This window comes from Eumetopias jubatus, unplaced genomic scaffold (genome assembly GCF_037043125.1).
Source record: "Eumetopias jubatus isolate StellerSeaLion01/CBP00866 unplaced genomic scaffold, mEumJub1_p1.0 scaffold_4, whole genome shotgun sequence".
Lineage (NCBI taxonomy): Eukaryota > Metazoa > Chordata > Mammalia > Carnivora > Otariidae > Eumetopias > Eumetopias jubatus.
The window spans coordinates 181313779-181385867 of record NW_028274810.1 but is presented as its reverse complement, the minus strand read 5'-3'; the positions used below and the strand labels follow the sequence as shown (position 1 = coordinate 181385867).

Here is a 72089-nt window from a genome sequence, read left to right as displayed (position 1 = left end):
AAAAACTTAATCAGATTAAAACTCTCAACTCCAAAGAGTCGGATAAGAAAGAAAGACTTTCCGTCTTTATTCATCAATAGTGTAACAAAGAATCCCTTTAAGGAGCGATTTCCCCCATGCACAAGCTTCTGGGATGCTGCTGTGGGTTAGAAAAATGGGGTTCTCTGTCCAGAAGACTAAACTTGAGGCAGAGGAAGAAGTGAGAGCACCTCGGGCTCGTCACAGAGCAGAACTTGAAAATGGTGAATCCCCACCAGACACGTGTCCCCAAACCAACATTCAACAATAGGTGTGAGGTTTAAAATCTGAATGTGCAGGGGCGCCTGGGTGGCTCAATCAGTGAAGCATCTGACTCTTGTTTTTAGCTCAGGTCATGATCTCAGGCTCCTGGAACCAAGCCCCACATTGGGCTCTGTGCTCAGTGCAGAATCTGCTTGTCCCTCTCCCTCTGCTCCTCCCTAGTCTCTCTCTCTCTAAAATAAATAAATAAGATCTTGAAAAAAATAAATAAAATCTGGATGTGCAACCCCACAAAGAAACTCCCATGTTATTACACTAAGTAATGCAAAACAAGGACTGAACTCTTTCCTGTGAGAGAAAAGTAATTGTAAAACTTCTTTAAGAGGACAGAAGGAAATCTTTCATTCTTTTAATGGATCACCTCCCATCAAATGTAGGAGTCTAGCTTCTGGTATTTTCTGGGTTTTTCAGGCTACTGTGTTAACTTTTTAATGACCATCATGGCTAGCTCCATAGTGTCATTAAGCAGAGACCTTAGGGAGAAATTTGAATTCTCAGTGTTCTGCCCACTTACGAAAGTGCATGAGAGGGTGATGTGGCCCGTGCTGCCCACGATATGGATTCCTCTCCTCCTGCACTGTGTTGAACAAAGTGGAAATAAATTGGTTACCCAACTTCCCCGAGTTTTAGCACAGTAGTGAGAATGTGTGCAGAGAAGGGCAACTCCCGGACTCTGAATTAGATATCATGTCTATGATAAGTCTTCTGTCTCATTAATCAGCCCATTCTGTTGAGATTCTCAACCAGTGACCCCTTGCTTATTTGAATAGTCTGGATAATATTTTTCTCTTTCTTGCAATGATTGGCCTCATGCAATTTGCCCAATTTTGTGAAGTCTAATCATGAATTAAGAGCTTCAAAAATATTGACGCTATTATTGGACTCAGCTCAACTTCTAGAAATCTTAAATATGTAAAAGTACTTAAGTAACTCGTAGACTCAAACACACTCCTTTCAGCACTATTTATAATTCAAAAATATCCAAACTCTCTAAAGAACTAATTTATTCAGTCCCTATGTGTTAAAGACCTGCTAAGCATCCAGAATTATGCAATGCACCAAGAATATTTATGGGTCAATTTTAATCAATTAAAAGGAAAGGTTAATTTGTCGATGTAGAACACTTTAAATAATACATATTAATGAGGCAGGAAAATGTTCATAATGTATTGTTAAATAGAATTAACCCAAATATGAATTATTTACAAAGAACAATTAGACCTATTTTTTTAAAAAAAGAAATGGTGTAAAGTATGCAAAGTAAGAAAAAAGAAAAGAAAGCACTTCAAGAGAACACACTCAAGTAATAAAGATTGAATTGAGCTTTTTTCTTTTATCTTTCAATTTTCATTATCGTCTATTACTTTAACAATGGAAAAGAGAAATGCTCAAAGAATAATGTAGCTAAATACTATTAAAATCTATTAAAAAGCAAACAGATTGCTTAAAAAAAAAAACCCACAGTGATGGGGACTTGTCAAAGGGACACAGGAGCCAACTTGGAAGAGCTCCCAAGGAGCTGAAGCTGGAATAATTTGAATAACCAAATAATCAAGAAGTACTGGATTATAACCCAGAGTGTAAAATAAAAATTCATGAGTCTACACTGGTATAAATAAACAATTCAACATATAAATAAGTGGAGAAGAGAAAATTTTCCCATGCAGAAGAATTCCAAATAATTTATGTAAATATTTCACCTTCAAGGAGGCGAAGCATAGCACCCTACTCCTTAAGTGGTCACTGTGCATAATGACTTCCTTCCAAGGAGGACAGTATGGGAAGGGAGGGAAAAGGTAACTTCAAAGTGAAGGAACTTGACAAAGACTGCCTCAGCCAGGTGATAAAAGTCAACATTAGCAACAGCGATTAGTCTCGTTGATAGTATGTATCCTTGATAGGATAAAATGGCACTTAACCTTTGTGGTCTTCCTCCCCCAAATCTATCATTAGGAAACATCGGACACATTCCAGTGCAGGGGCATCTTATAAGATACCCAACCAGTAACACTCCAAAACTTCATGGTCATCAAAAATGAAGACAGTCTGAGAAACTGTCACAGCCAAGGAGCCTGAGGAGAAACAAGGACTAAATCTAACATGGTATCCTAGATGGGATCCTGCAACGGAAAAAGGACATTAGGTAAAAACTAAGCAAACCTGAAGAAAGTGTGGACTTTAGTTAATAATAATGTATCAGTATCAATTCATTAGTTGTGACAAATGGACCATAGTGGGGGAACTCACTCGCTGTACTAGCTATGAAATTTTTCTGTAAATCTAAAACTGTTCTAAAAATAAAGTTTGTGGGGCGCCTGGATGGCTCAGTCAGTTAGGCATCTGCCTTGGTCTCAAGTCATGATCCCAGAACCCTGGGATCAAGCCCCACGTCTGGCTCCCTGCTTAGTGGGGAGTCTGCTTTTCCCCCTGCCCCTCACCCCGCTCATGCTCTCTCTCTCTCTCTCAAATAAATAAAATCTTTTTTAAAATTAAAGAAATAAAGTTTGTTAACAACAACAGAAAGGTAAACAAGTTCCTTGAGTCTGTTCTTGGTACCATGAAGCTGTAACAGTTACCATCCTGTCATTTACCTTTACCTGTCATTTACCTTTACCTGACGTCTTACTTAGAGTTGTATTATTCAAGAAGTCCATGTTTATTTCAAGTGTAGATGCTTATTCATAAAGGTAAAGCCTCAGTAAGAACAAAAAGGAAAGGGAATATTTTTATCTGACTTCTGGAAAACACAAAATAACAAACCAACCCGACAGTAGGCTTTTAAAAAACTTAGTATTCCAGTTAATGCCTCTGGGGGACAGCGCCATCTAGTGTTTAGTTTTATAAATGAACCAGTGGTGGTTCTGGTTCCTTCTCTATGGGCTGCTATACATTAGCTTATTAGCTTAAGTCCTATTTCAAAGCTGAAAAGAACAATGAAATGGAAATATGTCTCTACCCCACGCCCCCAGAGAGTGCTCATAATCTCAAATGACCCAAGTAATCCAATTGAAATAAACTGGTAACATTTACAACTTCAGCCTTGAATCTTTCTGCTTATAAAATGTGTACATCTATTTTCAAAAATTCAGTCCAAAAGTAATGTGTATGAAAGAGATTTTATCAGAAATACAAATTCATGGAAATATCTAATAATGTAGTCACTGTTTAAAAGTTATAAAATGACTTACGCCTTATAAAACAGCAGATTTCCATTCCAGCTGTTAGTTCTAGAAACTGCAAAGCTGTGACAAGTTCCTATTGTGTTAACTTTAATCCAACCCTTACATCAAGTCTCCTTGCTTAATAAGTTCTGACTATTTTAATGTGAGATTGTTGTTCATAAAGTTATGTCTTTAACATAACAACATAGCATAACAGTACATAACAACAGAAAAAAAGAAAAAAATGAGCTCCATTAAGGTCTTAAACGTCTCAAGTGAAAAGACTCAAGTGATTAGTTAATATATATTGTTTTTGAATCTGAGTGATTTTTCAAAATGTGTCACAAAAAGAAAGGAACACAGCTGAAATAACTGGCACCTTCCAGTTGCAAATAACCTAAGAGGTAGTTTGCCTAGAATATAAATGGCAAGAATTTACTTTCCACCCCTAATTTCCTCTGTGTTTGGCATATAGTATAAAAAACCCACTCCAGTTATTGATTTGAATGACACTTCTTGTTCTCTTCTGACCACATAGATGGGTTAAGTTAGGCCCTAAAAGCAATTATTTCCATCATACCTTGAATTAAGAGGTGCGTCCTTGTATGAAGAAGTCACCTCTCAAGTAAGATTGGTTCTGGGTTTTGTTTTTCAGATTTCATTAAGATTTAGTTAGTAGAGAGCTTAAAGGCACTGATAACAACTCAGCCAGGTTATAATTTTTTTCTGGTGCTTTGGTTTGCTTTTGCACATAAAAACTTCTTTTAGGTTTGGGGCTTAAAAGTTTTCCTGAGAGCAAGCAAATTATTGTCCAACTTCAGTAATGATATCTGAGTTATGATGTGACTATGGACAATTTACCCCATTTTCTTGGTTGATGTCTTTGCTCTGGAAATATTAAACTGCCCAGCTACAAAACAAAGCAGTGATGGCAAGAAAACAGAAAATGTCTGAAATGTAAGACACATAACAGAGAAGTGTAGAGTATTTTCTCCTACAAGGTTTAGCCTCAAGAGAACTATGTGGTAATAAACCACGGTACAAGAATTTGGACAAGGGCGCCCGGGCAGCTTAGTTGTTAAGTGTCTGCCTTCTGCTCAGGTCATGATCCCAGGTTCCTGGGTTGAGTTCCACATGGGGTTCCCTGCTTACCGGGAAGCCTGCTTCTCCCTCTCCCACTCCCCCTGCTTCTCCCTCTCCCACTCCCCCTGCTTGTGTTCCCTCTCTCGCTGTGTCTCTCTCTCTGTCATATAAATAAATAAAATCTTAAAAAAAAAAAGAATTTGGACAAAACTGGCTCTGACAATAAGCATGGTGGTAACCGGAAATGGTCACCCCTTCTTCCCTAGAAGCAGGTGCCTCTCTCCCCACATTCACCACAACACCCGCCCTGTGCAGCTCTAACCTGGAATCATGGCTGCAAAGAGGTGTATGCCAGGTGCCTTTCCACTGTCCAGCAGTCCCAGCTCAGCCATGCTTTGTTGTTCTCCCGGGTCGCCTCTTATCAATAGTGACTCTTAGAAGATAAAACAGAATTAGTTTTCCCTGGTACAGAGAGAAAAAGCCAAATACTTTTCCTGGTGATAGAAACAAACAGAAATCATTTAAGGAAGCGATGACGCTGGAACAGAAAATAAGAATTTGGGACAGAGTCAACAGGCATCCGACAGTGACTCTCATCTGTGCTAGGAATCTTCGGGAACAAGAAGCAGCAGTTCATAAGCCTCTGCCCACCAGGCTCTAAACAGAGGCTCTAAACTATGGGGAGACTTCTGTAGAAGGCGGGCACAGAAATAGATGCCTTACAACAGAGCGGGCAAGCAAAAGGCTGGGAGAGGTCCCCAGGACAATGGGCTAGGGTCTTCCACCTGCCAACGTATACTAGGCACAATTATGCCAGGTACTTTGGAAACATTTTTCCTTTCACAACATGAGCTTACCAGAATAACTATGGTGTTGCTTTCCTTTCTGAGCTGAAGCAGAGCAAAGACCAACTAGAGGAAATGTTCAGCACAGACAAAAACTAGCCTGTGTTACAAGAGAACACCTTTATGACCCTCCAGGCTCTGGAAGAAGAAAAGCCTGCATCTCACGATGACCAAAGACAGACAGACCTTTATTTTATGGCAGTGCAGCTTTCATGATTCTGAAGATTTTGCTTCCTTCCTCTCAAAATCTAGGACATGATAAAGAATGGGATTATTGTTATCAGTCTAAAAATCTTGGGACATGGTGCATTTCTTTTTAAGCCTGTATCAATGTTCAATTGATGTTCAATTTGTTGAACATCAACAAATGTTCTGTACTGTGATGGTTTTCACAGACTGAGAGCTTTCAGTCACTTCAGATCTCTTAGCAGCATTGTATTGGTACTTGGAGAGGCACGTGAAGGGGAGGCAGTTTTACCAGAGAAAAAGCACCATGAGGAGAAGCGATATGCCACCACTAACTCCAACAAAAATAGAAAGCAAAACAAAACACTGGCCAGAACTTTATGAGGAGGGGTTTGGAATCTAGTGGTGCTGGGAAGGAATAGCTTTCTGCTGTGCTAATATGTTCTTGTGAAAATTAGTGGGCCCTTGGGCGAGGAAGATACAATTCATCTCTTAGACAGCAGCAAGATCCAGGAGAGCTGCCCCATTAGGATGAGTCTTAGGAGCAAGCCCATGGTGGTAGGGGCTCAGCTACAGTGACCTGCAGGCTCTGTGGACTCACCTGCTGTCCATGGAATGCAAAGTGACAGTTGTTGTTACTGGATTTCATTAAAAACCATCTGTAAACTGAGGCTAACACCATCTGCCTCACAAGGCTATATTCAGGAGTCAGTGAGCTAGTATGTGTGAAGATGTTTACCACAGGGTCTGACATAGAACGAGCACTCAAAAACTATTTTATTTTTTTGTATCTCAAAAAATAACATTAGGGATACTTACAAGTTAGAAATGCTGGGCATTCGATAGGCATATTCCAGGTACTTTGTGGAGCTACCGCCAAGTGAAATATGACTTCCCCCTCTTTCCCATGGAGCAATCAGGAGCCCTCAGGCCATGAATGGGGGACACTCTCTACTCCTGTTACCTTAGAGCCAAGCCAGCTCCCATACTCTCCTTTCTTCTTTGCTAAGGGTCCCAAGGATGCTTTATTCCCAATGGCGGCCACCGCTGGGCCTATCCATTGGGATTTTTGTCTCCAAAACAGGATTCTCTTCAGCTCTCACTTTCTTGCTCTCTCCAAAGATGAATATAAGCCCCTTCCACCTTAAGACTTTATCAGAGAGAAATAGACTTTATGAAATAAGAAGTAACAAAGTCCAGCCATAGTGGCACCTGGTCCTCTAGCATCCAAAACCTGGACAACAAATAGAAGCCCCAATGGGCTCCTGCTCCACCTTCATGTTCAACGGATCATCATGCCCCCACCCTCAATATCAAAGGGGATGCTGGATTTAGTAGAATTTTCTTTGAGAAATGTCTTTTCATAAAGGCACCTCTTCATCATTTTCATGTTTGTTGTATAGCAACTTCAGAATTGTTCACCTACTTTACAAAATTTTATACATAACTAATTATAAAGGTATCCCTTAGGGCTTGAGTGGATTTAAAACATTTTAATGACTTTCAGTGACACTGATAGGTGAGTTGAGGTCACAGAGATTTATAATTGAATGAAGTCTGGAGTATATGTCACTGCAGGTGTGAACACATTCCCCACCAACTCCCCAGGCAGATTAATGACCAAGGGGTTATTTCATTAAATTTTCAAGTAAAAGTTAAAAAAAAAGTCCCTCAGGAATCTCTTCAAAGTTGCAATTAAATTGCACAATGATTTAAATTTTCTCTAATTAATTGCAAGCTAATCCTGTGTCCCTACGATTAATAAAAACATATAGAGATATATTATGCTGTGAGTTCTGGAACCTCCTGAAGAACTGAAGAGACATTCTTAAAGAAACAAGGTAGGCATAGAGACTAAAGAGGGTCTTGAGGGCTGGTCTAATGGCACCACTCTCTACAAGGGGCCAGGCAGTGCCAGGGTAAGGTGCCATGTTCTCCGGTCCCAGCATAACGGCAAAGAAGAAGGAAAGCCATAGTACTTCTGCTGAGATGGACATGGGGAAATGGAATCTGGGGATATAGGTATGGTCCCTTGGTTTTCAAGAAGGCCCAGTTAGGAGCAGAAGCGATTCGAACATGATTCCAGATTTATTTCATTATCACCATGTATGGCTATCATTCTCCACGGTGACTTTGGAGCCTCAAGGAAAATGAGGAAGAGAAAATAAGCAAGGCAATCTGCACCACTCGGTGGGGCTCCTTCTCTTCAGTCAATAACCAGGACATCCAGACCATGGATCTCCAATGGAGGAGGTCCCCCAGGAGATGTGGGGAGGAGAGGAATTGAGGGGGCTGGTTTAGTTTGCACCCTTGGCCCTCCCACCCATTTTAAGTGAGGGTGTCTTACACTGTTTTTTTTTTTTTTTAATTAGCTATGTATTGCAGTGTAATTTTAAAGGTACAATTCGACGAGCTTTGACAGGTCATCTAACAATCACCACAATCAAGATGTAGAACAATTTCTATCATCTCAGAAAGTTCCCTCATGTTCCTTTGCACCTCAGCGCCCACCACTGCCCCAGGCAACTGCTGATCCACCTTCTGTCACCATAGTTTCACATTTTCTAAAATCTCATATAAATGGAACCATGTGGCATAAAGACTTTTTGTTTTGTTTTTAGAAGATGAATTACCTTGTGGGCTAACCTGTCCCTCCTTGGATCCCTGTTGCCCTCGGTAGTCACTGGGGTTCTGGCAACTCCACCTGTGTGGCTGCAAAAGCTATCCAGTCATGTTGACAGCTGACCATCTTGCATATTCATCAGAAGGAAGCAACTAGAAGACTTTCTAGGACTATCATAGCATAACTTGGACAAGTTTTCACCCTGCCTTTCAAAGGTCTCCCTTTCCCTCTCCTCCCTCCCAAAGGCATGAGGAGAGAAAGAAGAGTCCTGACACAAGTAGCTCTCACTGGTGGGAAGAGGCACTGAAAGCCATGATAAGGTTTAGATTGTGGTGTGTGTGTGGTAGGGGAGGGGATAAAATCCCACCACACAAATTGGGTTTATTTGTTTGTTTTCCCCCAAATCCCACATCAGCTTGAATTTTCTTCAAGTAATGCACTTTTTAAAAGACTTATCCTGGGCCAAAAGAGTGGAAGGAAAATTCTTCCTTACAACTAAGTCTGTGAGGGGCTATTGGGGGCTGAGGAGAAGAGTGATATCATCTGAATGGGAGTATTTCTTCAGACTCAGCCAGCGACAGGCCCCATACTCAGGACTCCTGGCTGGGTCCTCAAAAAAGAGCAAAACACCCCTGGGCTGAGATGGGTTCAACCTGGGGGCAGGGGGTGAGGAACTACACAAAGGCCTAAAAAGAAGGAGACAGAAGGGTCCCTTGATAAAATCAGATTGTTCAGACTCTTACAGATGCACCTTCTTCCAAAAAGGCATCAGTAAAGAAAGCCAGAAAGCAAGAAGGTGTTTGTTTGTTCGAGTGTTTGTTTGTTTGTTTGAATCTTCCATAGGGAAGGGCATGAAAGTCAATGTTTCATGTCCATCCACTCTATGTCAGGTACCGTGTTAAGTGCTTTAGATCCATGTTCTCATGAAAAAGAAAAAACAAATTATAAACTTTTTTTCCAACCGTTTTTGAGAAGGGAGAAGCTGACATGGGAATGAAAAGAAAAGAGATCTTTTAAAGAAAAGTAACAGTAGAAGAGTAAGAAGAGAATGAAAAATGCTAGAGTTTATACATATATAACAGTTTACAGATTATCAGGGCAAGTATGCTCTGATGCTCTACTATGTGTTGGCCAAATTAATTCAGTAGGATCCACTGATGATAGAGTTTTTAGATACAACTTGAGGAAGGTTGAGCTTTTTTCAGGGTTATTATATAAAAAACAAAAACAATGTCCAAGAGTAGCCTAGCCAGTCATTCTTACTCAAAGAGAGAGGCATAGAAAGCCAAGTAAGTCAAGAAAAGAGAGATCTGGGAAGGCTGAGGGTCTTCACACGTGTGAGGGAAAAGGAGTAAGAAGTCAGGACATTGGTTAATACTCATTTTTAATGGGAACAATAATTAATTGCAAAAGCTGGCGTCCTTGTACATAACACACATAATCTCATTTTTGACAACCTACTGTGTAAAATGTTTAAGCTTCTTACTCTCACTGGAATGGATACATAATGGCATGGTTATTTGTGGACAGGTCCAGAGGATACAGACCTTCTATAAAGGATTGGGAACCCCTGGGTTCTAAGTCATAAAACTTTCCTCTATATATAGCTTCCACCAGAAGAGACTATTTCTTCTTTGGCATCCTGTTAACCTGGCTCAGATTCCTGCCTGAAATCAAATAGCATTTCAGGACAAGTAAGGCACCACAGACAAGACAGTGCTGAGCCTCATCCTGTTTCTATATCTGAATCATTGTTCGTGGAAGTGATGAGGTGGGGATTGTTTTTACCAGCTATTTTGACATGAAAGTAAATATGTTCCCATCCAGCCCAGCAGGTCATCCATTTGTTGGGTGCCCACCTGTCTCCAGCCATTGTTCTTTCTCATCATTTGTCTTCCAGAGCCCATCAGTCTCTGAGCAAGTCCATGAAACGTCTCTGTCTTCATTCACCCTTAACACTTTTGTGCACGGCACATACGTCAGATCCAAATGCAAAATAGAATTACATTATCTTTGTCAGCCTGATGCCTTATGCTGGTAGACAGGAACCTTAAATGACAAAGGATTTTTTTTAATTACAAGGGATTAGAGAAATCTCACCATGTGGTGGTACTTGTGCAATGGCTTTGGAAAACGTCATTGTATCACAAGGTAGCTACAATTTGTCTAAAATGAATATAGTCACCCCAGCTTTTTAAAAAATTAGTGTTAGCATTATATAGCTTTCTCCATCTTTTTACTTCTTATGTATCTGAGTGTTTCAAACTATAATGTATTAATAGAAAACCTGAGGTTTTAGTAAGGTCAATAATCAGGAGATGATTGCCGTTAAAAAGACAGTTTATTACTCACAGTTCCTAAGAGGAGGGGACACACCATGCCACAGGGAGCCACATGGGGAAGCATCAGGGTCAGTCAAGAGGCAGAGAGAGAGGGGAACTGTTGGCAAGAGTCTTTGTTGCGCTTCCTTTGGGATGAAAGCGGCATGGAAGGACAAGCAGGTTTAGGATTGGTTAGTTTGCATAATTTCAGTGGGCTCCCGGGCATAGGGGCACCCGGCTCTGGTAGAGCAAGGGGATAATGACTCGGTGTGGTTGGGAGTGTGGAGTCTGGATTAATTAGCTTGTACTTGAAAAGCACACTCCAGGGGGCGCCTGGGTGGCTCAGTCCATTCAGCATCTGCCTTTGGCTCAGGCCATGATCCCAGGGTGCTGGGATGGAGCTCTACATCAGGCTCCCTGCTCAGCGGGGAGTCTGCTTCTCCCTCTCCCCTGCTTGTGTTCTCTCGCTAGCTCTTCCTCTCTTTCAAATAAATAATAAAATCTTAAAAAAAAAAAGAAAAGAAAAGAAAGAAAAGCACACTCCACTGGAGGGAGGGCAATGTGGGAGGCAGGAAGTCAAGGAAAGGTGACTAAGATATATTATTGGGTTGCCTAGAAAAAGACATGTCAACATATACATGTAGAACAGGTGTTAAAACACAGAGTTTACTAAAGCTAGAAACATGGTTAATATATTGAGTCCTAAGTTTTAAACTGAGTTGGATCTTTTTTTTTTTTTATCCAACCTGACAATCTCTGGTTTTTAACTAGTATGTTTAGGCCAGTCCCATTTAAATTGATTATCAATATAGCTGGGTGAAAATCTCCCATCTTTGTAAATGTTTTCTATTTGCTGCATTTATACCTTATTTCTCCCTTCCACTTTTTACCTTCTCTGATTTTAATTGAGCATTTTATTTGATCCCATTTTATCTCTCCTCTCATATCATTTATACCTCTTTGAAACACATTTTAGTCATTGTCCTAGACTTTGCAATATACCCTACAACTACTCTAAGTCTACCCTCAAATAATACTATATCGCCTCATGTAATGCAGTTACCTTATACTAGAATATTCCAAGTCCTTCCTCCAACCCTGTGACATTGCCAATATTCATCTTACTTATCCATATGCTGTAAACAACAAACACATTGTTGTTGAAACTCCTTTAAACAGTTTCCTTATAGACCAGTTAAAAATAAGAAAAAGTAAAGAACTTATTTACCTTTATTTATACCTTTTCTAATATTCTTCCTTTCTTTTGTAGATCTGAGTTTCTAATTTACATCATTTTCCTTCTGCCTGAAGACTTTCCTCAAACCTTCCAGGGTAGGTCTATTGGCAATGAGTTCCCTCAGTTTTTGTTTGTCTTTGAAAGTCTTTATTTCTTCTTCATTTTTGAAGGCTAATTTTGCTATATATAGACATCTGGCATATTCTAGATGTAGAATTCAATCTTCAACACTTTGAAGATTTCACTCCACTCTCTTCTTGCTTGCATGGCTTCTGAGGAGAAGTCAGCTGTCATTCTTTTTTTAAAATTTTTTAAAAGATTTTATTTATTTATTTGACAGAGAGAGAGAGCACAAGCAGGGGGAGCTGCAGAGGGAGAGGGAGAAGCAGATTCCCCACTGAGCAGGGAGCCCTAAGTGGGGCTCAATTCCAGGACCCTAGGATCATGACCTGATCCAAAGGCAGGCGCTTAACCGACTGGGCCACCCAGGTGCCCCTCAGCTGTCATTCTTATCTTTATTCCTCTAGAGGCAAAACGTTTATCCTCACTGTGATGTCTTCCAGTTTTTGTTTTTGTTTTTCTGCAGTTTGAATATGATAACGTCTACCTGTAGATTTCTTGGTATTTAACTGACATGATGGCTCCTGAAATTCTTGGATTTGTGGTTTGGTGTCTGTCAATAATTTTGGAAAATTATCAGACATTCCTTCAAATATTTCTTCAACTCCACTCTCTTTTTTATTTTGTCTCTGATATTCCAGTTATGCATGTTACACCTTTATAATTTCCCCATGGTTCTTGGATGTTCTGCTCTATTTTTGTATTCTTTTTTTTCTCTTTGAATTTCAGTTTGAGAACTATCCATTGACCCACCTGCAAAGTCACTGGTTCTTCCCTCAGGTCTATCTAGTCTACTGATTAAGACATTAAAGACATTCTTTATTTATATTACTATGCTTTTAAGTTTTGTCACCTCCTTTTGATTTTTCTTTAGAGTTTCCATCTCTCTGTTTACATTATCCATCCATTCATGCATATTATCTACTTTTTCCATTAGAGCATTTAACATAGTCATTGTAATTACTTTTAATTACCTTTCTGATAATTGGTCCTATCTGAGTCTGGTTCTGATGCTTGCTTTATCTCTATGTCTGTGTTTTTCTTGTCTTTTGGCACACTTTAAAAAATTTTTTTTTGAAAGTTAGGTATGTTTTATCTGGTAATAAGAACTGAGATAAAAGGCTATTTGTGTAAGGATCTATGTTACTCTGGCTTGGAATTGGGCTGTGTTTAGTGTTTGTTTCAGCTATAAACACTAGAGGCTTCACATTCTGCTAGTGGGTTTGTCTTTTCCTCCCTTCTTGCTTTTGGGGCTTTCCTTTGACCTGCTGTGTCTCACAGCTCTCTCAGCATCTTTCCATTATCACTACAGTTACTATTGCTGTTAGCATCATGAGAGGCTGTGGCGGAGAGGGCATTCTCTAATTTTGTAATTAAGTCTCCATCTTTTAGTTGTCTCATCTCAGGAGTAACTCAGAACTGTTTCTCTCCCTTCTCCCAAACAGAGCTTTCCCCCCAGTTCTTTTCTTGACTTCAGCATCTCCAGATACTTTCCACAAAATCCTCTGCCCTGTTGACTGTAGGTTTATGTACTTGTTTTTCCTTAGGTGAGACAGGAAGGCTGCACAGTAGGCAGGAGTGGCTCATTTCCTTCCTCCGTGAGGATAAGGTTTCAGAATTGTCTCTTCAGTCTTTTCCTTGGAGGTCAGTCCTTTGTCAGGGAGAAGAACCTGGGAGGGTTTCGTTTTGGCAACTCTTTCTCTACTCTTGATTGACTTGGGGAGCTTTTTGGAATCCTGCTTGTGAGAACCTGGTGGGGTCCTTGGAGGAGAGGCCTGTGAACATGTGGGTCCCACTCCATGACTGTAGCCCCAGGAGTTTTTCACTGCCTTGCTAGTCTGATCTCAGCCTCCAGTAAATTTGTCAAAATTACTGTTTAAATATTCTGGCAGCTTCTACTCCAGGTATCTTTTCGGGTTGTGATTGACTCTCCAGATTTAGGGGAGGTGGTTTGCGCTGTGACTGCAGTTCTCTGAGGGGTACAAGAAAATTCCTTGATTTTCAGTTTGCCCAGCTTTTTCTTGTCATAAGGCAAGGAGTAATGACTTCGAGCTCTTTATATGTCAGAAAGAAATCAAACTAACATCAGCAATTTAAATCACGGTGACAAATGTGGCTCTTCATAATGCTGCAGCAAGGAAATAAAAAAGAAAGAGGAAAACCAACTCTTCTGGCTGCAATTGGTTTTCATAAGGCCAATCTGAAGAAACTTTCAAGAACCAGATGAAGAATATCTTTGAAGTGGGTTTAGGAATTAAGTAATGCAGAAATGAATCTATGAATAATAGGGTGACTTTATAACTTTGCATCCAAACTAGGACATTTTCAAGAGTAAAAGGGAGAAATACCCTTAATTACATAAGAACAAAGACATAAACCAGGACTGTCCCAGACAAACTATGATATATGAGCAACCTTACTAACAGCCATAGTCATATCATAAAAGACAATAAAGGCCAGGAGATCAGTTTAAAGTAATTCCTTTTTCTCATCACACTGACTCTTTACTATGTCCCTAGTTTTGCATATCTCCTTGGACTTGCAGTGCTGGGTGCATTTATTTAAAAATGAAAAAAGAGTTAGCATCTTTTATTTCCTAGAACTCCTTTCTAACAAAAAAACTTTATGTTACTGAATGTTACTAGACTCTTTGCTGTAACCACTTTAAAATAAAAATTTTAATACTTCTCCAAATTATTATGTCAATATTCTCAGATCTCTGGTCCAAATTAAAACAACTGAAAGTCTTCTTGTGATTATAGAGTGTAATATCATTCTTACCAGTTATGGTTTATAGCCATAGCTGGAAGTTAGCATCACATCCATGTAGAATCATGGGAAAATAATTTCTTTTCAATGTAATCCCAGAATTCTAGAATTTCAAAGCTGAAGAGGACTTCTGAGATCATTTTAGTCTAAACCTTTATACAGAAGGCATCTGAGTCCCAGAGAGGTCAGATTATTTGCTCAAGGTCAAACAAGAGGGACAAAAACAGGAATTGGAATCCACATCTTCTAATACCGAGTCTCGTGCTCTTTACATCTGTACACTGTGTGTGTGTGTGTGTGTGTGTGTGTGTGTAACTTGAATGCTGATGTGAGATTATCAACCATACTTTGATTTTCTTTCATCCTGCCAGAATGTAATTATCAGAATCTGCCTTTGTTGCACACCTTCCCTTTCATTCACGGATTTCATGGTCTAGCACTTGGTAATTTTTTCTTTTTTTAGTTATAGTGAAAGCACTTAACATGAGATCAACCCTCTTAACAGATTTTAAAGTACACAACACAGTATTGTTATTGATAGGCACAATGTCGTACAGCAGCTATCTAGAACTTATTTATCTTGTGTAACAGAAATTTTATACCCAATGATTAGCAATTCCCTATTTCCCCATCCCCCCAGTCCCTGGAAACCACAATTCTTTGCTCCCATGACTTTGACTATTTTAGCTCTTTTTTATAATCCTCTTATTTTACTTAATGCCAACACTGTGGAATTTAAATAGGTTATGTTCTGTCTCTGATGTAGTTACTTAGTTTTGTTTCTTATTTGTTATGTTTTATGTTTTGCTTCTTGTTCCTGTTTCAAGGAACTTGAAGATATTGGGGCTTGGGGAAAATAGTTTCCAGGAAAGATTTTGATATTGGCTTTTCAAATTTAGACGGGGATGTAGCTGAGGGTTGAGGCTTCTCAGTACCTCTGTAAATGGTCAAGCTCTATTGTTTCTCCTGCTGGAAGAGTAAGGTAGGTGTCCCAGGCCATTGGAGATGACAGAAGGATGTGGACTAGAGATGAAGAGGACTTTCTGTCTCTTCTATTCAAATTGGAATTCATTTGAATGGAAAAAAAATGTCTGTGTGCCAGGCAGTGTATGAGTTACTGCTCTGGATCTAGACAGAGTAAGACATCTTCTCACGCAAAGTGCAGTTGGTGATGGGAGGTGTGGGAGATACACAGATAACTCAGGACCAGACTGAAGTTGCCATTTACCTAAGAGTGTTATCAAGTGTCGATAAAAATGTGTTTCAGTTCTGATGCATCAGTTACCAGCTCATTATACATTTCTTCTGTTGTAGTATATGCCTCCTTTTCTAGACACAAGCTCCTCGAGGTCATGCCTATCCAATCTTGCCTGGCACAGAGGAGATTCTTAATAAATCCTCTTTGCTAGAGAAGAGGTGTGAGCAATGCGCTGTGGGGACTCAGGTGGGTGAGAACAGAGCAATGCTGGGAGTTTGGAAGGGCTCCATGGAGAAGGTGTTCTTTGAGATAAACCTTGAAAAAGCGGCGGGATCATAATGCACCCAGACAGGGAAGAGGCAGAGACCTAAGCATAGGATACTGGGGGCCTGGGAAAGAGGCTGTCTAATCAGAGCTCAAGGCTAGAGATGTGGGCTGCAACAAAATTATCAGGGAGACTGGGAGTGGTTTGTACTTAATTTGATCATGTGGTTACATGGCAACACTGATTAGTCAGGAAGACAATCTGGTGAAGTTGCATTTGATGGGTTAGAAATGGGGGAGGCAGGCAAACCAGCTGGGATGCTATTGCAGTAGTTCAGCTAACAGCTCAAGAAGGCTTGAGCAGTGATATGGAGAAAGAAAGAAAAGGGATGGAGTCTGAAGTTCTTGTAATCCATAGTTTCCTAGAATATACCAGCCCAGGGGGAAAAATAGGATGAAAACGATAGCAAAATGATATATATGTTTTTGTTCTCCCTAACAACTGTTCTACAACCTGCGGTTCTTTCAAATTCTTCCTTCCTGTGGTTCCAGGCGAGTAAGCAGATGCTGCAGAGCTTGGCACAGGTGCTGAGCATCAGCCAAGGCTGCTGCTGCCACCGCCAATCAGAGGCACGAACATGGGCATGACCCGCTTGCCACTAAGGAGGCCATATCCTCAAGTGGGGAGCGCTCCTCACTCCCATTTGGTATCTGATTTAGGAAACAAGGCTTCCCTTTGTTCTCAGTGTCTTACAGAGATTTCTCTTCTGCTTTTTATCGCAATCTCCCTTTTCACTTACAATTCAGATGTTTGAGGAAGCTGGGCAGTTGACAGACTTAGCAACAAATTCTGTGCTGTACTTAAAAATCATTTTTCTCTTTCTCCCCAGCTTTGGTTGGAGTTCTCCTTTCCCTTTAGTGGTACATCTTAGCAGTGGATGAAAATAAACTAGAGGGACCGCCCCTCTCCATCCTAGTTGAAGTTTAGTTAAGACCTTGCTTCCCATGGAGGAGAAGTGTGTATGTTTGTATGTCTGGCTACTGAGACCTATGGGGTAGGTGGTGGTAATGGACTGGTGTTTGGGGAGAAGAACTGACTAGGGTCTCGGGGGTGGTGGGGGGAGAAGGGTCAGAGAGCGACTTTCTTTGCTCAATGGGGTGAATAGCTTTTCCATTTTATTTATTCATCTATTTATTTATTTATTTATTATTTTTAAAGATGTTTTACATTTATTTGAGAGAGAGCACAATCAGGGAGTGCTGCAGAGGGAGAGGGAGAAGCAGAATCCCTGCTGAGCAGGGAGCCCAACTGGGGTTCGATTCCAGGACCCTGGGATCATGACCTGAGCTGAAGGCAGATGCTTAACTGACTGAGCCACCCAGGCACCCCTAGCTTCTCCATTTTAAACCACTGTATTCCCTCAACTCTATGGTCAAATAATCTTCGACAAAGCAGAAAAAAATATGCAATGGAAAAAAGTCTCTTCAATAAATGGTGCTGGGAAAATTGGATAGAAGAATGAAACTCGACCATTCTCTTACACCATACACAAGATAAACTCAAAATGGATGAAAGACCTCAATGCGAGACAGGAATCCATCAAAATCCTAGAGGAGAACATAGGAGTAACCTCTTTGACATTGGCCACAGCAACTTCTTTCAAGACACGTCTCTAAAGGCAAGGGAAACAAAAGCAAAAATGAACTTTTGGGACTTCATCAAGATAAAAAGCTTCTGCACAGCAAAGGAAACAGTCAACAAAACAAAGAGGCAACCCACAGAATGGGAGAAGATATTTGCAAATGACACTACAGATAAAGGGCTGATATCCAAGATCTATGAAGAACTTCTCAAACTCAACACCCAAAAAACAAATAATCAAGTCAAAAAATGGCAGAAGACATGCACAGACACTTCTCCAAAGAAGACATACAAACGGCTAACAGACACATGAAAAAGTGTTCATCATCATTAGCCATCAGGGAAATTTAAATCAAAAGCACATTGAGATACCACCTTACACCAGTTAGAATGGCAAAAATTGACAAAGCAAGAAACAACAAATGTTGGAGAGGTTGTGGAGAAAGGGGAATCCTCTTACACTGTTGGTGGGAATGCAAGTTGGTACAGCCACTTTGGAAGACAGTGTGGAAGTGCCTCAAAAAATTAAAAATAGAGCTACCCTATGACCCAGCAATTACACTACTGGGTATTTACCCCAAAGACACAAATGTAGTGAAAAGAAGGGCCACATGCACCCCAATGTTCATAGCAGCAATGTCCGCAATAGCCAAACTGTGGAAAGAGCTGAGATGCCCTTCAGTAGAAGAATGGATAAAGAAGATGTGGTCCAGGGGCGCCTGGGTGGCTCAGTCATTAAGCGTCTGCCTTTGGCTCAGGTCATGATCCTGGGGTCCTGGGATCAAGCCCCGCATCAGGCTCCCTGCTCAGCGGGAAGCCTGCTTCTCCCTCTCCCACTCCCCCTGCTTGTGTTCCCTCTCTCGCTGTGTCTCTCTCTGTCAAATAAATAAATAAAATCTTAAAAAAAAAGATGTGGTCCATATATACAATTAAATGTTACTCAGCCATCAGAAAGGATGAATACCCAACTTTTGCATCAACATGGATGGGACTGGAGGAGATTATGCTAAGTGAAATAAGTCAAGCACAGAAACTCAATTATCATATGGTTTCACTTATTTGTGGAACATAAGGGATAGCACGGAGGACATTAGGAGAAGGAAGGGAAAATGAAGTGGGGAAATCGGAGGGGGAGACAAACCATGAGAGACTATGGACTCTGGGAAACAAACAGGGTTTTAGAGGGGAGGGGGGAGGGGGGATGGGTTAGCCTGGTGATGGGTAGTAAGGAGGGCACATACTGCATGGAGCACTGGGTGTCATACGAAAACAATGAATCATGGAACACTACATCAAAAACTAAGGATGTACTGTATGGTGACTAAAATAACATAATAAGAATAAATAAATAAATAAAAATAAACCACTGTATTCTTCAGATGTTATTTCTTTTGTCACCTCTATAAATATGAAAGTCCATTTATTCTTCTAACGAATTTTTCACTATTTCCTCACATGGGATGTTTGTGGCCTGATATGTATCTTCATATGTAAAAAAGAAGCATGTGACTTATGAAGGCAAGGTTTTAAAAGTCTTTCTACAGATGAAGTGTAAGGTTTAATTGAATTTGTTGATGTTATTCCAAAAGTATTATCTTTTTTTACTGACATATAATTAACATATAACATTACATTAGTTTCAGTTGTATGACATAATTATTCAATATATGTAAATATCGCAAGCGGATCACAGCAAGTCTTGTTAACATCCATCATCATACATAGTTACGATTTTTTTTCTTGTGGTGAGAACTTATAAGTTCTACTTTCTTAGCAACTTTTGAATATACAATACAGTATTATTAACTATAGTCACATGCTGTACATGACATCCACAGGACTTGTTTATTTTATAACTGGAAGTTTGTACCTTTTGACCAATTCATCCATTTTTGGATCCACCCCCCACCCCCTGCCTCTGGCAACCACCAATCTATTCTCTGTATCTACAGGTTTGGTTTTTGTTTTTGTTTGCTTGTTTGTTTCTTATGTTCACATATGAATAAGATCATATGGTATTTATCTTTCTCTGTCTGACTTATTTCACTTAGCATAATGCCCTCAAGTTCTGTCCATCTTACCCCAAATGCCAAGATTTCATTCTTTTTAATTGCTGAATAATATTCCATTGTGGAATGAATATATATATGTGTATATATATATATATATATATAAAATCACATTTTCTTTATCCTTTCATCCATCACTGGACACTTAGGCTGTTCCCATGTCTTGGCTATTGCAGATCATGCTGCAGTGAACATGGGGGTGCGCATATCTTTTCATGTCAGTGTTTTTGCTTTCTTTGAGTAAATACCCAGAAGTGGCATTGCTGGGTGATATGGTAGCTCTATTTTTAATTTTTTGAATAATAGTTACACCAATTTACATTCTCATCAACAGTGTATGAGGGTTCCTTTGCTCTACAACCTTGCCAACATTTGTTATTTCTTGTCTTTTTGATAACAGCCATTCTAACAGGTGTTAGGTGATAGCTTATGTGGTTTTGATTTGCATTTCCCTTTTTAAAATTTAAAAAAAAATTTAATTCCAGTATAGTTAACATACAGTGTTATATTAGCTTTAGGTGTACAATATAGTGATTCAACACTTCCATACATCACCCGTGCTCATCACAAGTGCCCTCCATCATCCCCATCACCTATCTCACCCATCCCTCCATCCCCTCCCCTCTGGTAACGATCAGTTTGTTCTCTAATAGTTAAGAGTCTGTTTCTTGGTCTGTCTTTCTCTCTTTTTTTTTCTTTGCTCATTTGTTTTGTTTCTTAAATTCCACATATGTGTGAAATCATGTTATTTGTTTTTTTCTAAGTTATTTCACTTAGCATTATACTCTCTAACTCCATCCATGTCCTTGCAAATGGCAAGATTTCATTCTTTTTTACAGCTAAATAATATTCTATTGTTTATATACTGCATCTTCCTTGTCCATTTGTTAATGGGCTGCTTCCATATCTTGCCTATTATAAATAATGCTGCTTTAAACAAAAGGGTGCATGTATCCTTTGAATTAGTGTTCTTATATTTTTTTGAGGTAAATATCCAGTAGTGCGAGTGCTGGATCATAAGCAAGTTCTATTTTTAACTTTTTGAGGAACCTCCATACTGTTTTCCACAGTGGCTGCACCAGTTGCATTCCCACTAACAGTGCACGAGGGCTCCTTTTTCTCCACATCCTCGCAAACACCTGTTGTTCCTTGTGTTTTTGATTTTTGCCATTCTGACTGGTGTGAGGTGATATCTCATTGTAGTTTTGATTTACATTTCCCTGATGATTAATGATGTTGAACACTTTTTTCATGTATCTGTTAGCAAGTTTGACTGTGTAGGATAAGTGAAATCATACAGTTTTTATCCTTTTGTGACTGGTACAACTTACTTATCTCACTTAGCACAACATCAAGATTCATCTATGTTGTCACATATCCCAGGATTTCCTTCTCTTTTAAGGCTGAATAACATTCCATTGTGTGTATATACTGCATTTTAAAAAATCCATTCATCCATCATCAAGAAAATTTAGGATGTTTCCACATCTTGGCTGTTACAAGTAGGGCTACAATGAACATGTAAGTACCAATATCTCTTTGAGATCCTGATTTCAATTTTTTTGGCTAGATATCCAGAAGTGGGATTGCTGGATCATATGGTAGTTCTATTTTTAATTTTTTGAGGTACTTCCATACTGTTTTTCATAGTGGCTGCACCTGTTTACATTCCCACCAATTGTGCATGAAGGTTTCAATTCTCCACATTCTCACCAACACTGTTGTCTTTGATATTTTTGATCATAGCCATCCTAACAGATGTGAGATGATACCTTGTGGTTTTAGTTTACATTTTCCAGATGATTAGTGATGTTGAAAATCTTTTCATATACCTGATGACCATTTATATGTATTCTTTGGGAAAATATCTATTCAAGTTCTTGGCTTATTTTTTAATGGAATTATTGGGGGTGTTTTTACTATTGGTAATATTCTTTTTTTTAAGATTTCACTTATTTATTTGACAGAGAGAGACACAGCGAGAGAGGGAACACAGGCAGGGGGTGTGGGAGAGGGAGAAGCAGGCTTCCCGCTGAGTAGGGAGCCCCATGTGGGGCTCGATCCCAGGACCCCAGGATCATGACCTGAGCCGAAGGCAGATGCTGTCTGAGTCACCCAGGTGCCCCACTATTGGTAATATTCTTGATAATATTTTCCACTCTCTTGTCTTATCTCCCACCATTGTTGTGTTCTGGAAAACCCCAATCCTGGATCAACACAACCATTTGCTTTTCCTATTTCTAAATCTTGAGCCTGCAACTACAGAAAAAGTAATAAAATGGCTTGGATTGGTGCCATTATAAAATCAGCCTTACCACCCCCAAATCCTTCTGTTGTCTGGTTGGCTCTATCTCTCTCCTGGTATCCTTTAAGCTTTCTCCTACTTTCCTCATTCTCTTCAAGTCTTGGATTCCACAGTTTCCTCCTTACATGCTCTTGACTCTTTCCTTATTCACAGAGACATTAAGAATTAACATATGAGCAATTACTGAACTTCAGGTACTAAACAAATGCACTTACCTGCCAATAGGCCTTGTCCTTACCTCTTTCCTCCTACTTACAATAGAAAAGGGTAAGGTGTCCCTCCTCTTCTTCAAGCTAATCCCTCTGTCTCTGGATTCCATCCATCCCTCCTTCTCATGAACCCCACCATCTCCTTCTCCCACGATGATGTCATCCTTCACGTTTTCTCCTTCACTTGCCACCCCTTTCTCTCCTGTGTTCCACTCTTGCCTCTCTTCCCATCAGCCTTTAAATACACCTTAAATTCAACTGAAGAACACAAAATCAGCTCAACCACATGCTGCTGGCCTCTAGCCCTTTATCTCTTATCTTCATTACAGCCAAATTTTCCTGTGTTTGTGCTAACTGCCTCCATTGTCCCACTCTCCTTCCACTCCTCAGCCCCCACCCCCAATCTCCCTCCCATTTCCACTAGCTTTTTGAAGCTACTGTTGTGTAAGTTTCTGCTAAATCTAATGGACTCATCTTATTTGACTTGTATCTTATCTGACCCAGTGGATACTTCCCTCATTCTTACAATGTTTCCTTGGCTTCCCTTATTCCACACTCCCTTGGTTTTCTTGATCAGGATTTGTAATCTCCAGGGTTCCTCCAGCACATCTTATCTCACTTGACATGTGCCCCCTGGGCCATCTCTTCTGTCTCTATGACTGCAATTATCTTTGTACTGATGCTCCCACATCTGATCTCCATTCCAAATTACTCTCCTAATCTCCTGATCCACTTTATCTAGCTATCTACCAAGTATCTGCACATGGATGTCACATGGCCACTTCAAAACATGTCAATTCAGCCCTCCAAGCCTTCTCTAGTGTTCTTTGTAAATGCTCTACCAGCTCTCCAATGCTGGAGACATCACTCTTCGCTTACCTTTTCCCTCATATTCAACCTATTTACAAATATGATAGATTCTACTTCCTGAAAACTTCTTACAGTGATAGAATTCTCTCCATTCCAATTTCCACTATCTTAGTTAAAGTTGCAATCATGTCTCATCTGGGCTTTTGAAATGGTCTCCCAGTCTTTAGGTTTCTCCCACCCCTCCAATCCATTTTTATACTGTATCTCATCATCTTACTCCTCTGACAAGAACTCTCTTATGTTCTCTTCTTTCTCTGAAGATAGTCTATATTCCTTAGCATAGAATAAAGCCCGTGCATGACCTGACCTGTCTTACCCCCTCTCTCTCCCTGGCTAGATACTTTATCCACTCTCAACTTCTCTCAGACACTTTCACATGCCAGATTTTTTTCTCCCCTATGAGCTGGTCCTTCTGCCTAAAACACTCCTTCACCTGTTTACTTCCTCCTCCTTGGCTCCACCTCCAGGACCTTAATGTAATATATTCCTACTTGTATTTCACAGTGCTAATGGATCCTCGGCAAACTCCCAGTGAGTTAGGTGAAACATCTAGCTGAGAGCTGTGCAGATAATAAAACAAATACTCCTTGAAAACCATGATTTTATCAAAACCATATTGAAATTCACAGAAAAACATACGATCTACCAAGCGTTGCCTTCATCACAGAGCTTGGCTGTCTTCTTCATATGGAACCACATTCTTAATATACTCTCAAAGAATCAAGTAAAATATTAAAAGAAATAGTACAGCTGCCAAAAACCTGCAGGGAGATGACTTCAGGATTAAAACCTCAAAGCTCACAACCTTTCCAAAGTTTTATAAGTTTTCACTATAGGACATAAAATTATTTTTCTATAGATAATGATGAAAGCTATAGTTACAGCAAAGCATTTTTTACCTTAAAAAAAAAAAAACCCACAGAAATAGGCAATCACTATGAACATTTTCTTAAGTAGGCTCATAGTTAAGTTGAAGTCGTGGTTATAGAAATTTTTATCTCCTGATTTTCTCTGTTCCTGGTATTTCTTGAAATATCACCTTGGACATTAATATATCTTTACTCAGTGCATTAGTGCCTCATTAGTTTTTTGCAGTTTACTTTTCTATCAGATTTCTAGCTACCCTTATCTGATCCTGCAAACAATAATTGAAAAGAGGGGTGCCTGGGTGGCTTAATTGGTTGAGCGTCCAACTCTTGATTTCAGCTCGGGTCTTGATCTTGGGACTGTAAGATGGGACTCTGCCATCAGGCTCCTCGCTTGGTGGAGTCTTCTTGAGATTTTTCTCTCTCCGTCCCCCCTGCCCTTCCCCCCACTTATTTGCACATGCGCACCCTCTCTCTCTAACAAATCTTTTTAAAAAAATAATTGAAAAGAGAAAATAGAGACATGAATAATTTGTTCTAGAGTAGGATCAAATTACATACCCATTTGTAAATGGGGGGTGTAGCCCATAGCACTCTGGGCTTCTCACTTTTATAACACTTAACACTGTAAAGATACATTTATTGAGGCAAATGGAAACACACATTTCATGGAAAAACAAATACAAATACTCCATAAATATATGGAAATCTTTAAGGGAATAAATAAAAAGCAACAGTACAAGACATAGTTTTCACCTATCATTCTGGAAAATCCCCCAAAGATAATAATAGTGCCCTGTATCAGAAGGGAATGAGCAAAAAGGCACTGCTGTACATTATGCGAAGTCAAAAGTACAAAGATATACAGTGCTGCATTGTTCACAACAACAACAACTGGAATAAAAAAACCTAGGTATCTATCAAAGGGGTGCCAGATAAATAAATTGTGGTATAGCTATACAGTGGAATCTCAAGTAAGCATTAAAAAGATTAGCATAATTCCATAAACACAAAAATAAAATGCCTAAAATGATGTCCATGATATATTAGTGAAGAAAAGAAAAGTGCAGGACACTGTCCTTATAACTCGAGTGTGACATACAGTTATAAATGCCTCAGAAGCTAATCCCATAGAGGTAACCCTTTTACTTGGATTTATTCACACCTGATGCTCAGCTCAGATTGAGCCTGCCTAAAAGACTAATATAACTCACTTTCTTACTTCCTTTTCTTCAGAGTTAGAGGGGTAATACCTTAGCCCATTTCATTCCCTCTGAGAATGTGACAAAATGTCAGAACTTCTTCCCAGAAAAGTCAAGCATAAGCACATACAAAATTTTGTCTATAATTTCAAAGTGAATTCATTGGAGCCCATTCACAGATTTCTGGTGACCCAAATATCTTTAGAAAGGAGTTCTTTGTTAAGTAAGAACTCATGGTACAATACCACACAGAATTCTAGGAAAGCATTATAACTATGTCTGGTTAAGCTTGCACACTCTCTTGAGTTTAGTGGGTGTGTTGCTCCTCAAATATGGTCTCAAAGCCTTGGAAGGGCAGGTGAGTACAATCATATGGGTATAATACTGACGAGGGACCTAGATGGGTTCCAGTCCACTCCATTCCTACTGGGTCTACTGGTACCTTTCATCTGAGAGCTAAGGTAATTGGACCTTTGCCTTGCTCTTTCCAAAGAGAAGGTTTTCCACTAAGCATTATGCCACTGGAAAGGACAGCCTTGAAGGGCTTTTCTGAAGGACAGAAGATCAGCTAGAGGAGTATCTCTTTAAATGACCTCAAGGGCCTCTCATGGTGTGATGGCCCTTGAGGACATGATGGTCTTCTAGCATGATATAACATCTGAGGTTCAGAGTGATCCTCTCGCCTAAAAAAAGCCCAGTAATGGTATGTATACTCTATTTAATAAAGCAGGGTAAAGTAGAGCACATTTTAGAAAGGTTTCATTGCAAATGGATAAAAGAAAAGCTTTAGAAATTAAAGCATTACACTTTAATTAGCTGTAAAATTATTTTTCAAAAGGTAATATTCCCTAATTGAGATTTTTCTGAAACTGATAAATTATAAAGGATGAAAAATATTTGATTCTTCTTAGCAGCTGCATCTGCCCCCAGATAAGCAAAGGCTTGCATCTGGTCTCTCCCAGGAAAGGCCTGTCTCTCCTTAGGTAACTGGTTGCCTTAAGATCTCAGTAGCCTGATGAGTTCATAAAAAGCCATGAACTTGAGGTTTTTTTCTTTGTTATTGTTGTAAGTTTTGGAGTGGCACTTCTAGTTCTGTACATCCCAAGCAGAAACAAGATGTCTCTGTTGGAGAAGTTTAAACAGAAAAAATGACATGACCTGATTGAAATATTTGAAAGATAATTTTAGCACCTATGGAAAAAAAAGTATAATGAGCCTGGGCTGGGGACAAGGGAAAGCAGGGAGACCGGCAGGGAGGCTATTGAAATGGCCCAGGTAAGAAGTGATGGTGGACCACACGATCCAACAATCTCACTTCTGGAAATTTACCCCAAAGAATTGAAAGTAGGGTCTTAAACATCCATGTTCATAGCAGCACTATTCACAGTAGCCAAGAGGTGGAAACAACCTAAATGTCCATGAATAGATAAACAGAAAAGAAAATGTGGTATGTATGTAGTGGAATATTACTCAGTCTTAAAAAGAAAGAAAATCCTGTGAAATACATGGGTGGACCTTGAAGACATTCCGTTAAGGGACATAAGCCAGTCACAAAATGACAAATACTATTAAGATTCCACTACTGTGAGGTATCCGACAGTCATAATCTGAGAAACAGAAAGTAGCATGATGGTCTAGAGGGTGGGGGGCAGGGTGGGGGCAGGGTTGGGGCATTGTTATTTAATGAGTACAGAATTTCAGTTTTGCAAAATGAAACATTTCTGGAGATCTGCTTCACCACAATGTGTGTATATTTGGCACTACTGAACTGCATACTTAAAAGTAGTTAAGATGTTAAATTTTATGTTGTAGGTGCAAGAGAAAAAGAGAAGTGATGGTGGCATGGATTAGCAGTTTCCTGTAGGAAAGAGGGTTTCTGGTAGGAACATTCAGGTTGCCATTTGTGATGGTTAATTTTGATCTCACAATCCCAAGGTTGGGACCGAGCTGAAATCAAGAGCCAGACTGAGCCACCCAGGTGCCCCTGTGATGGCTAATTTTATATGTCTCCTTGACTAGACCATGAGAGGCCCAGATATTTGGCTTAATATTATTCTGCAAGATTGTTTTTGGTTGAGATTGACATTTAAATCCATACACTGAGTAAAGCAGATTGCCCCTCACCCCAACATATGCGAGCCTCATCCAAACAGTGGAATGCCCAAATAGAACAAAAATGCTGACCTTCCTGGGAGTACAAGGGATCTCCTCTTGCCTGACTGCTTTTGAGCTGGGACATTGGCTTTTTCCTGCCTTCAGACTTGAACTGAAACATTGCCTCTTCCTGGCCTCTCTTCGAGCCTATTGGCCTACAGACTGGAACTATACCATTGATTCTCCTGGTTCTCAGGCCTCTAGACTAAGACTAGAACTAAATCATTGGCTCTCCCGTGTCTCAACTTGCTGACTCACCCTGCAGATCTTGGGACTTCTTGGCATTCATAATCACATAAGCCAATTCCTTACAGTAAATTTCATGTATTTCAATAAATTTCATATATATATGTTCTGTTTCTCTAGAGAACACTAACACATCATTACAAAATAGGAACCCAAATTTTATAATAATATCATACTAATTTAAATATTTTATATCATAATTTTTATTTATTTCATTTTTTAGTTTGAGCAAAGTAGATTGAATATCATTTTTTGTGTATAGACATAAAATGTTTAAGACTGAGTGAATTCTCTGTGCATGTTTTTAAAATAATCATAGTCAAATGTAACCACTCATTTTAATATCTCCAAATATTCCTTTGGGATTCATGATATAAACTAAAAGATTTTTTTGTTTAAAATCTGTGATTTCTGCTTAGTAAAATGACTTCAGCTCATCAACTGGTTCAGACTTCTGTCTAATTCATGTTTAGACAGATACTAAAACATGTTTCTTAACACTATCTAAAGCTGTCCTCTTCTTTTTCCCATTATCCCTCTCTCCCTGAGCAATTCAGCCTTTGTGTGAGACCACCCACCCAGGGAGTGGGGAGCTGCAATGGTACCATTGCAGGGTATTAGCGCCTGAGCAGGGTAAGGTGGGTGTCTGTGGAGGGACATCCAAGTGCAGGGGGCTGGTGCCTCAGTGGAGTGAGAGGGGTACCTGCATGGGTGGGAGGCCCAGTGTAAGGGTGTTGGAGCCTGAGCAGGGCAAGGTGGTGTCACTGCAGTGGCAGTGGCAACAGCAGCCCAACTTAGGGCATCCAGCCCAAGTGGGAGGTTCTCAGTAGAGGAGGGCCCACTTGCAGGAGTCAGTCCTGAATGAGGTGCTGCAGTCTGAGTTGGGTAAGAAAGGTATCCAAATTTCAGTACCTATTAACTTTCAGAAATGTCAAGGTCATGAAGGTCAAGGGGACACCAAGGAACTGTTCTGGGCTAAATGAGACTAATTAGACCTGTTAACTCAATGGGATGCCTGATTCTCATCTGGATCCTTGTGCTCTAAAGGGCAAAATTAGGACAATTGGCAAAATTTGAATGAGGTGTGAGGATTAGATGGAACTAATGTATCAGTGTGACTATCCAATTTTGATGGTTGTATTATGGTTGTGCTGGAGAATGCATTTTTGTGTGGGAAAGAATACATTGATGTGTTTTGGGGTGATGGAGTGTCCTGTTGACAACTTTTACCCAAATGGTTGACAAAATGGTCTTTGTACTGTTCTTGCAGCTTTTCTGTAAGTTTATTTCAAAAGAAAAACAAAAAGAAGTTATCTTTAAGGAACACATGTCAACCTCATTTTCTGGCATTATGGCTGCCATTGACTGAATTGTGATAAATCAGGCTTACTGGTTGTGGTGTACTGGTTTCTCTTTCCTCCGTTTTAAGAAACAAAATACTTTTGGCTCTTGTGGGCCTTCCCTCATTTTCTTTAAAGCAAAGTTTAATGGGATTTGTCTTTGGAAAAGATTTAAGCCCACAGTGTTGACTCCTTTAGAAATGAAAACTCTTGAGACTTGATAATGTACAATGTGCTAAATCGTAAGTGAACAAATAATGAATATTATATGATTAAAAACACCTGTCAAAATGCTTATAGGAAAACAATGTCAAAAGTTCTTTCTAAAAAATACTGCAATTTTGTAGAACTATATTTTTCGCTATTTATTATGGTCTTTTGGTTGGGCTTTAACTAGGTAGAGTTCTTACTCTCCTCAAGCTCTGGCTGTGAGAATGCAATGATTAATAAAAATAAAAGGAAACAAATGTTTGGAATCTGTTTCCTTGAGTGTTTCTTTTGCCAGGTTGTGCCTCTTGCCACTGTTAGTTGGACTTTCTATGAATTTATTTCACTTGTGACTCTGATGCCTGTGTATCTTGTCAGGCATACACACAGTCATTTAAATTTACACATTTGCTTTTTATTAACTACCTACTTAACTGTGAAAGCAGTCACCACTGAATTTTAGTTGATTTCTAAGCAGAAAAAAATTTTTTTTAAATGTCATTGTATTCAGGGAACTTTGTACCAGGTATGAGTGAGACAAATTCAAGGGGCCACATTTTCGGATACATTTCATTTTCTGAAATTCAAATTTATTAATTTCTATATATTGAAGTAGCTCTTACTTTATGCCAATCACTGACCTAAGCACATTAAAAATATTAACCAATTTCACCTTCCAATAACTCTGTGAGGCATTTATTATTATTATTCTCATTTGACTGATGAGAAAACTAAGATAGAAGAGTATAAGTAACATAAAGTCTCACCTAGAAAAGAGCACAGCCAAATTTGGAACCTGACGGTCTGGTTCAGGAGCCTCTACCCTTCGGCAAATGCTACTCTACCTTTCTTCTTTTTTTTTTTTTTAATTTTTTATTGCTATGTTAATCACCATATATTACATCATTAGTTTTTGATGTAGTGTTCCATGATTCGTTGTTTGTGCATAACACCCAGTGCTCCACGCAGAATGTGCCCTCTTTAATACCCATCACCAGGCTAACCCATCCCACCACCCTCCCCTCTAGAACCCTCAGTTGTTATTCAGAGTCCATTGTCTCTCATGGTTCGTCTCCCCCTCCGACTTACTCCCCTTCATCCTTCCCCTCCTGCTATCTTCTTCTTTTCTTTTTTTTTTAACATATGTTACATTATTTGTTTCAGAAGTACAGATCTGTGATTCAACAGTCTTGCAAAATTCACAGCGCTCACCATAGCACATACCCTCCCCAATGTCTATCACCCAGCCCCCCAACCCTCCCATCCCCCACCACTCCAGCAACACTCAGTTTGTTTCCTGAGATTAAGAATTCTTCATATCAGGGCGCCTGGGTGGCTCAGTTGGTTTAGAGACTGCCTTCGGCTCAGGTCATGATCCTAGAGTCCCGGGATCGAGTCCCGCATCGGGCTCCCTGCTCAGCGGGGAGTCTGCTTCTCCCTCTGACCCTCTTCCCTCTCATGCTCTCTATCTCTCATTCCCTCTCTCTCAAATAAATAAATAAAATCTTAAAAAAAAGAATTCTTCATATCAGTGAGGTCATATGATACATGTCTTTCTCTGATTGACTTATTTCACTCAGCATAACACCCTCCGGTTCCATCCATGTCCTTGCAAATGGCAAAATCTCATTCCTTTTGATGGCTGCATAATATTCCATTGTGTATATATACCACCTCTTCTTTATCCATTCATCTGTCGATGGACATCTTGGCTCTTTCCACAGTTTGGCTATTGTGGACATTGCTGCTATAAACATTGGGGTGCACGTACCCCTACGGATCCCTACATTTGCATCTTTGTGGTAAATACCCAGTAGTGCAATTACTGGATCGTATGGTAACTCTGATTTCAACTGTTTGAGGAACCTCCATACTGTTTTCCACAGTGGTTGTACCAGCTTGCATTCCCACCAACAGTGTAGGAGGGTTCCCCTTTCTCTGCATCCCCCCCAACATCTGTCATTTCCTGACTTGTTAATTTTAGCCATTCTGACTGGTGTGAGGTGGTATCTCACTGAGGTTTTGATTTGGATTTCCCTGATGCCGAGCGATGTTGAGCACTTTTTCATGTGTCCGTTGGCCATTTGGATGTCTTCTTTGGAAAAATGTCTGTTCAGGTCTTCTGCCCATTTCTTGATTGGATTATTTGTTCTTTGGGTGTTGAGTTTGAGAAGTTCTTTATAGATTTTGGATACTAGCCCTTTATCTGATATGTCATTTGCAAATATTTTCTCCCATTCTGTCGGTTGTCTTTTGGTTTTGTGGACAGTTTCTTTTGCTATGCAAAAGCTTTTTATCTTGATGAAATCCCAATAGTTCATTTTTGCCCTTGCTTCCCTTGCCTTTGGCGATGTTTCTAGGAAGAAGTTTCTGTGGCTGAGGTCGAAGAGGTTGCTGCCTGTGTTCTCCTTTAGGATTTTGATGGACTCCTGTCTCACGTTTAGGTCTTTCAACCATTGGAGTCTATTTTTGTGTGTGGTGTAAGGAAGTGGTCCAGTTTCATTCTTCTCTATGTGGCTGTCCAATTTTCCCAACACCATTTGTTGAAGAGACTGTCTTTTATCCATTGGACATTCTTTCCTGCTTTGTCGAAGATGAGTTGACCATAGAGTTGAGGGTCCATTTCTGGGCTCTCTATTCTGTTCCATTGACCTATGTGTCTGTTTTTGTGTCAGTACCATACTGTCCTGATGATGACAGCTTTGTAAAAGAGCTGGAAGTCTGGAATTGTGATGCCACCAGCTTTGCTTTTCTTTTTCAACATTCCTCTGGCTATTCGGGGTCTCTTCTGGTTCCATAAAAATTTTAGGATTATTTGTTCCATTTCTTTGAAAAAAGTTGATGGTATTTTGATGGGGATTGCATTGAATGTGTAGATTGCTCTAGGTAGCATTGACATCTTCACAATGTTCTTCCAATCCATGAGCATGGAACGTTTTTCCATTTCTTTGTGTCTTCTTCAATTTTTTTCATGAGTATTTTATAGTTTTCTGAGTACAGATCCTTGGCCTCTTTGGTTAAATTATTTCCTAGGTATCTTATGGTTTTGGGTGCAGTTGTAAATGGGATCAACTCCTTGATTTGTCTCTCTTTTGTCTTGTTGTTGGTGTATAGGAATGCCACTGATTTCTGTGTATTGATTTTATATCCTGCTACTTTATTGAATTCTTGTATGAGTTCTAGCAGTTTTGGGGTGGAGTCTTTTGGGTTTTCCACGTAAAGTATCATATCATCTGCAAAGAGTGAGAGTTTGACTTCCTCTTTGCCGATTTGGATGTCTTTGATTTCTTTTTGTTGTCTGATTGCTGTGGCTAGGACTTCTAATACTATGTTGAATAGCAGTGGTGATAGTGGACATCCCTGCCGCATTCCTGACCTTAGGGGAAAAGCTCTCAGCTTATCCCCATTGAGAATGATATTCGCTGTAGGTTTTTTACAGATGGCTTTTATGATATTGAGGTATGTACCCTCTATCCCTATACTCTGAAGAGTTTTGATCAAGAAAGGATGCTGTACTTTGTCAAATGCTTTTTCTGCATCTATTGAGAGGATCATATGATTCTTGATCTTTCTTTTGTTAATGTATTGTATCACGTTGATTGATTTGTGGATGTTGAACCATCCTTGCAGCCCAGGGATAAATCCCACTTGGTCGTGGTGAATAATCCTTTTAATGTACTGTTGGATCCTATTGGCTAGTATTTTGGTGAGGATTTTTGCATCCATGTTCATCAAGGATTTGGTCTGTAAATCTCCTTTTTGATGGGGTCTTTGTCTGGTTTGGGGATCAAGGTAATGGTGGCTTCATAACATGAGTTTGGAAGTTTTCCTTCCATTTCTATTTTTTGGAACACTTTCAGGAGAATAGGTATTAATTCTTCTTTAAATGTCTGATAGAATTCCCCTGGGAAGCCATCTGGCCCTGGGCTTTTGTTTGTTGGGAGAGTTTTGATGACTGCTTCAATTTCCTTAGTGGTTATAGGTCTGTTCAGGTTCTCTATTTCTTCCTGGTTCAGTTTGGTAGTTGATACATCTCCAGGAATGCACCCATTTCTTCCAGGTTATTTAATTTGCTGGCATAAAGTTGCTCATAATATGTTCTTATAATTGTTTTTATTTCTTCGATGTTGGTTGTGGTCTCTCCTCTTTCATTCATGATTTTGTTGATTTGGGTCATTTCTCTTTTCTTTTTGATAAGTCTGGCCAGGGGTTTATCAATCTTGTTAATTCTTTCAAAGAACCAGCTCCTAGTTGTGTTGATCTGTTCTACTGTTCTTTTGGTTTCTAGTTCATTGATTTCTGCTTGATCTTTATTATTTCTCTTCTCCTGCTGGGTTTAGGCTTTCTTTGCTGTTCTTTCTCCAGCTCCTTTAGGTGTAGGGTTAGGTTGTGTATTTGAGACCTTTCTTGTTTCTTGAGAAAGGCTTGTATTGCTATATACTTTCCTCTCAGGACGGCCTTTGCTGTATCCCAAAGATTTTGAACAGTTGTGTTTTCATTTTCATTGGTTTCCATGAATTTTTTTAATTCTTCTTTAATTTCCTGGATGACCCATTCGTTCTTTAGTAGGATGCTCTTTAGCCTCCATGTATTTGAGTTCTTTCCGAATTTCCTCTTGTGATTGAGTTCTAGTTTCAAAGCACTGTGGTCTGAAAATATGCAGGGAATAATCCCAATCTTTTGGTACCGGTTGAGACCTGATTTGTGACCTAGGATGTGATCAATTCTGGAGAATGTTCCATGGGCACTAGAGAAGAATGTGTGTTCCGTTGCTTTGGGATGGAATGTTCTGAACATGTCTGTGAAGTCCATTTGGTCCAGTGTGTCATTTAAAGTCTTTATTTCCTTGTTAATCTTTTGCTTAGATGATCTGTCCATTTCAGTCAGGGGGGTTGTTAAAGTCCCCCACTATTATTGTATTGTTGTCAATGTGTTTCTTTGCTTTTGTTATTAATTACCTTATATAATTGGCTGCTCCCATGTTAGGGGCATAGATATTTACAATTGTTAGATCTTCTTGTTGGATAGACCCTTTAAGTAGGATATAGTGTCCTTCTTCATCTCTTATTACAGTCTTTGTTTTAATATCTAATTTGTCTGATATAAGGATTGCCACCCCAGCTTTCTTTGGTGTCCATTAGCATGGTAAATTGTTTTCCACTCCCTCACTTTCAATCTGGGGGTGTCTTTGGGTCTAAAATGAGTCTCTTGCAGGCAGCATATCAATGGATGTTGTTTTTTAATCCAATCTGATAGCCTGTGTCTTTGGATTGGGGCATTTAGCCCATTTACATTCAGGGTAACTATTGAAAGGTATGAATTTAGTGCCATTTTATTGCCTGTAAGGTGACTGTTACTGTATATTATCTGTGTTCTTTTCTGATCTATGCTGCTTTTAGGTTCTCTCTTTGCTTAGAGGACCCCTTTCAATATTTCTTGGAGGGCTGGTTCGTGTTTGCAAATTCCTTTAGTTTTTGTTTGTCCTGGAAGCTTTTTATCTCTCCTTCTATTTTCAATGACAACCTAGCTGGATATAGTATTCTTGGCTGCATATTTTTCTCGTTTAGTGCTCTGAAGATATCATGCCAGTCCTTTCTGGCCTGCCAGGTCTCTGTGGATAGGTCTGTTGCCAATCTAATATTTCTACCAGTGTAGGTTACATATCTCTTCTACCAAGCTGCCCTCAGGATTTTCTCTTTGTCTTTGAGACTCGTAAGTTTTACTATTAAATGTTGGGGTGTTGACCTATTTTTATTGATTTTGAGAGGGGTTCCTTGTGCCTCCTGGATTTTGATGCCTGTTTCCTTCCTCACATTAGGGAAGTTCTCTGCTATTATTTGCTCCAATATACCTTCTGCCGCTCTCTCTCTTTCTTCTTCTTCTGGGATCCCAATTATTCTAATGTTGTTTTGTCTTATCGTATCACTTATCTCTCAAATTCTGCCCTTGTGTTCCAGTAGTTGTTTATCTCTCTTTTTCTCACCCTCTTTATTTTCCATCATTTGATATTCTATATCGCTGATTCTCTCTTCTGCCTCCTTTATCCTAGCAGTTAGTGCCCCCATTTTTGATTGCACCTCATTAATAGCCTTTTTGATTTCGACTTGGTTAGATTTTAGTTCTTTTATTTCTCCAGAAAGGGTTTCTCTAATAACTTCCACCCTTTTTTCAAGCCCAGCTAGTATCTTTAAAGTCATGATTCTGAACTCTAGGTCCGACATCGTACCAATGTCCGCATTGAGTAGGTCCCTGGCTGACGGTACTACCTCTTGTTCTTTTTGCTGAGGTGATTTTTTTCGTCTTGTCATTTTGTCCAGAGGAGAATAGATGAATGAGGGAACAAAATGCTAACAGGTTAACAACGTCCCCAGCAAATATACTCTATACAAATCAGAAAAGACCTGAAACCAGGGGAAAAGAAAGGGAAAGAAAGAAAAAAAAAAAAGAGAAAAAGATAAAAACAAAAACAGAACAATACAAAAAAAAACAGAATATAATCAAATATGATCAGGCTAGTGCATAGATCAGTGCCACACACTAGATTTTGGGCTTATTTTGGTCTGTTAGAAAAAAGTGCCTCCTAAAATTTTAAAGAAAGAAAGACTTATATATGTACAAAATAAGAGCTGATACAATGAAGGGATGGAAGATGACTGTAAAGATGAAAATTATAAAAGATTTTATAAAGGAATTGATAAGAAATTGTTTGAAAAAAGAGAGAAGAAATTTTAAAAAAAAGGAAAAAAGGGAGAGAATGTGATCAGGCAGGAGACTAGAACAAAGCCATACACTAGTGATTTAGAGTATATTTTGATCTGTTAGAAGAAACTGTATCTCAAAATTTAAAAGAGAGAACAACTTATATATATATATGTACATATACATATATATATATATATATATGTATATGTATATATGCCAAAAATAAGGGTAAGTACTATGAAGGGATAAAATATGACTCTAAAAATGAAAAATAAAAAAGGTTTTTTTAAAAAAGGGATTGATAAGATGTTGATTGAAAAAGGGAAAAAAATTTAAAAAAAAGTTAAAAAAATTAACTTTGAAAAACTAATGAATCATGGTAAAGTTCTCCCATTCTCCTTGATCGGTAAACTTGGTCTTGGCTTGCTGGCTGTTCGTGCTGATCTTCTGGGGGAGGGGCCTGTTGCCGTGGTTCCCAAATGTCTTTGCCAGAGGTGGAATTGCCCCACCCTTGTCAGTCTGGGCTAAGCAAGCTGCTCGGGTTTGCTCTCGGGAGCTTTTGTTCCCTGAAAGCTCTCGGTACAGCTTTGGAGGACCAGGGTGAAAATGGTGGCCTCCCAGTCTCCACCCGGAGGAGCTGAGAACTTGGGGCCCGGCTCCTCAGTGCACCCCCAGAGAAAAGCAGTCACTCCCATCTCCCTGGTCTCCGGCCGCACTCCGTGCTCACCCGGCCTGTGACCAAGAGTTTCTATCTCTGGCACCCGACCCCGTGTGGAGTCTCCAAACCCAGCAGATCCCTGCAGTGCACTCCCAGGCCGCTCCTCCCCGGGGAGGAAGGGGAGTCTCCCCAGCTCTGCCGCTTGTTGGGTCCCTGCTGGAGGAGCAGTGGCCCAACTGGGCCGCGGATCACAGTTTATGGCAACCCCGAGCTGAGAGCCCATGCCTCGGCTCCGTCTCTGCAGCCGGCTTCCCCGCTCCGATACCTGGGAGCTCTGCTGCACTCAGCCACCCCCGGTTTTTCTGTGACCCTGAGGGTCCTGAGACCACACTGTCCCACGGGGATTCCACCCCCCGCTTAGCCACTGGAGAGACGTCCCTCAGTGGTGTGGACTTCTAAAGTTCCTATTTTGTGCTCCACGGCTCTATCACTTGCCAGAAGCGGCCGACGGAGGCCCCCTCCCCTGCCGTCTATCCTCCCGAATATCATCTTGGATTCACTTCTCCGCAGGTCCTACCTTCCAGTAAGTGGTCGCTTCTCTGTTCAGAGAGTTGTTGCTACTCTCTTCTTCGATTTCCTGTTGAGTTCGTAGGTGTTCAGAATGGTTTGATCCCTATTCAACTGAATTCCTGAGACCAGACGAAATCCAGGTCTCCTCCTCCTCTGCCATCTTGCTCCGCCCCTCCTCTACCTTTCTTCTTAATGAGAAGTATTCTAGATGGGTTATCTATATAAAATAGATGCTCGAGAAACTTTAAGAATCAGTTAAATCTTAACTCAGGACTGCAGACTGATGTTGCTTCATCTCGGCCTAGAGACCTCACTAAAATTATTATAAAGGAAAACCAAGGAATAAATAAATAACAAAATAGAAAATGGAAACAGACTTGTGAGTTCAACAATTTTCTGGAATTCATAAAAACCAATTTGGCCAAATTCTTTGGTCAAGGAATTCATGGGAGAAATTAGAAAATATTGTAAGACAAAGGAGAATGGAAAAACAATAAGCCAAAATTTATGAGATGAAGTGAACGCAGTACTAACAGGGAAGATTATAGGTCTAAATGCTTACATCAAGAAAGAAGAAAGTCTCAAAGCAATAATCTAACTTTATATCAACTAGAGAAAGAAGAAACTCAAAGTTAGCATGAGGAAGATAATACTAAAGATTAGAGCATAAACAAAATAGAGAACAGGAAAAAAAAAAACCTGATAGGGGTATCCATAAAACTAAGAGCTGGATTGTTGAAATGATCAATAAAATTGAAAAACCCTTAGCTAGATCACTTGAAAAAAAAAAAAGAGAGACTACTTAAATGACTAAAATCAGAATTGAAATGTGGGACATTACAACCAAGGCCATGAAACGAAAATGATTATAAGAGAATTCTTACAAACACTTATATGCCAACAAATTGAAAAACCCATAGGAAATGGATCAGTTCCTAGAAATATACAGCCTAAGACTGACTCATGAAGAAATTAAAAATTTGAACAGACTAGTAAGGAGATTGAGTCTGTAATAAAAAATCTGTCAACAAAGAAAACCCCAGGATCAGATGACTTCATTGGGGAATGCTACCAAACATTTAAAGAAAAATTAACACCAACCCTCCTCAAACTCCTCTAAAAAATGGAGAAGTGAACACTCCCAGACTCCTTCTGTGAGGACAGCATCAAACCAATACTAAAGCCAAAGACACCACAAGAAAACTACAGACTCTATACAAATATTGAATCATTACCTCATACACCTGAAACACATTTAATGAGTTATAGGTCAATTATACCTCAATAAAAAAAGAAAATTAGAGACCAATATCCCTGATGAGTATTGATGCAAAAATCCTCAGCAAAATGCTAGCAAACAAATTCATCAGCACATTAAAAGAATTATACACCATGACCAAATGGGATTTTTTTCCTGGAATGCAAAGATGCCTCAACCCTCACGTATTGGGTCAAACGGTTTTCAGTCAGGGTGCCAAGACCATTCAGTGGGGGAAAGGACAGTCTCTTTAACAAACTGTTGGAAAAACTGGATATCTACATGCAAAAGAATGAAGCCATATACAAATTTACCTTAGATCATATACAAAAATTAACTCAAAATTGATTAAAAACTTAAACAAATGCTTAAACAACAAAACTCCCAGAAGAAAACACCAACGAAAAGCTTCATGACATAGGATATGGCAATGATTTCTTGGATATGACATCAAAAGCATAGGAAACAAAAGCAAAAATAGACAAATGGGACTATATCAAACTTAAAAAAGTCTGCCCATCAAAGGAAACAATCTTCAGTGAAAAGGCAACCTATAGAATGGGGGAAAATATTTGCAAATCATATATCTAATAATGAGTTAAATATTCAGAACATAGAAAGAACTCCCACAACCCAACAAGAACAAAAATAACCTGATGGACACATGGACAAGAACTTGCATAGACATTTCTCCAAAAAAGATATAGAAATGGCTGACAAGTCTAAGATGCTCAACTTCACTAACCATTAGAGAAATGCAAATCAAAACACAATGTGATACTGCCTCATACCCATTAGGATGGTTACTATCAACAAAACAAACAAAAAACCCAGAAAATGTGTTGTTGAGGAGGTGGAGACACTGGAATCCTTATGGGAATGTAAAATGGTGCAGCTACTATGGGAAAATGTTATGGAGGATTCTCAAAAAATTAAAAATACAATTATACCATATGATCCAGCAATCCCACTTCTGGGTATTTACCTAAAAGAACTTGAAAGCCAGGTCTTGAGAGAGATTAGTACTCCTGTGTTCACTGCAGCACTGTTCACAATAGTCAAGAAATAGAAGCCACCCAAATGTTCATGGAGGGAGAAATGAACAAGTAAGAAATAAATGTGGTATATACATGCAATGAAATACTATTCAGCCTTTAAAAAGAAAGAAATCTTGTAAAGCACAAGGATGAAGCTTAAGGACATTATGCTAAGTGAAATAAGCCAGTCCCAAAAAGAAATACTATATGACTCCATTTATATGAAGTATCTAAAGTAGTCAAAGTCACAGGGGAGAGGAGAATGGGGAGTTGTTGTTCAATGGGTATAGAGTTTAATTTTGCAAGATGGAAAATTTCTGGAGATCTGTTGCACAGCAATGTGAACATACTTAACACTACTGAACTGAAAAAAAAGTAATAAATGAGTCCTTATCTTTTTTATTTAGACACTGAAAAATGTGTGTATGAAATATTATGATGTCTGAGATTAACCTCAAAATAATCTGAAGGTTGTTTGGGGGAGAGGGTGAAAGTATACTTGAAGACTGGCATCAGTTGACAATTCTTAAAGCTGAGTGGGTTCATGAAATGATTTCCTTTACTCCTATGTATGTTTGAAATTTTCCAGAATGGAGGAGTTAAAAAAGAACAAGATTATCAAAATGAAAAACTAAATCAAAAAAGTGCTAGATGAGAAAGTCAAGGAAATATCCCACATTGTATAATGAAAAAAGACTAAAAGAGCATGTGAAAAAAGCTAAGAGCCGTACAGGACCTCCAGAAGGTCATCCAATCAATAGGAGTACCAGAAAGAGAAAATAAACAAATGGAGGGCAGGGATAAAATAGTATTTTTTTAATCAGATGGATGTTATTGCACTTCCAGTACTGGTAGGAATATAAATGGGCAGAGTCATGTAAGGGCATCAATTTGGTAATATCTTAAAATAAAAAATTCTGATATTCTATGACTGAAATCTCTTTTATCTACCCTAGAAAAAGTCAGACCTGCATATAGTAAATGTTCTTAAATAAATGACTAATTCTTAAAATTAATAATTTAATGATTAAATAAATTCTGGTTATTTAAATTCAGGTACATCCATATAATGCAAAGTTCACTGAAAGAAATGAAGTTATGTGCGGATATAGAAATATCTCTCAGATACATAACTAACGATAAAAATAATTTACACATTGAATATTCTCATTTATATTTTTTAAAGATAAAATTTTATATAGCTAGAGAGAAGATTATAATTACTTTTATGTACATGAAGTTTCAAATAATACAATATTAACAGTATTTCTTAGGTTGGGTTCTATGTAAAGAAAAAAGCTGTTTACAGAACAAAATGTATGGAAGGATTCACTTCTCTCAAAGGTTAACTTGCTATAAAAGTGAAATATACTATTCCTAGGATGAAGTAAAGAATTCATCTTACTTTCCTTTTTTTTTTTTAAACATTTTATTTATTTATTTGAGAGAGAGAATGAGATAGAGAGCATGAGAGGGGGGAGGGTCAGAAGGAGAAGCAGACTCCCTGCTGAGCAGGGAGCCCGATGTGGGACTCTATCCCGGGACTCCAGGATCATGACCTGAACTGAAGGCAGTCGCTTAACCAACTGAGCCACCCAGGCACCCTCATCTTACTTTCCAAAGATAAAATTTTGGCTTTGCCAGGTTCTCCAGTATAGTTAGATCTACGTGGTCACTTTTGGGTGAAGGACACAGAAATGTCATGCCCCTGAGGATTCATCTGTACTTCTGCAAATGTCATTTGACCTAACACACGAGCCAGCAGTGTACCCTACCCTGTGGGAATCCAGGTCCTGGTGTGAGAAATCTCTGCCAGTCCAGGTTTGGTAGGAAAATGTTCCCCAGAGAGATAAAGGAACACGCATATATACTCTTGAGATAGATACTCTAAGTATTTTACACATGAGAACTGAGGCCCAAAGAAGTAGCTCATCAAGCCCACATATCCAAATAACCATGTTTCGAGCAGATCTGACAGCAGGGTCAGGCATTTCTACTTCTTTCTCTTGCCTGTTCACTTTATATCCACAGAGCTTGCACATTTGCACTTAGGGATGTCAGGTGAGGAAATGGGATCCAGCAAATGCACAGCCATGGTGGTTCCTGTTGCCTTATGTTTGGCTCACATTTGTATAACAGCAGCAGTACTCTGTGAATCCAAAGGAAATGAGGTAAGGACTGGAGAGGCCTCTCACTTCCAACATTTCTTTACGTCCCTAATCCATACAAGCTGGCTTGTAACTTCAGAATCATTGACACTATTTGCACTATTTAAACTTTAGTTGGTTTCTACATATCCCAAGGTCCTGCAGGGGTTTTGTTTCCAAGTAGTTTTTAAATGTTTGAGGGATTGAGGACAATAGCAATACCCAAAATTTTAAGTGCTATATTTTGGCTGTATTACAGGCTCTCTAAATATTACCTATAGTTTAAATACAACTCCAACAATCTGAATGGGAAAAATTAACAATTGCTGATGTATTAGTTACTTTGGCACAGATCAGCTAAAATTCACAACTGTTATAAGGCCATAAAGCTGTTCTTTCATCTTCTGATTTACTGAGGCACCCTTCCCTATTTTTTAGTCCTAAGTGGTTTAAATGTTTTCACAGAACTGGTATTTTCTCAACCAGTTCTCTGGTTATTGAGTGTATTCCAAAGACTTCTGTGTTGCAGTATATTTAGATCATCAGAACAAGTTTATAGGTACTTCTATGTGGGTATGGGGGGGGCCACACATTATCAGGTACTTAAGTTGCTTTTTTTTTTAAAGATTTTAAGAGAGTGCACGCTCACAGGCAGTGGGAGTGGCAGCAAAGGGAGAAGGAGAAGCTCCCCGCAGAGAGGAGGGAGCCCTATGTGGGGCTTGATTCCAGGACCCCGGGATCATGAACTGAGCAGAAGGCAGTCATTTAACCAAATGACCCACCCAGGCGCCCCAGTTAGTTACTTAAGTTTTAAAATGATTTTAACTGCTACCTAAAGAGCTCTCTTCAGTCCTCTAATGTAGAGAAAGCTTAAAATTGGGCTGGAAAACAGGCTAGTAGCTCACTACCTGGCTTCTGATTAAGAATTCTTTCACTTATGAACCAAGAACACAAGCTTCTAAGAATGGATCACTGCTTACCTCAGAAGCCTTAACTAGACTCATACTGTGGAATTCTTCAAATACTATACTTATGGCTCAGTGTTTAACAGTACAGTGATACCTTTTAGTTTCCCAGACTAGTTAAAAAATACCGATTTTGAGTTTTTCAACTTGGCATAGTTCTTTCCAGATTCAGTTCCACTCAAATCCCTGATGTCTGAATTTTTGAAATCTATGAGGAAAAAAGGTGGAATCAAGAGGACTTGGGATATTGGAAGAGATAGGGGATGTGGAATCAATGTTTGAGTGACCCACGTGGCTGCATGACGGGACCATGGACTGAGAAAGAACACAAGTTTTGGGGAGGGAAGAGGATTTTCATCTTAGACAATTTTGAGCTATGTGAGGTGCAGGTTGTCTAGTACACAGTGGATGTACAGAGCAATCTCAGCTGAAGTTCAATTTGAACACATGGTAACAGGACAGTGGACAAGATAGTCCAGAGAAGTGAAGATCTAAGCCCAAACGTAGAAAAAAGGCATAGGAGTTCCATGACTGTAATCCTATTATTAAGCATCGCAAAGCGATCACAATTATTTTCTGAATTTTGTAATTTGTAAAAATATTTGTTAAATTTTTCTAGCAATTTTCTCTAGAAAATTAGACCTATTTAGGATATCCAGAGGATTATACATCCTAAAAAGCAAAAATTTCAGTAATGGGATATTAAGATGGTCATTCCATGAGCCCATTTAAATCTCATCTGTGCTAATAATGCTCCAATTACCACCAGTTTCCAGATTTGCACTACAAAAATAGCATTTAAGAAAATAAAGCATAAACAGAGGAATGCCTGGGTAGCTCAGATGATTGAACATCTGACTCTTCCGCAGTGATCTCAGGGTTGAGATTGAGCCCCGTTGAGCTCCACGTTCAGTGGTGAGTTGTCTTGAGATTCTCCCACTGTCCCGCCCCCAAGCACTCTTGCTCTCTAAAATAAACTTGAAGGGGGGGGGTGGATCAGAGGGGGAGACGAACCAATGGACTCTGAAAAACAAGAGGGTTGTAGAGGGGACGGGGGTGGGAGGACGTTAGCCTGGTGATGAGTTTTAAAAAGGGCATATTCTGCATGGAGCATTGGGTGTTATACACAATGAATCATGGAACACTACATCAAAAACTAATGATGTAATGTATGGTTATTAACAATAAAAAAAAAAGTAAAGCCTAGAGTCTAGTAGCTAAACAATGTTATCCATTATTGTGCCAATAGGGGTTTGCCTAAATAAATTTGCTCTACTCCTATGACATTCTTTTCTCTAAGTTGACATGGTGTATTAAACATTTATATAAACGTTAGTATAGCACATTAAAATACCAAGGACTGTATATAAAATACAGTTCTATAGATATAACCTAAATGTTAACGTAATTAAAACATTTCTCTGCAAAACTGCTTAATATAAAGGCCAATATTTCCAAAACACTTAAGAATCTGCAAAATTTACTCTAGCCTAATGTCAAGAGGAAGGTTGTATTAATCAGCAGAACTTACTGTTTCCAATGTTTGTTACCTGCCCACAAAAGCAGCACCCTGTATTCACTTAAAATCAGAATTTTGGGGGGTAAAACCCAGATGTGTTTTCCAAAAGCTCTAATATGCAGCCAGTTATGAACCACCACATTATATATATTCTCAATGCTAAGGTCTCCATGTATTTAGTTAATACAATTCATTTTCAAATGATGTCAAGTGTCAACTGCTTTAGTGGCCTGAGATACAATGAAAAGAGGACAGACCACCCACCCCTAGGATACGTCTAATTTTGACTACTCTAAAGGTGGATGAAATTCCGTAGCACAACTCTGTATTCCTAAACTACATGGGTATTACGAATGAAAGTCAACAAGATTTAACAACTGATAATCAATTTATTAAAAAGGTTGATTTAAGCATCTGCAATGGTGACTTCAACCTCAACTCCTGGCTCAATACTGATGGAAGTAATCTGCTTAACAATCTCAGAAGGACTGTGCAAATCAATGAGTCGCTTGTGGATCCTCATCTGAAAACGATCCCAGGTCTTAGAACCTTCACCACAAGGAGTTTTTCTTGTAGTGATTCTCAGAGTCTGCAACAAAAGACAAAGGAAACCAAGCATTTATGGTTTTATGCTTATCCCTAGGACACCTGCAAAACCATTACTTATTTTTTAATACTTCCCAGAGCATCTTTCCCTTTTACGTATATCACCATCAATTTACAATGGCAAGTCCATTTTTTTCTCAGCCAGGACAGTGCCCTTATAAAAGCACCATACCCCACCCAAGAAAGAAGCAGCAAAGACTTAACAGTTACCTACGAAAATCAGGTACTTAACATGAACCAAATTCTCCCATTAATTTTTCTTTCGCTTTGTGCACCCCCATTTATTTCACCTTGGTAGGCATCCGAACCGGTCCTTTTACTTTGAGATTCTTTTCCTTTGCGCCTCTGATCAAGTCAGCACATACTACAGAAAAATGAAAGCATCTTTCAGTTCTTTCAAAACAAAGGTCGGCGTCAGGAATTTTAACCGATGCTGGCTCAGAATAGCGTATAAATAAAAACATCATCATTATTCAACACAGTAATTGTCTCCTCATCGCCAACAAGGATTTAAAAAACACACTAACAGTTAACACAGATCACTCTTCCTTTGCCTTTTTTAAACCAAGCGACTTGTCACTTGACTTCTGAGTCAATCTGGTACAGCCAACAAAACCAAATTCATTCTTCTTTTTGCCCAAAGGTCTCACCCTGAAAATACCGTACTGACCCTTTTCCAAAGATTTTACGTTGCGGCTGGTGAGAGTAATTCTAATTCGGTGAATCGCCACCTCCGGTTCCACAGGTGTCTTCCCGGTGTCTTTAAAAGCCTATTATTACACAATGGGAACAGGTTTCTTTCAGATGCCTGGAAACAACCTTAACGAAGAGACTTCCTAAGCTCCTCCACCATTTCACGACCCCTCTTTACTAAGTGAGGCTCGTACTCCCACCGCTTCCTCCCATCCCGGAATCCGTCCCCAGAAGGGACCATGTCCCCCCGAGTCCCCAACCACGCGGCGCCGGGCCCCGCCTCACCATGGCTGCGGCGCGGCTTCCTGACCGACTTGTTCCTCAGTGAGAGCGAACAGCGGTGAGTCAGGAGCAGGAGCGGGGCGTGCAAAGCACCGCTGCAGCTGCGACCGCGTCTTCCTCAAAGAGAAAAGCGTGAGGCCTGCGTGGCGCTTATATAGCTGCCCTCCGTCTGCATCCGGGTCCCGCACGCGCCTTCGCGCTGCCCCGGAAGAGGAATTGCCCTGAGGGCTCCGGAGGCGGCTGCGCGAGCCGGGGCTGGAGCTCCCGTGGAGTTGGCGGGAAAGACGTGGCTGTGGCTGCCCCCTTTCGGCCGGGAGGAGTTAGAGCCCCTCGAGGTGGCGTCCCCGCCCTTGCGGTTACCGCGGTCCTCTGGCCACCTGGAAGAGATGACAGGGAGACTATGACCTAAAACCTGAGAAACTCCTCTTCCTAATGCACCTACCCCTGCCCTCTGCAAAGATTCCAGTGGTTTTTACAGTGCAAATGTTGCTTCCTATACAAACCAAATCACTCGTTCTCTGAGCAGGCGGGTAATTTTCTGAGTTTAACTCACGTGGATATTAGGAAAAATGACTGACAACCTGGGCGTGTTGTTTTAAACCTTTTTCATAGCCTGAAATACATTTTCGTGATATTTCGCCTTCTGGCTTCCCAGAGCGGCGGATGCATCTGATCCGTTTCTAGAAACACCTGAACTTGGGTTATTTCCCTCCGGGAAAGTGAGGGCAAAAATGCCTGGCTGCCAGGATTATCCTGTGCATCCGGAGGCCCATTCTGGAGACCCAGGACGTCTCCCTAACTCTAAAACATGTTATTTCCCTTCTGTTCGGATAAGCTAATATCGGATAAGATCCTTCAAGATCTCCCTAATACTGAGGGTACGGGACAAAGTACAGTGGAAAAACCAAGAGCGGTCAACTGACTTGGGTAGCCGGGAGAGAGAGCATAAGGACACATATACTTAAAGATGACAGAGTGGTTAAGTAGAACGAAATAGGTAAGACCGGTTTTGGTACAGGGCGGAAGGAAGAGTAAATAACCTCCTGAATTTACAGGTAAACTGCTGAGTGCAGGAGAGTTAATTTGCTCAGACACACAGAACTGGTGAAGGACGGACCTCTGACCCCTCCCATTAGGGCTCCTTCTTGAGCCTTTCTCTTCTGTTCTTTGAAGGGAAATTATACTTAAAACTTTTATCAAATAATAGCATGAACTTGTTTGGTGATAACTGGGCATAGCTAATAGCTGGCTTTCTTTGGCTCACAAAAATATGTATACTAGATTTTTCTGCCATTTACCAATTAATTTAAATATTAAAGTTTGTATATTTCTAGTTCAGTTATTCTATAGTGTCATCTGGCTGTAAAAAACATATTAGTAATTAGTAGAATTTGCAGCAAAAAATCTGAAAACCTGCATTCTTAGTTTACTAGCTGTAACCTAAATGAGACTTCATAACTTAGGGCTTTAACTTATTGCTATGGCTACCAGTAGGAATGCTTGAGAAGTGTGTTTGTGATTTTTTTTTTTTTTAGGAACAACTCTGGTACAGCTATTCTTAGGTTTCCTTTCCCCTTCAAGTACTTGAGAAAATGGTGAACAAATTAACTTCCTTGACCTTAGAAAAGAATTTCAGTATAGAAAAAGGCTAAATGTGGCTCAGCGTGTATGGGAAAAATTGTTGATGTGACTAGAACTAAGGAAACAGCTGGTTGAGATAATAGAAAAATGTAATGAAAGCACCACTATTTTCAAATTTATGTTTAATTGAGACATTTTGTTGTATTTTTCTTTTGAAAGTTAACTGCTCCTGTGGGCCCCACATTTTCATTAAGAAAGTATGTTTTAACATAACATAAGATATTGGAGAAAAAGTAAAAATTAACAATTTATCCAAAAGAAGAAAAGACAGTATGCCATCTTTAATGCCTTAGATCAATTACTAGATATACGTATCCTTTGGTGGCTTAATCAAAGGATATGCAGACTATAAGATTATAAGTACTTTGCTGTTAAGTAAGTTGGACTTTGGGAAGATTATACCCAAATAGATACTTCCTTCAGCAGTGTAATGAAGAATTTTACTGTGAAAAGGAGGAATTAAATATCTGTTTCATTTTAAAATTAAAAAAATATTCTTAAGACCATTGCAAACTCTGTGTTTTCAATATATCTATCCATAGCCTTCCTTTACTGATTTTTGTAGGTCTTTTTAAATGATCTCCTAAGAATTCTCACTGTAGGTATTTGTTCCTTACTGTAGGTATTTGTTCCTTTCTGTGGACAGCCATCTACTGGTCTTTTGCTGCAATGACAGTGTCATCATACCACTCACAAAAGGAAATTAACAAAAGTTAAAAACTACTTAATTCATGGTACACATGTTATTAGTAAAACAAAGGCAAATTTTCCAAAGGAATGTGTCGAGTGTCTGTTTGACACTTTTATTTGCAGAATTTTTTTATCTAAATAACTTCGTGCTAAAATTTAAGAATAAAGTCTGAAATTTAAGGATAAAAACCAGAAAGAGTTTAAAACTTTCTCTCGTGGTTACCCATGTCTTATTGGTAGGAGAGTGAAATGTGGAGTCAATTCCTTGTGGTTTACAAGGATTACAGGTAAGGACTTAGAACATTACTGGGAACATGAGAGTAGCCAGCACTGTACTAATATCAATTTGTTTGATCCTCACATCAACCCTGGAACATAAGTGCTGTTTTTCGTATTTTATACATGACAAAGCTAAGGTTAGGTGGCCTGCCCAAGGTCACAGGAAAAGCTGGTGTTTGAACCCCTGCAGTCTAACTCCAGAGTCTGCACTCTTACCCTCTACACTATGGTGTCTCTCACTATATATTAGCTCTTACCATTATCATTAGTAGGTGTACTTACCCATGAGGTATAGAATCCTATTATGTGAAATAACATAGCATAGCAAGGCTCTCTGCATTTCACTATTTGAGGTTAGAAATTTTATTGAGCTACTAATATGTGTCTATTGTAAGATTGAATCCTTATTTTTTAACTCTTTCATTGTTTCAGTTTGAAGTTCTGTAGATTCTCAATGCCAGTTAACTCTATTTGCTCATTAAAATCATTTCACGGAAGTGAGCAATGGAACAGAACTAGGGACACAGATCTTTTCATTGAGAATGATTCCTATGGAACTTGCATTGGGTTGGTAATTTTCAATCATATTTAACAGCATATTTAACAGCTCACAGAATTCTCTGCAGGGATAGGAACTGAATGTCCTATCCACCAGGCCTCACAGTACTTCTTTCTCCCCTTTCTTTCTCCTATTCCCAGGCCTGCAGGCCTAGAGATTCTAACATTTCTTGAAATTCCCTCTGAAAAATTGGTCTACTTCTGTCACATGGTGCCATTTCCTAGTTTTAGCAGATAACCTGCGGAGGACTCCCATGGTCACACTTTTGTGATCCTGATATCATGCAGGGGAGCCATGGTTAGATTCACTTACCAATCATTTTTTCCCCTGAAGTTGTGCTTTTCGTGTTATATAGAATTGGTACAACTTTTTAGAAAATACCGTTTGCCTCCCTTTATGGAACCTATGGCTTTCACCACACACTAATTCTGCTGCATTGCTTGTGTGGTGGACAGCCTCAAATATGGCCCCCAGTGATCTCTACCACCTGTTATTCATGGCCTTGTGGAATCTCCTCTTAAATGTGGAAATGTGTGACTTGCTCTAAACGCTAGAATTTTGCAAACGTGCTGGGATCTCACTTCCATGAATAGATTAAACAGGGTTCTATAGCAGACTCTCTCCCTTGCTAGTATTGATGAAGCAAGCTGCCATATTGGGAGCTGCTAAAGGGAGAGGACCACAGGCAAGGAAATGAGGGTAGCCTGTGGCCAACAGCCAGCACAAACTGAAGCTTCCAGTCCAACAGCCCCCAAAGAACTGAAATTCTACCAACAACCATGTGACTTTGGAAGCAGATCTCTCCTTGGTCGAGCTTTCAGACAAGACCTCAGCACTGGCACCCCTTAAGTATTACACCTGAGGTGAGTACCTCTCAAGGCCTTGCACTGGTCCTGGCTCTGATGGGCATGTGTAGGAGAGGCAGCTGTAGTGCAGCAAAGGGGGCACTGACAGGAGTTGTGAGGACATGCTTAAGTCCACTGCTAGGACAGCCACCTCTCAGGAGTCATCCCATCTACACGGGCCTTGGTCGTCTCATTGTAAAAGAAGGGTGCTGGACTATGTGATCTTCCCACTTTGAAAGGCTATCGCGTGGAAATAAACAAATCCAAGAATATCTCTTCACCACCAACATATTGCCAGACATTCAAGATGGCTTGGCGTCCCTCCTTCCTGCTCCCCAACACCAGGGGAGCTAGTTATAGAATCCACAGGGGAGGAGACTTGAAATAGCGGAGGAGACTCCCCTCTCCCCATTTCAAGTCCTTTGATCTCAGGTGGCCATTCATCCGATTTAGCCAGGATAGCCTCAGTACACGACCAAGATGTTACTATTACTAGTGCTAAACTTCACTCAGGAGTGCTCCAGTTTGGATTATACATGTTATAGTTTCTTTACTCAAGCACAAGTCTACCAGTGATAGCAAGGACAAAGCTTTGAATTGGATCCATTTAGGGTTTCAAACTGAGTTGGACTGAGTTTTAAAACCTGAAGTTACTGGAAAGTCATTGACTCTTTCCTAGATTTTAATTAAGGGATGGGAAAAGATGAGTGACACAATGCTGTTGAAACCAATAATTAGAAGAAAAAAGTTTTCCATGTTTATATCCCACTGGATGGGACTCATCAAGAAGTTAATTGATTGCTAAGAAAGACCCTTCATGTTCTGAGATTATTTTTTTTTAATTATCCCATGGTTCCTTTTAGAAATTTTCTATTTCATTTGGGAGTGAATTTAGAATTTTATCAAATGCCTTTGCAGTAACTAAGTAGGTGTTCATATGATTTTTTAAATCTATTAATATGGTGAGTAAGTTTCTTAATATTGAGCGTTTTTTGCATTTCTGGAAAAAAATCTCATGACAAACATATTACAAATGAGATTTTTTTAAAATATATTTTTTAAAGATTTTATTTGTGTGAGAGAGAGCAAGAAGAGGGGGAGGGACAGAGGGAGAGGGAGAAGCAGACTCCCCGCTGAGTAGAGAGCCCTACATGGGGCTCAATCCTAGGAGCCTGGGATCATGACCGGAGCCGAAGGCAGATGCTTAACCAACGGAGCCACTCAGGCGCCCCCAAATTAGATTGTTTTTAAGATATGTGTGTGTGTGTGTGTGTGTGTGTGTGTGTGTGTGTGTGTGTGTGTGGTAATGTTGCTGGCATCAAAGAAATTTGGAAGCTTTCCTTCATGCTTTGAAAAGTTCATACATTAGTGTGGTTATGTGTCTCTTAGACTTGGTAGAATGCATGTTTTATTGAGAGGTAAGTAGAACTATCATTTCTTCTATGGTAATTAATTTGCCTTGATATCTCTATTCTGGGGTCAATTTTAACAATTTTTCAGAACAGTGATTCTCAAAGTTTTCATTCTTAGTAACTCTTTATATGCTTAAAAATTATTGTAGCCCTGGGCGCCTGGGTGGCTCAGTTGGTTAAGCGACTGCCTTCAGCTCAGGTCATGATCCTGGAGTCCTGGGATCGAGTGCCACATCGGGCTCCCTGCTCAGCGGGGAGTCTGCTTCTCCCTCTGACCCTCTTCCCTCTCATGCTCTCTATCTCTCATTCTCTCTCTCTCAAATAAATAAATAAAATCTTTTAAAAAAATTATTGTGGCCCTATGTCTGTTGGTATTTGCTATATTAGAGACTAAAAATGTGGACATCTAAAAACATTTGTTAATTTATTTAAAAATAATAAACTTATTTGTTGTTAATATATTTTATGAAAAATAGCTATTTTCATTGTTTTTATATTTTTGCAAATCTCTTTAATGTCTGACTTAATAGAAGAAACTCAATTTTCATATCTGCTCCTGCATTCAGTCTGTCACAATATGTTGCTATGGTTGAATTATGTGTACAAATTCTGTGTGAGCACAGATTAGAAGTTGATTTTAATAACCTATTCAGATATTTGTGGATATTCTTCTTGGATGCACTCACACTGGCTAAGTGGGAGTCTCTTAAAGATTAGGTACAATAAGACTCTGAAACCATATCAGTGGCCTTTTTGTACTCTCTTATAATAAAATCTGTTTGTCTCTCTAGTACTTTGAATAGCTCTTTTACCCCTACTCATGCATGATTTTGGAAACATCATGCATTGGTCACTTGGAAAATATTGGTTCACGGACTTACACAGATCTTCTAAATGTTGACATATTTTACTATATAACATTTTACTATGTAATATTTATTTATTTTAAAGATTTTATTTATTTATTTGACAGAGAGACACAGCGAGAGAGGGAACACAAGCAGGGGGAGTGGGAGAGGGAGAAGCAGGCTTCCTGCTGAGCAGGGAGCCCGATGCAGGGCTCGATCTGAGGACCCTGGGATCATGACCTGAGCCGAAGGCAGACGCTTAACGACTGAGCCACCCAGGCGCTCCTTTTTTTTTAAAATTTTTTAAAGATTTTATTTATTTATTTGTACTATATAATATTTTAAAAATTATATTTCTTGACATCAGTACTCATGTTGTCAGAAAAGTCCTTTAAGTATTAGGAAGGTGTGAAGTCTATAGTGGCAGATACAAGTATTCCAAAGTCCTAATTTTTGCTCGAAAGCTCAAATTTTATCATTGGCAATTGGCTGTTAATTGCTTTCCTTCAAGTGACAGTCTTACTTTGTTCATTTCTCAGGAGATATCTAACAAATACACATGTCTACATAACCACAGTTTGTTTTTCAAGTTTTTTTTTTTCCAGTAAAAATGATGTTTGATGAAAAAAGAGGCTGGTTCATCTTGCAATTCAATCTCACAAGTGCTTTTCCTCAAAACAGACATCATGCCTCAGTGGGCACCAAAACCACTTTATGTCTACTTCCAATTTGATCACACAAACTATTAAAAGGAAAGGATCAAGATTTAGTAAAATTTATCAGTTTTACTGCTTTTTTAGCATTCATCTAAAATTGTGTTTTTTTACCCTGGGTGAATTAAGCCTGATTCATATATTTTAGAGCCATTTAGAGTATTTTATTTCCTGTGAATAGTCTGTTCATATCCTGTACCCATGTTTTCTGTTAGGTTATTGGTTTTTATTCAGAGATTTGGTAGGAGCTCTCTGTTAAGCAAATTAGCTCTTCATTTGTGATCTGAGTTGTAGATACTATGTTTCAGTTTGTCATTTATCTTCTAATTTTGCTAATGATGGTTTTTACCATGCAGATACTTTTGTTGTCAAATTAATTACACTTTTATTCCTTTGGATTTGGGGTCAGATTTGTCTCTCACAACTTCTTTTTTAAAAATCCCCATGGCTTTTCAATGATGCTTCTGAGGTTTCATTGTATATTTTATTTCTTTGATCCTTCTGAGATTTTTCTGATCTAAGATATTAGGTGAATTTAAATTTTTTTTCCAGATGTACTTAGTTGTTTCACTTAAATAAACTTAGGATTTTTTTTTAGATTTTTTATTTTTATTATTTATTTGACAGAGAGGGACAAAGCGAGAGAAGGAACACAAGCAGGGGGAGTGGGAGAGGGAGAAGCAGGCTTCCTATGGAGCAGGGAGCCCAATGTGGGGCTCAATCCCAGGACCCTGGGATCATGACCTGAGCTGAAGGCAGACGCTTAATGACTGAGCCACCCAGGAGCCCCAAACTCAGGATTTCTTGATCTCTCTTATAGAGAGCTTGTGCGGAAAATAATTTGTCAACACTCATTTGCTGAACTGTGAATGGTGTATAGCAGTGTGCCATATGCTATGTGTTTTCCATATGGTTATCTTTATCTTATCAATGTTGAGACTTAAAATAGTGGTTGAAATAGAGCCTACTGATGTGCATTATTTTTGTTTTTAATTTTTAACACCTTTGTTGAAGTGTAATTAACATACAGTAAACTGCATGTTTACTAATTTTTTTTTTAATTTCAAAAATACTCCTTTCCTGGCACTATCCATGAAGGAGACCAAGATGCAATGACAATCCAATAACTATGAACACAACTAATGCCTGTGTTGTGGTGTCTAAATACCATTCCCCACTACAGTAATCCCAGGCTCATTCCAGGAGGAATGACTGATTCTGGATATGGCAGGAATTTACAAAATGTGCTTGGGACATCTTGTGTCACAAAGCAAGGAAGATTAATGGATTATGTCAAAAGAACAAGGGCCAGTATGAAGAGGCTTCCATTAGTTATGTGACCATTTGAGCATAAAAATAATAATGACTAGAGTTGATAGATATTAAATATATAAAAAATAATAAATTTACTGTGATACCAAAAAAGAGAAAGCGTGTGTGTGTGTGTGTGTGTGTGTGTGAGAGAGAGAGAGAGAAAGAAAGAAAGAAAGAAAGAAAGAAAGAAAGAAAGAAAGAAAGAAAGAAAGAAAGAAAGAAAGAAAGAAAGAAAAAACAAGACCATAGAGGCAGTAAAGAGAAAAATAACTCTAAGAACTCACTGGATGCCTAGTAAGTAACTAAGGTGCTAATGCCTTATTGTGAAAATCGGTAATTAGGAGCAAAAATTAAACATTTATTTTGACTTCCTTATACATATTGTATTTCCACCAAATAGTTCTATTTTCAAACAGAACTTCAAATAATAAATAGGATAGAAATGATAAAATTAGGATAGCATCATTTTATAATTCCTAATTAAAAAATTGAATCAGGCAACATGTAATGGATGGAACCATTACAGGAGAGAAAGGTCGAGGGGAACCTCAAGATGGAGAGATTTACAGAACCCGTTGATCCATCTTAGCATCTCTAAAGGTGGAAAAAGTAATGTGTTTCTCCTGGGGTAAAGTACACAGCACCACATAGGAAGTATTCTTCCTCAAGAAGTTGAACCTGAGTTAAGTCAGGGCTCTAAAACTAAATTCCACTTACAAACAATATGAACGATAGTAGAAAGAGACACCACAAGGAGCCACAAGGGAAATCTGGCATGTGAGACATTCTACAGAAAAACTGATCTAGTTTCTGAAAATACACAAACAATGGAGAGTGGGCTCTTTAGATTAAAGAACACCTAAACACAATGTGTACACCTTATTTAAATCCTGATTCAAACAAAACAATCATAAAACATATTTTTGAGGCAATTAGGGAAATTTGTTGACAGATTATTAGATATTAGTAAGGAATTATTAATTAAAGGTGATAATGGCAATATAGTTATGTAAGAAAACATTCATATTTTTAGAGATGCTTACTGAAGGACACAGGAATAAAATTACATGACTTTCATGTTTGCTTTAAGATACTTCAGCAAAGGAAAAAAGTAGGAAAAAATAACTAAATGAAGCATATTCGGCAAAGCTGTGGTAATTGTTAAGTCTGAAAATTGACTATACTGGTCCCTCTACTTTGTATGTGTTTGAAAATGTTCATTAAAAAAACATTTTGAGATTATTTTAGAAATTAAAACAAGTAATGATGAGGGCCAAACTAAGATAAAGATAGAGGGGCACCTTTATCTCCCCAACTCCTAACAAAACACCTGGTTTTGAATGTACTAGATTTCAGAAATACTTTTAATGAGTAAATATACATTTCTTTGTCTAAACTACAAGTTACTTCAAGAAAGATGCTCTGTCTTTATAGTTTTTGTATCTTTCACATATCCTATTCACTTCTTTAATAAATAGTAATTGATCACCTACTATGTGTCAGATACTGTTTAAGGGCAGATACTACTGAGGCCACATTTTCTCTCCTGGAGCTTACATTCATTACATTACATAACGAATGAGGATGGATTATTTTTTGGAAAGGTAAGCGAATAAAAAGAATGGTTTCATATCATTTATTTTTTTAAAGAAAATAAAAGTTAAATTGTATAGAATAGGGAGTGACTGGCGAGTAAGGTGTGACTGTTTCTCCTTAAGATAGAATATTCAAGGTAGAAAACATTTAAGCTGAAATCTGAGTGATGTCAAAGAACTAGCCATTCCTTGAGGCAGGAATAAGGTTGGTACATTACAGGATGGAATGAAAGATGGTGTGTCTAGGCATGGTAAGTGTGGGAGGAGGGTGAAAGGTGAAGTCTGAGAGGTAGGCAAGGCCCAGATCATGTTGAATCTCTTAGGTTATGACAAGGGGTTTACGTTTCATTATGAAGGAATGGGAAGGCAATGTAAATTTTTAAGTAAGGATGTGGTACAATGTGACCATCAATTCTCTATGTAACAGCCTCTGCATAGAGAATTGACAATGGGCTGCTGCATAGAGAATTGACAATAGGAATGCAAGATATTAAGAAGCTTATACAGTTGTCCAAAGAAGAGATATTAGTCGTTTGGACTGGGCCTGAACAATATAGATGATGAGAAGTCATTGAATTTGGGATGTATTTTGAAGTAGACATGACTAGATTGGGTTTGGAAGATGGAGGAGAAAAACAGAACTTCTAGTTGTTGGCTAGCAAATAGGTATATTTTGAAAACCTTAACTGAGCTAAAGGAGACTTGGAAAGCAGTGGAAAATAATCACTTTGTTTTGAACAAGTTAAGTTTGCATTGTTAATACAAAATGAAGACATGAAGGAGGTGGTAGGATCTTGCTCTGAGCTCAAAAAAGAGATCAAGGCTGGAAATATAAATTGGGGGCCATTAGCATGGAGATGATCTTGGTACTGGATAAAATCATGGAAGGAGTGTGCAAACAGAAGAGAAGAGGGCTCAGGACAAAGCCCTGGACACTCAGAATATAGAATAAGACTGAGGAAAAGGAGTCTGTGAAGTAGAAGAAAAATAGAATAATGAAGTCAAGAGAAGAAAGAGTATTTCAAAAAGCAGTGCTCAAACTGTGTTAATGTTGCTTGGAGGAATGGAGAAAGAATCCAAAAATCAATGTATTTATTACATTATTTCATTAGAATAAAGGATAAAAACCACATGATCATTTCAACAGACATGGAGGAAAAATATGACAAAGTTCAACATACCTTTAATGATAAAAACACTCAACAAACTAGGACTAGGATGTAACTTAATCAACATGATAAAGGACTTCTGTGGAAAACCCACAACCAACATCCTACCTAATGGTGAAAGACAAGCAAGATTGCAGGATACAAGATTAATATATGAAAATTAACCGTATTTCTAAACTGAAGCAATAAACATACCAAAACGAAATTTTATTTTTAATTTTTATTGTTATGTCAATCACCATACATTAAATCATTAGTTTTTGATGTAGTGTTCCATGATTCATTGTTTGTGCATAACACCCAGTGCTCCATGCAGAACGTGCCCTCTTTAATACCCATCACCAGGCTAACCGATCCCCCCACCCCCCTCCCCTCTAGAACCCTCAGTTTGTTTCTCAGAGTCCATCGTCTCTCATGGTTCATCTCCCACTCCGATTTCCCCCCTTCATTCTTCCCCTCCTGCTATCTTCTTCTTCTTTTTCTTTTCTTACCATATATTGCATTATTTGTTTCAGAGGTACAGATCTGTGATTCAACAGTCTTGCACACATCACAGTGCTCACCATAGCACATACCCTCCCCAATGTCTATCACCCAGCCACCCCATCCCTCCCAACCCTCTCCACTCCACTAACACTCAGTTTGTTTCCTGAGATTAAGAATTCCTCATATCAGTGAGGTCATATAATACATGTCTTTCTCTGATTGACTTATTTCGCTCAGCGTAACACCCTCCAATTCCATCCACGTCATTGCAAATGGCAAGATATCATTCCTTTTGATGGCTGCATAATCCATTGTATATACCACATCTTCTTTATCCATTCATCTGTCAATGGACATCTTGGCTCTTTCCACAGTTTGGCTATTGTGGACATTGCTGCTATAAACATCGGGGTGCACATACCCCTACGGATCCCTACATTTGTATCTTTGGGGTAAATACCCAGTAGTGCAATTGCTGGATCGTATGGTAGCTCTATTTTCAACTTTTTGAGGAACCTCCATACAGTTTTCCAGAGTGGTTGCACCAGCTTGCATTCCCACCAACAGTGTAGGAGGGTTCCCCTTTCTCCGCATCCCCGCCAACATCTGTCGTTTCCTGACTTGTTCATTTTAACCATTCTGACTGGTGTGAGGTGGTATCTCATTGAGGTTTTGATTTGGATTTCCCTGATGCTGAGCGATATTGAACACTTTTTCATGTGTCTGTTGGCCATTTGGATGTCGTCTTTGGAAAAATGTCTGTTCATGTCTTCCACCCATTTCTTGACTGGATTATTTGTTCTTTGGGTGTTGAGTTTGATAAGTTCTTTATAGATTTTGGATACTAGCCCTTTATCTGGTATGTCATTTGCAAATATCTTCTCCCATTCTGTCGGTTGTCTTTTGGTTTTGTTGACTGTTTCTTTTGCTGTACAAAAGCTTTTTATCTTGAAGTCCCAATAGTTCATTTTTGCCCTTGCTTCCCTTGCCTTTGTGATGTTTCTAGGAAGAAGTTGCTGCCACTGAGGTCGAAGAGGTTGCTGCCTGTGCTCTCCTTTAGGATTTTGATGGACTCCTGTCTCACATTGAGGTCTTTCAACCATTTTGAGTCTATTTTTGTGTGGTGTAAAGAAATGGTCCAGTTTCATTCTTCTGCATGTGGCTGTCCAATTTTCCCAACACCATTTGTTGAAGAGACTGTCTTTTTTCCATTGGACATTCTTTCCTGCTTTGTTGAAGATGAGTTGACCATAGAGTTGAGGGTCCATTTCTGGGCTCTCTATTCTGTTCCATTGATCTATGTGTCTGTTTTTGTGCCAGTACCATACTGTCCTGATGATGACAGCTTTGTAATAGAGCTGGAAGTCCAGAATTGTGATGCCACCAGCTTTGCTTTTCTTTTTCAACATTCCTCTGGCTATTCGGGGTCTCTTCTGGTTCCATACAAATTTTAGGATTATTTGTTCCATTTCTTTGAAAAAAGTAGATTTTGATGGGGATTGCATTGAATGTGTAGATTGCTCTAGGTAGCATTGACATCTTCACAATGTTTGTTCTCCTAATCCATGAGCATGGAACGTTTTTCCATTTCTTTGTGTCTTCTTCAATTACTTTCATGAGTATTTTATAGTTTTCTGAGTACGGATCCTTTGCCTCTTTGGTTAAATTTATTCCTAGGTATCTTATGGTTTTGGGTGCAATTGTAAATGGAATTGACTCCTTAATTTCTCTTTCTTCTGTTTGTTGTTGGTGTATAGGAATCCCACTGATTTCAGTGCATTAATTTTATATCCTGCCACTTTACTGAATTCCTGTATGAGTTCTAGCAGTTTTGCGGTGGAGTCTTTTGGGTTTTCCACATAAAATATCATATCATCTGCAAACAGTGTGAGTTTGACTTCTTCTTTGCCAATTTGGATGCCTTTTGTTTCTTTTTGTTGTCTGATTGCTGTGGCTAGGACTTCTAATACTATGCTGAATAGCAGTGGTGATAGTGGACTTCCCTGCTGTGTTCCTGACCTTAGGGGGAAAGCTCTGAGTTTTTCCCCATTGAGAATGATATTCGCTGTGGGTTTTTCATAGATGGCTTTTATGATATTGAGGTATGTACCCTCTATCCCTATAGTCTGAAGAGTTTTGATCACGAAAGGATGCTGTACTTTGTCAAATGCTTTTTCTGCGTGTACTGAGAGGATCATATGATTCATCAATACATTTAATGTATTGTATCACATTGATTGATTTGCGGATATTGAACCAACCTTGCAGCCCAGGGATAAATCCACTTGGTCGTGCTGAATAATCCTTTTAACATACTCTTGGATCCTATTGGCTTGTATTTTGGTGAGAATTTTTGCATTCATGTTCATCAAGGATATTGGTCTGTAATTCTCCTTCTTGATGGGGTCTTTGGTTTTGGGATCCAGGTAATGGTGGCCTCATAAAACGAGTTTGGAAGTTTTCCTTCCATTTCTATTTTTTGGAACAGTTTCAGAAGAATAGGTATTAATTCTTCTTTAAATGTTTGGTAGAATTCCTCTGGGAAGCCATCTGGCCCTGGGATTTTGTTTGTTGGGGGATTTTTGATGACTGCTTCAATTTCCTTAGTGATTAGGAAATGTTCAGGTTTTCTATTTCTTCCTGGTTCAGTTTTGGTAGTTTATACACCTCTAGAAATGCATCCATTACTTCCAGATTATCTAATTTGCTGGCATAGAGTTGCTCATAATATGTTCTTATAATTGTTTTTATTTCTTCGATGTTGGTTGTGGTCTCTCCTCTTTCATTCATGATTTTGTTGTTTTGGGTCATTTCTCTTTTCTTTTGGATAAGTCTGGCCAGGGGTTTATCAATCTTGTTAATTCTTTCAAAGAACCAGCTCCTAGTTTCGTTGATCTGTTCTACTGTTCTTTTGGTTTCTATTTCATTGATTTCTGCTCTGATCTTTATTATTTCTCTTCTCCTGCTGGGTTTAGGCTTTATTTGCTGTTTCTTCTCTAGCTCCTTTAGGTGTAGGGTTAGGTTGTGTATTTGAGACCTTTCTTGTTTCTTGAGAAAGGCTTGTTGCTATGTACTTTCCTCTTAGGACTGCCTTTGCTGCATCCCAAAGATTTTGAACAGTTGTGTTTTCATTTTCATTGGTTTCCATGAATTTTTTTAATTCTTCTTTAGTTTCCTGGTTGACCCATTCATTCTTTAGTAGGATGCTCTTTAGCCTCCATGTATTTGAGTTCTTTCCAACGTTCCTCTTGTGATTGAGTTCTAGTTTCAAAGCACTGTGGTCTGAAAATATGCAGGGAATCATCCCAAACTTTTTGTACCAGTTGATACCTGATTTGTGACCTAGGATGTGGTCTATTCTGGAGAATGTTCCATGGGCACTAGAGAAGAATGTGTATTCCATTGCTTTGGGATGGAATGTTCTGAATATGTCTGTGATGTCCATTTGGTCCAGTGTGTCATTTAAAGTCTTTATTTCCTTGTTGATCTTTTGCTTAGATGATCTGTCCATTTCAGTGAGGGGGGTGTTAAAGTCCCCCACTATTATTGTATTGTTGTTGATGTGTTTTTTGCCTTTGTTATTGATTGCCTTATATAATTGGCGGCTCCCATGTTGGGGCATAGATATTTACAATTGTTAGATCTTCTTGTTGGATAGACCCTTTAAGTAGGATATACTGTCCTTCCTCATCTCTTATTACAGCCTTTAAAATCTAATTTGTCTGATAGAAGGATTGCCACCCCAGCTCTCTTTTGGTGTCCATTAACATGGTAAATTGTTTTCCACCCCTTCACTTTTAATCTGGGGGTGTCTTTGGGTCTAAAATGAGTCTCTTGCAGACAGCATGTCAATGGGTCTTGTTTTTTAATCCAATCTGATAGCCTGTTCTTTTGATTGGGGCATTTAGCCCATTTACATTCAGGGTACCTATTGAAAGATGAATTTAGTACCATTGTATTGCCTGTAAGGTGACTGTTACTGTATATTGTCTCAGTTCCTTTCTAGTCTATGTTGCTTTTAGGCTATCTCTTTGCTTAGAGGACCCCTTTCAATATTTCTTGGAGGGCTGGTTTCATGTTTGCAAGTTCCTTTAGTTTTTGTTTTCCTGGAAGCTTTTTATCTCTCCTTCTATTTTCAATGACAGCCTAGCTGGATATAGTATTCTTGGCTGCATATTTTTTCTCGTTTAGTGCTCTGAAGATATCATGCCAGTCCTTTCTGGCCTGCCAGGTCTTTGTGGATAGGTCTGTTGCCAATCTAATGTTCCTACCATTGTAGGTTACATATCTCCTCTCCTGAGCTGCTTTCAGGATTTTCTCTTTGTCTCTGAGACTCGTAAGTTTTACTATTAAATGTTGGGGTGTTGACCTATTTTTATTGATTTTGAGAGGGGTTCTCTGTGCCTCCTGGATTTTGATGCCTGTTTCCTTCCCCAAATTAGGCAAGTTCTCTGCTATAATTTGCTCCAATATACCTTCTGCCCCTCTCTCTCTTTCTTCTTCTTCTGGGATCCCAATTATTCTAATGTTGTTTCGTCTTATGGTATCGCTTATCTCTCAAATTCTGCCCTCATGATCCAGTAGTTGTTTATCTCTCTTTTTCTCAGCTTCTTTATTTTCCATCATTTGGTCTTCTATATCACTAATTCTCTCTTCTGCCTCATTTATCGTAGGAGTTAGAGCCTCCATTTTTGATTGCACCTCATTAATAGCCTTTTTGATTTCAACTTGGTTAAGTTTTAGTCCTTTTATTTCTCCAGAACGGGTTTCCCTAATAACTTCCATGCTTTTCTCAAGCCCAGCTAGTATCTTTAAAATCATGATTCTGAACTCTAGTTCTGACATCATACTAATGTCCATATTGGTTAGGTCCTTGGCAGTCGGTACTGCCTCTTGTTCTTTTTGCTGAGGTGATTTTTTCCGGTTGTCATTTTGTCCAGAGGAGAATAGATGAGTGAGAGAACAAAATGCTAACAGGGTAACAACGTCCCCAGAAAATATACTCTAAATAAATCAGAAAAGACCTGGAGCCAGGGGAAAAGAAAGGAAAGAAAGAAAAAAGAAAAAGATAAAAACAAACAAAAATAGAAAAAACAAACAAAAAACAGAATATGATCAAATATGATCAGGTTGGTGCATAGATTAGTGCCACACACTAGATTTTGGGCGTAATTTGGTCTGTTAGAAGAAAGTGCCTTCCAAAATTTTAAAGAAAGAAAACCTTTATATATACAAAAATAAGGGTTGTTACAATGAAGGGATGGAATATGACTGTAAAGATGAAAATTATAAAAAAATTTTATAAAAGGAATTGATAAGATATGAAGTTGTTTGAAAAAAGAAAGAAGATTTAAAAAAATAAAAGAAAAGAAAAGGGAGAGAATATGATCAGGCAGGAGACTAGAACAAAGCCATACACTAGATATTTAGGGTATATTTTGATCTGTTAGAAGAAATTGTATCTCAAAATTTTAAAGAGAGAACAACTTATATATATATATATGCCAAAAATAAAGGTAACTACTATGAAGGGATAGAATATGACTCTAAAAATGAAAAATAAAAATGTTTTTTTAAAAAAGGGATTGGGGCGCCTGGGTGGCTCAGTTGGTTAAGTGACTGCCTTCGGCTCAGGTCATGATCCTGGAGTCCCGGGATCGAGTCCCACATCAGGCTCCCTGCTCGGCAGGGAGTCTGCTTCTCCCTCTGACCCTCTTCCCTCTCGTGCTCTCTATCTCTCATTCTCTCTCTCTCAGATAAATAAATAAAATCTTTAAAAAAAAAGGGATTGATACGATGTTGGTTGAAAAAGGGAAAAAGAAAAATTCAAAAAAAAAAAAGTTAAAAAAATTAACTTTGAAAGACTAAAGAATCATGGTAAAAACGCCATGGATTCTATGTGCTGTATTCCCGTACCCCTGGAGTTCTGCCATTCTCATTGATCGTTATACTTGGTCTTGGCCGGCTGTTCTTGCTGATCTTCTGGGGAAGGGGCCTGTTGCTGTGGTTCCCAAATGTCTTTGCTGGAGGTGGAATTGTCCTGCCCTTGCCAGGTCCAGGCTAAGTAATCTGCTTGGGTTTGTTCTCAGGAGCTTTTGTTCCCTCCAAGCTTTCCATACAGCTTTGGAGGACAAGAGTGAAAATGGTGGCCTCCCAGTCTCCGTCCCGCAGGAGGCGAGAACTCGGGGTCCCACTCCTCAGTGAGCCCCCAGAGAAAAGCAGTCAGTCACTCCCATCTCCCTGGTCTCTGGCCGCACTCTGTGCTCACCTGGCCTGTGACCGAGCATTTCTATCTCTGGCACATGACCCCATGTGGAGTCTCCAAACCCAGCATATCCCTGCGGTGCGCTCCCACGCTGCTCCTCCCAGGGGAGGAAGGGGGGGTCTCCCCAGATCTGCCGCTTGTTGGGTCCCTGCTGGAGGAGCAGTGGCTCGACTGGGCCGCAGATCACAGTTTATGGCAACCCCAAGGTGAGAGCCCATGCCTCGGCTACGTCTCTGCAGCCGGCTTCCCTGCTCCGATACCTGGGAGCTCTGCCACACTCAGGCACCCTGGGTCTTTCTGTGACCCCAAGGGTCCTGAGACCACGCTGTTCCACGAGTGTTCCACCCCCCACTTAGCCACGGGGGCGATGTCCCTCAGCGGAGCCGACTTCTAACAGTTCCGATTTTGTGCTCCGTGGCTCTATCACTTGCCAGAAGCAGCTGACGGAAGCCCCTTCCCCCGCCATCTATCCTCCCGAATATCGCCTCGGATTCACTTCTCCGCACATCCTACCTTCCAGAAAGTGGTTGCTTTTCTGTTCAGAGAGTTGTTGCTATTCTTTTCTTTGATCTCCTGTTGAGTTCGTAGGTGTTCAGAATGGTTTGATCCCTATCCAGCTGAATTCCTGAGACCACACGAAATCCAGGTGTCTTACTCTGCCATCTTGTTCCGCCCCTCCAAAATGAAATTTTAAAAAAAGATTCCATTTCTAATAGTATCAAAAAGATAAAATACTTTGGAATAAATTTAACAAAAGAAGTAAAAAATTTATAAGCTGAAAATTATAAAACATTTTTGAAGGAAATTAAAGAAGACCTAAGCAATTATAAATACATCTCATGTTCATGAGTTGGAATACTTAATATTGTCAAGACATCAATACTTCTCAAATCAGTATACAAAATCAATGCAATCGCTATTAAAATTCCAGTTGGCTTCTTTGCAGAAATTGTCAAGTGGAAATTTGAAAACAATCTTGAAAAAGCAAAACAAAGTTGGGGGACTCACACTTCTTGATTTAAAAACTTGCTACAAAGCTATAGTGATCAAGACAGTGTAGTACTGGCATAAGGACGGACATTTAACCCAATGGAATAGAATTGAGAATCCGGAAATAAGCTTTCACATCATAGACAATTGATTTTTTAAAAGGGTGCCAAGATAATTCAATGTGGAGAAGGAATAGTCTTTTGACAAATGGTGTGGGGACAACTGGGTACTCGTAGGCAAAAGAATGAAATTGGACCCCTACACATACCATATACAAAAATTAATTAAAAATATATCTAAGGCCAAAATATAAGAGATAAAACTTTAAAACTCTTAGAGGAAAGCATGTCTTTGTGACCCTGGATTTGATGATGTTTTCAGAACTATGACAGCAAAAGCACATTCAACAAGAGAAAAAGAGATAAATTAGACTTCATCAAAATTAAACACTCTTGTACAGCAAAGGACACTATCAGAAAGTGAAAAGATAACCTATATAATGTGAGAAAATATTTGCAAATCCTATATCTGATAAGGGATGTATGTATAGAATATATAAAGAATTCTTACAATTCAATAATACAAGACAAATAACCCAATCGAAAGTTGAGCCAAGAATATCTTCTTGAAGATATACAAATGACCAATAAAAATATAAAAAGATGCTCAACATGATTAGCCATCAATGAAATGAAGACATAAGAATTAAGAAGACAGTTGATAACAAGCATTGGTGAAGATGTGGAGAAATTGGGAGCCCTCTTACCCTGCTGGTGGGAATGTGAAATGGTTCAGCTGCTTTGGAGGACGGTTTGTTAGTGCCTCAGAAGGTTATTATCTGACTTAGCAATTACACTCCTAGATATATATCCTAGATAAATGAAAACATATCCATGCAAAAACTTGCATGTGAATGTCCATAGCAGGATTATTCATAAGAGCCAATGAGTGGAAACAACTGATGAACAGATACATAAAATGGTGTGTGTGTGTACTATGTTATTTTAATATAATATAGAGTAGTGTATATATAATATATAATATTATTTGGCAATAAAATGGAATTAAGTACTGCTACATATTACAAAGGAATTAATCTTGAAAACATGAGGCCAAGTGAAAGAACCCAGTCAAAAAGACCACATCATATATGATTCTACTTACATGAAATGTCAAGACTAAGCAAGTTTGTAGAGATAGAAAGTAGATTAGTGTTCACCTAAGGGCTGGGAGGGGAAGGAAAGTGGAGTGACTGCTAATGGGTACAGAGATTTTCTGGGGATGATGAAAATATTCTCACATCAATTATGATGATGGTTGTACAACAGTGAATATACTCAAAACCATTTAATTGTGTACCTTAAATAGGGGAATTGCATATGTGAATTGTATCTTAATAAGGCTGTTTTTTTTAAAAAAAAAAAGATAGAGAATGGACCATTGATTTCACAAAGTGGAAGCCATGGAGTGACCTTGATACAAGATGTTTCAAGATAGTATTAGTGTGGTTTGAAGTAGGGACTACTCTTTGAAAAACTTTTACCTTAAATGGAAGCATGTAGGTACCTAAGCTACTTATTTCGTTTTATTATATTTTTTGACTTAATTTTTTATTGTGATAAAAAACATAAAATTTACCACTTAAAGCATTACGTGTACAGTTCAGTAGTGTTACGTGTATTCACATTGTTAGGAAAGGATCTCCAGAACTTTTTCATCTTGAAAATTTGAAACTCTGTACTTATTAACAAGTCCTCTATTCCTCCTTTCCCAGCCCCTGTTAATCACATTCTAATTTCTGTTTCTATGAGTTTGACAATTTGAGATATCTCATGCACATGGAATTGTACGGTGTTCATCTTTTTATGATTGGGTGCTTCAATTAACATAATGTTCTTAAACTTCATCATTGTCATAGCATAGTGCCAGATTTCCTTCCTTTTTAAGGATAATGAATAATATTCCACTGCATAAAGACCACATTTTATTTACATATTTATCCATTCATCTGTTTATGGACTTTGGGGCTGTTTCCACCTCTTGACTATTGTGACTAATGCTGCAGTGAACATGGTTGTGGTTTGAGACCCTCCTTTCAATTCTTTTGGACATATACCCAGAATTGGGATTGCTGGATTGTAGGGTACTTCTACTTTAAAAACTTTGAGGATCCTCCATACTGTTTTCCATAGAGCCTGCACCATTTTGCAATCCTACCAGCAGTGAACAAGGGTTCTAATTTCTCCACATACTTCACTTTTGTTATTTTGTTAATTTAATTTTTTGATAATAGCCATCCTAATTGGTGTTAGGTGATATCTCATTTTGATTTTGATTTGCATTTCTCTGATGATTAGTGGTGTTGAGCAGCTTTTCATATGCCATCTGTATGTCTTCTTTGGAGGAAATGTCTATTTAAGCCCTCTGTCCATGTTTAAATCAGGTTATTTGATTTTAGTCATTGAGTTGTATGAGTTTGTTACATATTCAGCATATTAACCGATTGTCAGATGTATGATTTGTAAGGATTTTCTCCCATTCTATAGGTTGTCCTTTCACTGTTTCCTTTGATGTGCAAATGTTTTTAAGTTTGATGTAGTCTCATTTGTCCATTTTTACTTTTGTTGCCTGTGCCTTTGGTGTCAAATCCAAGAAATCATTGCTAAGTCCAATATCATGAAGCTTTTCTCCTCCTTGTTTTAGGTCTTATGTTTAGGTCCTTTATCCATTTTGAGTTAATATTTGCATAAGAGTAAGATAAGAGTCTAACTTCATTCTTTTGCATATTCAGTTTGCTCAGAACTAGTTGTAAAAGAGATTGTTCTTTTCTCATCAATTGGTCTTGGCACTCTTGTCAAAGATCATTTGGCCGTATATGTGAGGGTTTATTTCGGGGCTCTCTATTTTATTCTATTGGTCTGTTTGTCTATTTATGCCATTAGCACACTGTGGATTATTGTGGCTTTGTAATACATTTGAATCAGGAAGTTGTGAGGCCTTCAACTTTGTTTTGCTTTAATCAAAATTGTTTGGGTTATTTGGGGTCCCTTGAAATTCCATATGAATTTTAGGATGAATTTTTCTATTTCTGAAAATTGTCATTGGGGTTTTGATAGGGATTGTGTTGAATTTGTAGTATGCCTTGGGTAGTATGGACATTCTTTAAAAATATTAAAGTCTTCTGATTAATGAACATAAGATATCTTTCCACTTATTTATCCCTTAATTTCTTTCAGCAGTATTTTGTCATTTTCAGTGTACAACCCTTTCACCTCCTTGGTTAGATTTATTCCTATTTTCTTTTTGATACTATTGTAAATTGGAATTGTTTTCTTAATTTCCTTTCCATATTGTTCATTGTTAATGTATACAAATGCAAGTGATTTTGGTGGTCATTTGTTTTTAAATAAGTATTTACATTATAAAGAATATTTAGAAACTGGAAAATAAGAAAAGCTTTTAAAAAATAAAAAGAGACATCCACAATTCCCCAGACAACCAGCCCCAGACAAACAAAAACTTCCTTCTTTTTCTACATGTTTTGAAAATGATTTGTTTATTTAAAAAAATTATAACCAAACTGATAATTTTGTATCTCGTCCCATTCACTTAACAATGTAGTATAACCATTTTTATGTTGCTATAATCACCATAACATTTTTAAGTTAACTATTGTATTGTAATTTATTTAACCATTTTGGACATATATCTTGTTTCAAAGTTTGCTCAAAATAAATGGCTCTTAGTGAACATTTTGTTAATTAAAATACTTATTTTGTAGCATTTCCTAGGATGGAGTTCCAGAAGCATAATTACTGAGTCAGTGAATAAAAATATTTTTGAGGTTCTCAATGTCTGTTGCCAAACTGTAAGGGCTTTCCAAAAAATTTCAGTAATCTCTACTGTCACCAGCAACATATGGAAGATTCTGTTTTACCGCAACTTCATTAGCATTAAGAATTTTGTGCATTGTCTATTTTTAAAGCACCCTATTTTCAATTTGCATTTCCTCAAGGACTTGTGAGATTAACATTTTCCTATTTTTCATATCTGTCTCCTAAATGTGTTTTCTTTTCTGTGAATCGATTTTTCAAGATTTGTACACTTCTCTATTAGAGCATGGTGATATTTCATTTTTATTTGTATGTGTTTGTTATAGAAAAAGGATTAACCTGTTGTCAGTCACATTTTGACCAAATATTTTTCTCAGCTCATTGTCTTCATTTTATTTTATTTTAATATCCAGAAGTTATCATTTTTATGTAATTAAATGTGGCAATCTCTATAGTTCTTACACTTGCTTGTAGAAAGTTTAGAAATTGCTTCCACCTTCGAATTTGTATTAACTATTCAATTCTGTCTTCCTTCAGTCTTACAGATGCTCTCTAATCCATCTGGAAATGATTTTAGTGTGTGGTATGTAAAGTATTTATTTAAAAAAATATATAGTTTTAGGAAAACCATCGGTGGTAGGCTAAAAGCTCCCTGAAAACAGGAAGCATGACTTTTTCACTCTTTGGTTCCCTCCACTTTCCCAGACAGAAGACTCACTAAACACAGCCTCTGTTTCCTCTGGCTGCAGCAGCCAAGTTACAGTCGGGAAAGATGGGTCCCCCCTCCTTCCCTCTGCTCAGAGACACCAACTGCTTGTCCCCTTGCTGTTATCATGACAGTTCCCCAGGGGCTGTTGCCTCTGTCGTCCCTTGAGGACGGCTGCCTTCTCAGAAGCAGGGAAAAGGCTACCCCAGCTGTTAGCCAGCAGCGCTCCCTGGCGCCTCTTTTTATTTTAATTGTTCTGATTTCAATTGTTCATACAACCATCCACCCTCCCCACTGGTAATTTTTCCTGAAGATACCTCAAAAGATCTTCTTTCTCAGTCCCTAAGGTAGCCTAACCTACTTGCCCTGATACTCTTTTCAGAGTAAATTTCTTTTCCATTTGAACAAACTCCTCCTCAGTCAAGGAGATGCCATTATTTCCGAGCTGTCTTTTTATCTTTTTGATAGGGAGAGGTGCAGGGAATATGGGTGGGAGCCAGCTATTAGCCCCAACTTCTTAGTGATCTCTTCCATGAAGTCTTTGAGGCTTTGTACAAACAAAATCCTAGTCTGGCCCTCCTACTGCTTTCACCGATGCCTGCAGTTGTGAGTTCCAACTATAGGTCTGACTCTGGGATCTCATTAAAGAGTTAAAAAAAAAACAACTCTTTAAAATTGAATTTTTATTGCCTAAGGAGGAACCTGTAAAATAAGGAGGTGGAGAGGATGCAAATAAATGAGATCTAAAAGTAGTTCTCAAATCTAATTAATGCCAATACTGGATAACACACCTATTAGAAAAATAAACTGTTGAATGTCTCTCCATCATTTTCTCTCTTACACCCTAGTCAAGGTGCTAAGGAGTGCCAGAATGGCCAAAATATGGACAGCAAGAAACCCAGAAGACAGATCCTGAACAATCCACGAATTACATACTCAAGCCTGAATTCAGTAGACTCTATCACAGAAACAGAATTGTCCTTGTGACAGGTAATTCTAGCTCAAGTTAATAGCAGGAAATTCTGAAATAATTATGGAAAGATACACTTCAGTAGACAATTAATGAGTTATATGATCTACCTATATACAGTAGACTAGAGTGACCCTGTCATGACATTCATTTGAGAAATAGGGGAGAAAACAGGTTATTTTCTTGTCTTTTTTTCCTAATGGTTTATTCTTCAGATTGTGGCAGAATCACAATTTCTTAAGGACTTCAGTAAAGATTACTCAATGTTTGACAAATGTTTGGTCAGACTGACTGTACAGTGTGTTCTAATATGATTCACTGTTCCTGAAAGGGGGAAAATCTACTTCCAGTTCTGAAGTCAAGGAAATTCTGTAACTTGACTCCTCTGTAAGGGGACTTGCTTCTGGCATTGGCTGCCATTATTCTGTCAAGTTTTTCTCTCCTTTCCCTTTAAATTTCTTCTGGCTGTACTCTATTATTCCATAGACCTTTAGGTTTTCCCTCTTTGTAATTTGATGCCCTATTCAGCAGTGTTCAGGAAGCTGTCTTGCTTTACTTTAGTCTGCTGCTTCTGCTTTCCTTAGCTGAATGTGTAGCTTGTTCCTTCTTTTAGCCTTTTCCCCTTTTGAGGGAGCCTGTACTATTTCATCATGCTATTATAAAGAAAGTATGGATTTCACATAGTGAGTTGATTCACATGTATCAAAGTATCAAAGAGAATATTTAGCTTAGTTACTTTGATTTTTTCTTAAAATTCATTTCATAGAAAAAGGATTTTCAAGTATTTCCCTATCATCCACCTTTTCCTGAGACACACCCACAGACTTATTTTCTTTTTCTTTCTCAAATTTAATTCTACTTTTCATCAGTTATACATGAACATCAGTTAAAGAGTCAAACGGTTGCACTGGGTTTATTGCAAAAAATTTTTAAAAAGGCCTCTAGGATGCCACACCAACTCTTGGAGTCCTGCAACCATTTTCAACTTCTTTTTGCTGTTGGTTTTGGTGTGTGTGTCTGTGCCTGGAAGTAATGTACTTATGTGGACATTTTTTTTTTTTTTAGTTTTTTTTTTCTTTCTTAGTTTTAGGAATTACCTATTGACTTCTGTCTTCAGAAGATGAGGATTTAGGTTTGTCCCCCACTCCTATCTCCAGTACCTATGGTCAAAATTCCCCTCCATTGGTCCTTCCTTCATTGTTATATTGTTTTGTACTTTGTTGTTATAACCTTATTTATAACTTTGGTTAGATCGACATACAATGTTGCATTATTATAGCTACATAAGGCTATTTTGAATTGAACCATTTGTTATGCCATATTTGCTTTTCTTGTATTGCCCAACTATTTGTGTCCCCTGAAGTTAATAAATTTCTTGTTTCATTTGCTTTGTTTTCTCTGTACTCATCAGTTAACCCCAAACTCTCCTCAAATCGTGGAAATGTTCTTTCAATGTACTCAAACACAGATAATCATTAGTTTCATCTTCTTGAGTCTTCAGATCTGCTGTAATCTGCATCACTGCATGATTGACAGCTTGTGATCTTCATTCACCATCATCTTTGGAGATTCCCTTTGTCTCTATATTGAGTTGTAACTATTTCTTGGATCCCATATATTTTTCTTCTTCTTCTTCTTTTTTTTTTTTTTTTTTTGGTTTATACATTTGCTTTGGTGGAATACCTCCTCAAGTAGTTTCCCATGCCTGGAAAGGATTTCAGTCGGATGCATATTCATTCGATATTTTGGCTGGGTATAGAATTCTAAGTTGGAAATGGTTTTCCCTCAGAAGTTTGGAGGTGGCAGCCTCTATTGCCTTTTAGGAACCTTATCTTTTGTATGTGGTTTTTTGCGGGGAGAAGTTTTTAGGACTTTCTCATTGTCCCTACTGTTCTAAAATTTTATGGTAATATGCCTTCATGTAGTTTGTTTTCATTTATTTTCTGGGCAATCAATCCTGCATCTTTTCAGTCTGGAAACTTTGTTTCCTAAATTGTCTGTCGATAATCTCCTGTTTTCCATATTTTCTCTTCTTGGAACGTCTATTATTTGGATGTTAGACTTTCCAGACTGACCCTCCATTGTCTTGTCTTTCTATTTTTAATGTTTTCTCTATTTTC

General features: G+C 38.7%; 1 protein-coding gene and 1 non-coding gene across 2 annotated transcripts; both read right to left on the bottom strand.

The window, feature by feature from the left end:
• Positions 1-44439: 44439 nt before the first annotated feature.
• RPS20 (ribosomal protein S20) lies at positions 44440-45796 on the bottom strand. Its single transcript, XM_028118986.2, has 4 exons — positions 45658-45796; positions 45350-45449; positions 44970-45043; positions 44440-44662 (listed from the first exon to the last, which is right to left on the bottom strand). The coding sequence occupies exons 1-4, from the start codon at positions 45658-45660 to the stop codon at positions 44480-44482; spliced, it is 360 nt and encodes a 119-aa protein (XP_027974787.1). The 5' UTR covers positions 45661-45796; the 3' UTR covers positions 44440-44479.
• Positions 45111-45181, bottom strand: LOC114220952 (small nucleolar RNA U54). The gene has a single exon (XR_003611661.1). It is a non-coding gene; the product is annotated as a small nucleolar RNA U54 (small nucleolar RNA).
• Positions 45797-72089: the final 26293 nt, after the last annotated feature.

Bases quoted from the DNA above. Each gene is read 5' to 3' on its own strand.
- RPS20 (XM_028118986.2), bottom strand. The intron at 45,044-45,349 runs GTCAGTACGGTA...ATTTTTCTGTAG, and splicing joins CGTAAAATCTTTGGAAAAGG to TATGTGCTGACTTGATCAGA. The intron at 44,663-44,969 runs GTGAAATAAATG...CTTTTGTTGCAG, and splicing joins CGGTTCGGATGCCTACCAAG to ACTCTGAGAATCACTACAAG.